Raw genomic sequence first — 72,089 nt, 5'->3', positions numbered from 1 at the left:
TCCGCATAGTTATAACAAAAATAAGGGAGGTCATTGGTAAATCCCTATAAATCAATATAAAACATGATTACAACATTATATAAGATGCAAAATGTGGGAATATATATCAATAAACTACAAGTTCATGTATGAATTTTACATGCATCACCTACATGAGGTACTAATGAGACATTGAGGTATGTGGCTGATACGTCTCCAACATATCTATAATTTTTTATGTTCCATGCTAGTTTTATGCCAATAGCTACATGTTTTATATGCACTTTATATCATATTATGGTATTTATTGGACTAACCTATTAATAGTTGTAAAAGTGCACAATGTTCTTGTTTTACACTTTGTTGTGTAGAAATTACATGGAAATTGACAAGAACTCAAAAGGAAACCTTGTTGGAGTCGAATTGGAACTTTCCTTAAATCTGTCTGAAAACTTCAGTTTGCGACCCGAAGACGACGTCATATTGAAAAAGCGTAGTCATGAAAGTTGTGGGGAATTTCGAGAGAATCAATCTGGACTTAAAATTCGTCCAAATCGGAGTCCGGACGGCCGAAAAAAGCCCGTTTTACTGAAGCCCAAAATCTGATGACGGGAATCCGACGGGAATCCGAACTTCTATATAAAGAGGAGAACCCTAGGTCTTGGAGACCATGAATTTTCCTCCTCCCAAGCAGCCGTCTTGGAGGGGAGGACCAGTACCATTGCAGCACCATCCACAGGGAAGAAGGGGGCCAAGGAGCCGCTGCCCCCTAGGGCCGCCGCCGCCCCTAGGCCGCCGCCGCCGGCTCCGTGGCATCCTCGTCTACCATCTTCGCGGGGCTGCACCTCTCCATCAACACCACCATCAAGCTCCTCATCACCATGTCCATGTGTGAGTAGTTCTCCCCCGAGGCTGAGGGCTCTACCGGTAGCTATGTGGTTCATCTCTCTCTCCCATGTGATCTTTATGTGATCATGAGCTTTGTATCACTATTAATCTATGTGCTACTCTAGTGATGTTATTAAACTAGTTTATTCCTCCTCCATAATGTAATGTTGACAGTGTGTGCATCATGTATTACTTGGTGTAGGTTATGATTGTAATCTCTTGTAGATTATGAAGTTAACTATTACTATAATAGTATTGATGCGATCTATTCCCCCTTTCATAGCTATTGTTGACAGTGTGTATGTTATGTTGGTACTCGGTCTAAATTGCAACGGTCTATTATGCACTCTAGAGGTTACTTAAATATGAACTCCGGATGTTGTGGAGCTTGTTTACTCCGGCTTGAGGTGTGCTTTTATAGCCCTACACAATGAATGATGTTTGTTATCCAACAAGACAGTGTGAGAAAGTAGCACAAGTGAAGAGAAGTTATTTATTTATGTGATCATTGTTGAGAGTGTCCACTAGTGAAAGTATGATCCCTAGGCCTTGTTTCCAAATATCGAATCACCGTTTATTTACTGTTCTATTGCATGTTTACTTGCTGCCATATTTATTTAAGATTGTTATTACCACTCATATTCATCCATATCACTTGCATTTTACTATCTCTTCGCCGAACTAGTGCGCCTATACATCTGACAAGTGTATTAGGTGTGTTGGGAACACAAGAGACTTCTTGTATCGTAATTGCAGGGTTGCTTGAGAGGGATATCTTTGACTTCTACCTCCTTGGGTTCGATAAACCTTGGGTGATTCACTTAAGAAAAACTTGTTGCTGTTCTACAAACCTCTGCTCTTGGAGGCCCAACACTGTCTACAGGAATAGAAGCGTGCGTAGACATCAAGCTATTTTCTGGCGTCGTTGCCGGGGAGGTAAGGTAAAAGGTATTCACATCCTCCGACTACTAAGCTATTTCTTAGCACTGTTGCCAGTGTGTGAGTGCTCGAAGCTATTTCCTTTAGATCCTGCAATTGCATCTTTTTATTTCTTGTTTCCACTAGTTAGGCATAATGGAAAACAATTGTGAGCTTTTTAATCTTTTTCCTGAGTTAAGACATGGATTGTTTGATGTAAAAATTAAAAAACCTATGGAACCTTATTTGCATGCTAGTAGCAATGATATTAGTATGAACGCTTTGAACACCATTGTTGCTAATGCTATGGAAAATTCTAAGCTTGGGGAAGCTGGTTTTGACGAGCATGATATTTTTAGTCCCCCAAGCATGGAGGATAAAATTTACTTTGATGATACTTTACCTCCTATATATGATGATTACAATGATGATTGTGATATTTTCAGTCCATCTACTATTGAGGATAAAACTCATTATGATTACTCTATGCCTCCAATTTACGATGATTATAATGATGGATGTGATAGTTTTACTCCCACTATTACTAATAAAATTGATTATGCTTATGTGGAGAGTAATAATTTTATGCATGTAGCTCATGATAAGAATGTTTCATGTGATAGTTATATTGTTGAGTTTGTTCATGATGCTACTGAAAATCTTTATGAGAGAGGACAATATGGTTGTAGGGATTTTCATGTTACTAAAACACCTCTCTACATGCTGAAAATTTTGAAGTTACTCTTGTTTTATCTTCCTATGCTTGTCACTTTGTTCTTCATGAATTTATTTGTGTACAAGATTCCTTTTCATAGGAAGTGGGTTTGGCTTAAATTTGTTTCATACTTTCTTTTTGATGCTCTCTTTGCTTCAACTCTCATCCTTATGTGAGCATCATTAAAATTACTGAGCTCATCTTAATGGCTATAAAGAAAGCACTTCCTGGGAGATAACCCATGTTTTTATTTTTGCTACTGTTTTGTTGTGTCTTGGAAGTTTTTACTACTGTAGCAACCTCTCCTTATCTTTACTTTATTGCATTTTTGTGCCAAGTAAAGTCTTTGATAGTAAGGTTGATACTAGATTTGGATTACTGCGCAGAAACAGATTTCTTGCTGTCACGAATTTGAGTAGCCCCTTCTGTAGGTAACTCAGAAAAATCTGCCAATTTACGTAAATGATCCTCAGATATGTACGCAACTTTCATTCAATTTGAGCGTTTTCATCTGAGCAAGTTAAGTGCCGCTAAAAAATTCGTCTTTACGTACTGTTCTGTTTTGACAGATTCTGCCTTTTATTTCACATTGCCTGTTTTGCTATGTTGGATGGATTTCTTTGTTCCATTAACTTTCAGTAGCTTTGTGCAATGTCCAGAAGTGTTAAGAATGATTATGTCACCTCTGAATATGTGAATTTTAGATTATGCACTAACCCTCTAATGAGTTTATTTTGAGTTTGGTGTGGAGGAAGTTTTCAAGGATCAAGAGAGGAGGATGATACAATATGATCAAGGAGAGTGAAAACACTAAGCTTGGGGATGCCCCCGTGGTTCATCCCTGCATATTTCAAGAAGACTCAATCATCTAAGCTTGGGGATGCCCAAGGCATCGCCTTCTTCATCGACAACTTATCAGGTCACCTCTAGTGAAACTATATTTTTATTCCGTCACATCTTATGTGCTTTACTTGGAGCGTCTGTATATTTTTATTTTCGTTTTTGTTTGAATAAATTCGGATCCTAGCATTCCTTGTGTGGGATAAAGACACGCTCCGCTCGTTCATATGAACACTGGTGTTCTTAGCTTTACTTTTAATGTTCATGGCGAAGGTTGAAACTGCTTCGTTCATTGCTATTTGGTTGGAAACAGAAAATGCTTCATGTGGTAATTGGTATATTGTCTTGAATAATTTGATACTTGGCAATTGTTTTGAGCTCTGAAATAGATCATGTTTAAGCTCTTGCATCATGTAGATTGCACCTATTAGTGGAGAACTACTGTAGAGCTTGTTGAAATTTGGTTTGCATGATTGGTCTCTCTAAAAGTCTAGATATTTTCTGGTAAAAGTGTTTGAACAATAAGGAAGACAGTGTAGAGTCTTATAATGCTTGCAATATGTTCTTATGTAAGTTTTGCTGTACCGGTTCATACTTGTGTTTGCTTCAAACAACCTTGCTAGCCAAAGCCTTGTACTGAGAGGGAATTCTTCTCGTGCATCCAAAACCTTGAACCAAAAACTATGCCATTTGTGTCCACCATAACTACCTACTATGTGATATTTCTCTGCCATTCCAAAATAAATTTCTTGCGTGCTACCTTTAAAATTTCATTCCTTGTCTTTGCAATATATAGCTCATGGGAAAGTAGCCTTAAAAACTATTGTGGTAAAGAATATGTAGTTTATGTATCTTATTTCTTATAAGTTGCTTGTTGAGCGGTAACCATGTTTCTGGGGACGCCATCAACTATCACACCTTTGTTGAATATCATGTGAGTTGCTATGCATGTTCGTCTTGTCTGAAGTAAGGGTGATTTATCATGATTAAATGGTTTGAGTATGCATATTGTTAGAGAAGAACATTGGGCCGCCAACCAAAGCCATGTATCATGGTGGAAGTTTCAGTTTGGACATTAATCCTCAATCTCTTATGAGAATATTATCTGTTGTTGAATGCTTATGCATTAAAGAGGAGTCCATTATCTGTTTTCTATGTTGTCCCGGTATGGATGTCCTCGAGTTGAGATCTATCAAAAACGAGAAATCAAATGCGATCTATCTCCTTGGACCTTTGTAGAGGCGACATAGAGGTACCCCTTTGTGACACTTGGTTGAAACATATGTAGTGCAATGATAATCCATGGAAATCCGAGCTAATTAGGACAAGGTGCGAGCACTATTGGTATTCGATGCATGAGGCTTGCAACTTATAGGATGTCTTATGCATAACACATATGAATTATTACTACCGTTGACAAAATTGTTTCTATGTTTCAAAATAAAAAGCTCTAGCACAAAAATAGTAATCCATGCTTCCCTCTGCGAAGGGCCTTTCTTTTACTTTATGTTGAGTCAGTTCACCTACTTCTTTCTACCTTAGAAGCAAACACTTATGTCAACTGTGTGCATTGATTCCTTCATACTTGCTTATTTGCATTCATCATATTACTTTGTGTTGAAAATTATCCATGAGATATACATGTTGAAGTTGAAAGCAACTGCTGAAACTTATATCTTCCTTTGTATTACTTCAAAACCTTCTACTAAGAATTTATTGCTTTATGAGTTAACTCCTATGCAAGTCTTATTGATGCTTGTCTTGAAAGTACTATTCATGAAAAGTCTTTGTTATATGATTCGGTTGTTTAGTCATTATCTTTACCATTGCTTTGAATCACTTCATTCATCTCATATGCTTTACAATAGTATTGATCAAGATCATGTTGGTAGCATGTCACTTCAGAAATTATCCTTGTTATCATTTACCTACTCGAGGGCGAGTAGGAACTAAGCTTGGGGATGCTTGATACGTCTCCAACGTATCTATAATTTTTTATGTTCCATGCTAGTTTTATGCCAATAGCTACATGTTTTATATGCACTTTATATCATATTATGGTATTTATTGGACTAACCTATTAATAGTTGAAAAAATCACAATGTTCTTGTTTTACACTTTGTTGTGTAGAAATTACATGGAAATTGACAAGAACCCAAAAGGAAACCTTGTTGGAGTCGAATTGGAACTTTCCTTAAATCTGTCTGAAAACTTATTTTAAAGATCGTCAGTTTGCGACCCGAAGACGACGTCATATTGAAAAAGCGTAGTCACGAAAGTTGTGGGAATTTCGAGAGAATCGATCTGGACTTAAAATTCGTCCAAATCGGAGTCCGTACGGCCGAAAAACGCCCGTTTTACTAAAGCCCAAAATCTGATGATGGAAATCCGACGGGAATCCGAACTTCTATATAAAGAGGAGAACCCTGGGTCTTGGAGACCACGAATTTTCCTCCTCCCAAGCAGCCGTCTTGGAGGGGAGGACCAGCACCATTGCAGCACCATCCACAAGGAAGAAGGGGGCCAAGGAGCCGCTGCCCCCTAGGGCCGCCGCCGCCCCGGAGGGCCGCCGCCGCCGGCTCCGTGGCTTCCTCCTCCACCATCTTCGCGGGGCTGCACCTCTCCATCAACACCACCATCAAGCTCCTCATCACCATGTCCATGTGTGAGTAGTTCTCCCCCGAGGCTGAGGGCTCTACCGGTAGCTATGTGGTTCATCTCTCTCTCCCATGTGATCTTTATGTGATCATGAGCTTTGTATCACTATTAATCTATGTGCTACTCTAGTGATGTTATTAAATTAGTTTATTCCTCCTCCATGATGTAATGTTGACAGTGTGTGCATCATGTAGTACTTGGTGTAGGTTATGATTGTAATCTCTTGTAGATTATGAAGTTAACTATTACTATGATAGTATTGATGCGATCTATTCCCCCTTTCATAACTATTGTTGACAGTGTGTATGCTATGTTAATACTCAGTCTAAATTGCAACGGTCTATTATGCACTCTAGAGGTTACTTAAATATGAACTCCGGATGTTGTGGAGCTTGTTTACTCCGGCTTGAGGTGTGCTTTTATAGCCCTACACAATGAATGGTATTTGTTATCCAACAAGACAGTGTGAGAAAGTAGCACAAGTGAAGAGAAGTTATTTATTTATGTGATCATTGTTGAGAGTGTCCACTAGTGAAAGTATGATCCCTAGGCCTTGTTTCCAAATATCGAATCACCGTTTATTTACTATTCTATTGCATGTTTACTTGCTTCCATATTTATTTCAGATTATTATTACCACTCATATTCATCCATATCACTTGCATTTTACTATCTCTTCGCCGAACTAGTGCGCCTATACATCTGACAAGTGTATTAGGTGTGTTGGGGACACAAGAGACTTCTTGTATCGTAATTGCAGGGTTGCTTGAGAGGGATATCTTTGACCTCTACCTCCCTAAGTTCGATAAACCTTGGGTGATTCACTTAAGGGAAACTTGTTGCTGTTCTACAAACCTCTGCTCTTGGAGGCCCAACACTGTCTACAGGAATAGAAGCGTGCGTAGACATCGGTTCCCACCAATTCTTGTTGTAAGGTTACATTTATCCTAGTTGTGTTTTTGGTAATTAATGAAAGTTCCTATGGACTAATAATTTCATTGACGATCTATGAAATAATATTTCATAGGTAATACTTGTAGTCCATGTTTTGGATTCAGATACCACAAAGATAAAATTTACCTTAAGTCTTGTTATCAATATCATCAATTTTAAAGAGAAGAATATGATATTATTAAGAAGAAGATATGAATATGGACTTCTTGTGTGGAAATCAATTTAGCCATGCTCTATCTCATATGGAATAGATGGTCAAAATATTACGATTACACATTAAGAAATACGTATGACCCATTACGGATCTCTAGATCCCGTTTTTGATGATTGATCACACAGGTGTCTCAATCATGTCTGCATCATGGGGTGACATCCTTAAGGTTCGATGACAGTTAGGGTAGATGCATGAATATGAGCTGAAACCCGAATGTTATTCGGAGTCTCAGATTAGATCCAAAACATCACAAGAAGGTTTCGAATAGTTCGGAAAATAAAATTCATATATGAGAAGTCACTTTCCGGTTTCGGAAAAAATCAGGAAATTTCCGGTCAAAATGATGATGAAAAGACAATGACTTGGTTGACCGAGGGTCGCATGCTTCATGGAACTTGGGAACCGTTTGCCAACTGTCTGAGCTACCATGTGCTTCCTGCTGATGTCTACGGGTGCTTCTATTCTTGTAGACAGTGTTGGGCCTCCAAGAGCAGAGGTTTGTAGAACAGCAGCAAGTTTTCCTTAAGTGGATCACCCAAGGTTTATCGAACTCAGGGAGGAAGAGGTCAAAGATATCCCTCTCATGCAACCCTGCAACCACAACGCAAGAAGTCTCTTGTGTCCCCAACACACCTAATAGGTGCACTAGTTCGGCGAAGAGATAGTGAAATACAGGTGGTATGAATATATATATGAGCAGTAGAAACGACACCAGAAAAGTGCTTGCTGGCGTGTAGTTGATGGTGGTAATATTGCAGGCAGTACAGATGCAGTAAAACAGTAAACAAGCAGCGATAGCAGTATTTAGGAACAAGGCCTAGGGATCATACTTTCACTAGTGGACACTCTCAACATTGATCACATAACAGAATAAATAGATAGATGCTAGACTCTACACTCTCTTGTTGGATGATGAACACCACTAACTGTGTAGGATTACACGAACCCTCAATGCCGGAGTTAACAAGCTCCACAATATTCGATGTTCATATTTAAATAACCTTAGAGTGCACGACAGATCAACATAACTAAACCAAGTACTAACATAGCATGCACACTGTCACCTTCACGCTACGAAAGGAGGCATAGATCACATCAATACCATCATAGCAATAGTTAACTTCATAATCTACAAGAGATCACAATCATAGCCTACGCCAAGTACTAACACGATATACACACTGTCACCATTACACCGTGCAGGAGGAATAAACTACTTTAATAACATCACTAGAGTAGCACACAGATAAATTGTGATACAAAACACATTGCAATCATAAAGAGATATAAATAAGCACTTCACTATGCTCTTCATAACAGTGAATAAGTATTCTGTGAAATATAGCCTAAGAGACCCACACGGTGCACACACTATCACCTTTACACACGTGGGACAAGGAGTCTCCGGAGATCACATAAGTAAAATCCACTTGACTAGCATAATGACATCTAGATTATAAGCATCATCATATGAATCTCAATCATGTAAGGCAGCTCATGAGATTATTGTATTGAAGTACATAGGAGAGAGATTAACCACATAGCTACCGGTACAGCCCCGAGCCTCGATGGAGAACTACTCCCTCCTCATGGGAGACAGCAGCGTTGATGAAGATGGCGGTGGTGATGATGGAGAAGCCTTCCGGGGGCACTTCCCCGTCCCGGCGGCGTGCCGGAACAGAGAGTCCTGTCCCCCAGATCTTGGCTTCGCGATGGCGGCGGCTCTGGAAGGTTTCTCGTACCGTGGCTTTTCCGTATCGAGGTTTTAGGTCGAGGACCTTTATATAGGCGAAGAGGCGGCGTCAGAGGGGCGAAGAGGCGGTGAGGGGGTAAGGCGGCGCGGCCAGGGCCCGGGCTGCGCCGGCCACCCTCCTGGGCCCACCAGGCCTCCCCTCTGGCGAATCTCGGGTGTTCTGGAAGCTTCGTGGAAAAATAGTATGCTGGGCGTTGATTTCGTCCGATTCCGAGAATATTTCCTTACTAGGATTTCTGAAACCAAAAACAGCAGAAAACAGGAACTGGCCCTTCGGCATCTCGTCAATAGGTTAGTTCCGGAAAATGCATAATTATGACATAAAGTATGCATAAAACATGTAGATATCATCAATAATGTGGCATGGAACACAAGAAATTATCGATACGTCGGAGACGTATCAGCATCCCCAAGCTTAGTTCCTGCTCATCCCGAGCAGGTAAACGATAACAAAGATAATTTCTGGAGTGACATGCCATCATAACCTTGATCATACTATTGTAAACACATGTAATGAATGCAGCGATCCAAAACAATGGTAAATGACATGAGTAAACAAATGAATCATACAGCAAAGACTTTTCATGAATAGTACTTAAAGACAAGCATCAATAAGTCTTGCATAAGAGTTAACTCATAAAGCAATAAATTCAAAGTAAAGGCATTGAAGCAACACAAAGGAAGATTAAGTTTCAGCGGTTGCTTTCAACTTGTAACATGTATATCTCATGGATATTGTCAATGCAAAGTAATATAACAAGTGCAATATGCAAGTATGTAGGAATCAATGCACAGTTCACACAGGTGTTTGCTTCTTGAGATGGAGAGAAATAGGTGAACTTACTCAACATAAAAGTAAAAGAATGGTCCTTCAAAGAGGAAAGCATCGATTGCTATATTTGTGCTAGAGCTTTGGTTTTGAAAACAAGAAACAATTTTGTCAACGGTAGTAATAAAGCATATGTGTTATGTAAATTATATCCTACAAGTTGCAAGCCTCATGCATAGTATACTAATAGTGCCCGCACCTTGTCCTAATTAGCTCGGATTACCGGAATTATCATCGCAATACACATGTTTTAACCAAGTGTCACAAAGAGGTACCTCTATGCCGCCTGTACAAAGGTCTAAGGAGAAAGCTCGCATTGGATTTCTCGCTTTTGATTATTCTCAACTTAGACATCCATACCGGGACAACATAGACAACAGATAATGGACTCCTCTTTAATGCATAAGCATGTAGCAACAATTAGTGTTCTCATATGAGATTGAGGATATATGTCCAAAACTGAAACTTCCACCATAATTCATGGCTTTAGTTAGCGGCCCAATGTTCTTCTCTAACAATATGCATGCTCTAACCATTAAATGAGTGGTAAATCTCCCTTACTTCAGACAAGATGGACATGCATAGAAACTCACATGATATTCAACAAAGAGTAGTTGATGGCGTCCCCAGGAACATGGTTATCGCACAACAAGCAACTTAATAAGAGATAAAGTGCATAAGTACATATTCAATACCACAATAGTTTTTAGGCTATTTGTCCCATGAGCTATATATTGTAAAGGTGAAGAATGGAAATTTTAAAGGTAGCACTCAAACAATTTACTTTGGAATGGCGGAGAAATACCATGTAGTAGGTAGGTGTGGTGGACACAAATGGCATAGTGGTTGGCTCAAGGATTTTGGATACATGAGAAGTATTCCCTCTCGATACAAGGTTTAGGCTAGCAAGGTTTATTTGAAACAAACACAAGGATGAAGCGGTGCAGCAAAACTCACATAAAAGACATATTGTAAACATTATAAGACTCTACACCGTCTTCCTTGTTGTTCAAACTCAATACTAGAAATTATCTAGACCTTAGAGAGACCAATTATGCAAACCAAATTTTAGCATGCTCTATGTATTTCTTCATTAATAGGTGCAAAGTATATGATGCAAGAGCTTAAACATGAGCACAACAATTGCCAAGTATCACATTATCCAACACATTTTAGCAATTACTACATGTATCATTTTCCGATTCCAACCATATAACAAATTAACGAAGAAGATTCAACCTTCGCCATGAATATTATGAGTAAAGCCTAAGGACATATTTGTCCATATGCAACAGCGGAGCGTGTCTCTCTCCCACACAATGAATGATAGGATCCATTTTATTCAAACAAAACAAAAATGAAAACAAAAGCACACAAACGCTCCAAGTAAAGTACATAAGATGTGACCGAATAAAAATATAGTTTGAAGAGAAGGAACCTGATAATTTGTCGATGAAGAAGGGGATGCCTTGGGCATCCCCAAGCTTAGATGCTTGAGTCTTCTTGATAGATGCAGGGGTGAACCACCGGGGCATCCCCAAGCTTAGAGCTTTCACTCTTCTTGATCATAGTATATCATCCTCCTCTCTTGACCCTTGAAAACTTCCTCCACACCAAACTCAAAAAAAAACTCATTAGAGGGTTAGTGCATAATCAAAAATTCACATGTTCAGAGGTGACACAATCATTCTTAACACTTCTGGACATTGCTCAAAGCTACTGGAAGTCAATGGAACAAAGAAATCCATCCAACATAGCAAAAGAAGCAATGCGAAATAAAAGGCAGAATCTGTCAAAACAGAACAGTCCGTAAAGACGAATTTTATTGAGGCACCAGACTTGCTCAAATGAAAATGCTCAAATTGAATGAAAGTTGCGTACATATCTGAGGATCACTCACGTAAATTGGCATAATTTTCTGAGGTACCTACAGAGAATTAGGCCCAGATTCGTGACAGCAAGAAATCTCTTTCTGCGCAGTAATCCAAATCTAGTATGAACCTTACTATCAAAGACTTTACTTGGCACAACAATGCACAAAACTAAGATAAGGAGAGGTTGCTACAGTAGTAACAACTTCCAAGATACAAATATAAAATAGAGGTACTGTAGCAAAATAAACACATGGGTTATCTCCTAAGAAGTTCTTTCTTTATAGCCATTAAGATGGGCTCAGCAGTTTTAATGATGCACTCATAAGAAATAGTATTTGAAGCAAAAGAGAGCATCAAGAGGCAAATTCAAAACACATTTAAGTCTAACATGCTTCCTATGCATAGGAATCTTGTAAATAAACAAGTTCATGAAGAGCAAAGTAACAAGCATAGGAAGATAAAACAAGTGTAGTTTCAAAAATTTCAGCATATAGAGAGGTGTTTTAGTAACATGAAAATTTCTACAACCATATTTCCCTCTCTCATAATAACTTTCAGTAGTATCATGAGCAAACTCAACAATATAACTATCACATAAAGCATTCTTATCATGAGTCTCATGCATAAAATTATTACTCTCCACATAAGCATAATCAATTTTATTAGTTGTAGTGGGAGCAAATTCAACAAAGTAGCTATCATCAAATATAGGAGGCATATTGTAATCATAATCAAATTTATCCTCCATAACAGGTGGAACCAAAAGACTACTATCATTATAATCATCATAAATAGGAGGCAAAGTATCATCAAAGTAAATTTTCTCCTCAATGCTTGCGGGACTAAAAAGATCATGCTCATCAAAACCAGCTTCCCCAAGCTTAGAATTTTCCATATCATTAGCAACAACGGTGTTCAAAGTATTCATACTAATGTGTTCCATGGGTTTTTTAATTTTCGGATCAAACCATCCATGTCTTAAATCAGGAAATAGAACAAGAAGCTCATTGTTGTCCATTATGCCAAACTAGTGTAAACAAGAAACAAAAAGATGCAATTGCAGGATCTAAAGGAAATAGCTTCGAGCACAAACACAATGGCGCCAGAAAAGTACTGTTACCTGGAACCGGAGTATGAGTGCCTTTTACCTTTCCTCCCCGGCAACGGCGCCAGAAAATAGCTTGATGTCTACGGGTGCTTCTATTCTTGTAGACAGTGTTGGGCCTCCAAGAGCAGAGGTTTGTAGAACAGCAGAAAGTTTCCCTTAAGTGGATCACCCAAGGTTTATCGAACTCAGGGAGGAAGAGGTCAAAGATATCCCTCTCATGCAACCCTGCAACCACAAAGCAAGAAGTCTCTTGTGTCCCCAACACACCTAATAGGTGCACTAGTTCGGCGAAGAGATAGTGAAATACAGGTGGTATGAATATATATATGAGCAGTAGCAACGGCACCAGAAAAGTGCTTGCTGGCGTGTAGTTGATGGTGGTAATATTGCAGGCAGTACAGATGCAGTAAAACAGTAAACAAGCAGCGATAGCAGTATTTAGGAACAAGGCCTAGGGATCATACTTTCACTAGTGGACACTCTCAATATTGATCACATAACAGAATAAATAGATAGATGCTAGACTCTACACTCTCTTGTTGGATGATGAACACCACTAACTGTGTAGGATTACATGAACCCTCAATGCCGGAGTTAACAAGCTCCACAATATTCGATGTTCATATTTAAATAACCTTAGAGTGCACGACAGATCAACATAACTAAACCAAGTACTAACATAGCATGCACACTGTCACCTTCACGCTACGAAAGGAGGCATAGATCACATCAATACCATCATAGCAATAGTTAACTTCATAATCTACAAGAGATCACAATCATAGCCTACGCCAAGTACTAACACGATGCACACACTGTCACCATTACACCGTGCAGGAGGAATAAACTACTTTAATAACATCACTAGAGTAGCACACAGATAAATTGTGATACAAAACACATTGCAATCATAAAGAGATATAAATAAGCACTTCACTATGCTCTTCATAACAGTGAATAAGTATTCTGTGAAATATAGCCTAAGAGACCCACACGGTGCACACACTGTCACCTTTACACACGGGGGACAAGGAGTCTCCGGAGATCACATAAGTAAAATCCACTTGACTAGCATAATGACATCTAGATTACAAGCATCATCATATGAATCTCAATCATGTAAGGCAGCTCATGAGATTATTGTATTGAAGTACATAGGAGAGAGATTAACCACATAGCTACCGGTACAGCCCCGAGCCTCGATGGAGAACTACTCCCTCCTCATGGGAGACAGCAGCGTTGATGAAGATGGCGGTGGTGATGATGGAGAAGCCTTCCGGGGGCACTTCCCCGTCCCGGCGGCGTGCCGGAACAGAGAGTCCTGTCCCCCAGATCTTGGCTTCGCGATGGCGGCGGCTCTGGAAGGTTTCTCGTACCGTGGCTTTTCTGTATCGAGGTTTTAGGTCGAGGACCTTTATATAGGCGAAGAGGCGGTGTCAGAGGGGCGAAGAGGCGGTGAGGGGGTAAGGCGGCGCGGCCAGGGCCGCGCCGGCCACCCTCCTGGGCCCACCAGGCCTCCCCTCTGGCGACTCTCGGGTGTTCTGGAAGCTTCGTGGAAAAATAGGATGCTCGGCGTTGATTTCGTCCGATTCCGAGAATATTTCCTTACTAGGATTTCTGAAACCAAAAACAGCAGAAAACAGGAACTGGCCCTTCGGCATCTCGTCAATAGGTTAGTTCCGGAAAACGCATAATTATGACATAAAGTATGCATAAAACATGTAGATATCATCAATAATGTGGCATGGAACACAAGAAATTATCGATACGTCGGAGACGTATCACCTGCCAACTCAGAAGGCTACTTCCATGCACACAACACTCCAAAGCCCCTTGCCAAGGAACTTCTGGTTGATCTCTATCTACCTGGTTAGGTGGGGTATGGCTCTCAGAAGTTACCTTCTTCCAGTATATGACATTCTCCTTTGCATCTACAGAGAAGTTCTCAATCCCAAGGTTGGGTGTGTTGATCAGATTTATGGATATCTGGTAAATCTTCTGTATCTCACTAACCAACACCGCCGCACCCACCTTCAGCTCGATGTGATGGATTATCTGTGGGAGGAGTTCTGGACTTGCATCATGACTCGCAAGTCTCCTGTTTTTGCACCATACTTTATGAGGTCCATTTGTTCCCACTGGGAAAATGCGAGGTTTGGTGATCTATTGGACGATGTCCTCACTTTGCCTCACAAACCCGAGGATCTCAAGGTCAAGCCCCATCCTTCTCCTCCCGGTGCACCCACTATTGAAGAAGAAGCTGAAGAAGACTCTGATGAGGAATATGTCCCTCCTGGAAATGATAGTGGTTGGTTTGCTCGCATTGAAGCCAATCTTGCCAAGAGGTTTTGTCTCAAAGTTGACATGAACAAGCATCAATATCAAACTCACAGGTCAAGGAAGATGGAGAGAAGGAACACCAAGCTCATTATGCGCAAGTTAGACATTCTTGTTGAGAGCGGGTCTGAAGAGGTCATCACTCCTGAGGAAAAGTGGTTGTCTAAGCATGGCAATGTGAAGTAATTTTAGTAGCTTAGGTTACCCGGTCTCGCCGACAGTCTGTTGTTGACAGTGATGGTGAGGAAAGTGATCCTGCGCCCGCCGAGTCCGAAGACAATGGGGAGACGGAAGAGTACTCCAGTGGTGAGAAATCCGGTGGTTCCTAAGCCTCCATGGGATGTTGTAGCGTCGCTTCTTTTCTCCTTTTTGGTGTTTCGATGCCGAAGGGGGAGAAGAAGATCTATTAGGACTTGTCACGGAATTTGCACGGGTTAGGGCACAAGCATATGTGTTTACCATTCTTTAAGAGCTTGTGTCCTCTTTATGACGATTTGTGCTTGTTTGAACTATTTTTTATTTTTCTATGGGTGTTTAAAATTTGGTTCTATGTATGGTGGTAAGACATATTATTGCGTGACATAATATTATGGATTTCAGAATTTTATATGGTTGAGATTGGCATTATGGATAGTATGATCTTTATATATCTCAACTTGACAACTGATATATCTCACATTGATGCTTGGTATGATCATGAGACATATGGCTTTCGGAATTATACATGGTTGAGTATATCATTATGGAAGGGTATGGTCACTATATCTCAACTTGTATATCTCTTTGTCTCATATTTGTCATATGTGATGTTTTTGCAAATTGTTTCCTATATTTTATAATAAGAGTGCTTTGTACCTAATGTATGATTTTGTATTCAAACACATTTTATATATATGCACACTTTTAGGGAGAGCTTCTCTATTTCTTGAAACAATATGCTATATGATCTCTATTGCTAAATCCTGGTATTGTCATCAAACACCAAAAAGGGGGAGATTGAAAGAACACTTCATGATCTCTAAGGTTTAGTGTGTTTGATAACAACACCGGTGATAATCTAACATGTTGTTAAGTGTGTGCCAGATAAAGTAAAGGGTCACCGCTAATAAAATCGATCCCCCCAAAAAGGAAAAAAAAAGAGTTGGTCTGAATTCTCAAAAGGCCGGCATTGCTGGTAACAGAAGGCGGGCACTGCCGGTATTTGCACCCCGTCACTGCCAGTGGTTGCACCCCGGCACTGCCCGTGGCTGCACCCCGACACTGCCGACTGTTCTCTATCGACCAGGTGTCTAGGTTTTCTTTGGCCGGCACTGCCGGTGAAGTGTTCCCAACGGGCAGAAATGGTAGAGGGGTATTTAAGGAACCTTTCTCCTACCTTGGAAAGTTACTCAAACCTTCAAGACTTCTTCCACCATTACCGAGCCATCAAGAACACAAAAATCATTAGATCTCCTCCCTCAACCACCGAAATCTCTTGAGCTTTGGAGAATCGAAGGAGAAGACCCCGATCTACATCTTCACCAAAGTGATTTACATTTTCCTCTCATTTTCTTGAGGGCCCCTTTGCTAGTGTTCCCTTTTGGGAACCCTAGTTGTTTGTGGTTGATTTTGTCCTTATTATTATTGTGTTGTTACAGATATTGGGAGCCTCCAATTTTGTTGTGGATATGTGCCCCAACAACCTTGTAAAGGCCCGGTTTACTCCTTGAGTAAATCCCTTAGTGGAAGTGGGTTAGGCCTTTGTGGCGTTGCTCACAAGATACCTGGTGAGGCCTTCGTGGCGTTGGTTAGGCCTTTTGTGGCGACCACACCCCTCCAAACGTAGACGTACTTCCCCTCAAAAGGAAGTAACTACGGGAATCATCTCCGTGTCTCCGCGTGCTCCACTCTCGGTTAACTCTATCCTTGATTGCACTATTATATCTTGTCTAGCTATATCTTGCTTAGTTGTATACCTTGTCATCTAGGTAAATTCACATAGTTGCATATCTTGAAAATTTACCTTCGGTTTCCGAGCGGGAGACTGCTAGCGCCGACAACCAACCTTCCCATGTCGTTTTCAACGCGACCCACCGCTTCAAGTCGCTGCCAAGGTGGCCCCACCCGCGAAAACCGTCGTACCGCGAGGCGCCGGTGTGCCTGATTCGCGCCCTTCACGAAGGAGCCGGTAGGAGTAGTGTTGAAAATGAAAGGGAAACTTTCCGTCCATTTCCGAAAAAAGGAAATGTAGGGTCAAACACGGAAAAGGAAACGACATTTGGAGAAAAAAAACGAAAACTGCAAAATCATAAACGGAAACGGAAACGGAAAAGAAAACGAGCGAGCCCTTTCCGATGGAAAGGGAAACGGCAGAGGAAATTCCGGAAAAATAAATACGGAAAGTTTCCGGAAATATAACCTAGAGAGGCCCATGTATTTAGTACGTCCACACTTACACATGAAACATGGGCATGTATCAAGTCCACTAATTACTCTAACCCTAATTACTTTGTATAATTGTGTGTACATGCAGCTGTTAAACTATGTGTGTTACTTTTTACTTTATGTGTTGCCGCTTGTCGAAGTTAAGTGATATATCTTATCTTATTGTCTTTTTTAGTGTGTCTTTCGGCCTACAAATCAAGGTATTATGCCGCATTGTGTTGTGGCAAATATCCGTATTTGTAACGTATCCGCTACGTATCCGTTTTGTATTCATATCCGATGATTTCCATTTTCATATTCGTTTCCAGGGTTTCCGATTCTATTTCCGATTCCGATAGGATAGAGGGAAACAAAAACCAAAAATCATGTTTTCGTCCGTTTCCGTTTCATTTTCAACCCTAGGTACGAGGTTGCTAGCGCTTCTATTGGACTCAAAAACTGGCCTGCGCTGGTGTGAGCTCAAAAACCAAGCCGGCACCCAAAACGTTATCATGGGACGCCCCTGTGGAGGTGCTCTAAGGGTGTGTTCGGTTTGAGAATTTGCTGGAACGGGATGGAACGGTTCCGCGCGTGAGAAGGATTCTCGTGTTCGGTTTCGGCACGGAATGGAACCAACTCATTCCATAGAAACGGATATTCGCCCAAGATGCGGAATCCACCCGTCCGGCCGATTCGGCCGGACGAGGTGGAACGGCTGCTAACCACTCGATCCAAAAATTGATACTCGCTAACCACCGCCCCTGTCTCCATCGAGGTCGCCGCCGGTACAAGGTTCTCCGCCCGTCCGAGGTCGTTGCCGCCCCTGCCGCTGGTCGCCGACGCGGGCGCGAGGTCGCCGACGCGGGCGGGGGGCGGAGGTCGCTGGGCGCGAGGTCGCCGACGCGGGCCAGAGGTCGCCGGACGCGAGGCGCGAGGGCAGCGGGCGCGAGCTCGCCGACGCGGGCGCGGAGGTCGCCGACGCCGGCGGGAGCGCGGAGGTCGCCGGCGCGGCGCGGAGGTCGCGGGCGCCGCGCGGAGGTCGCCGGCGCGGGGCGCGGAGGTCGCCGGCGCGAGCGGGGCGCGAAGATCGCCGGCGCGGCGCGGAGGTCGCCGGCGCGGGCGGGCCGAAGGTCGCCGGGCGGGCCGAAGGTCGCCGGTCGCGAGCGTGGGCGCGGAGGTCGCCGGACGCGAGCGTGGGCGCCTCTCCCGGTGGTTTGGGAAATAATTAGGTTAATTAGGATCTAAATTAAATTAGGGTCTAATTAATTGGATATTTAGACTAATTGGATCCGGTTCCATTCCACAGCTTTTGAAATCAACCGAACACCCACATAAAATGGAATGGGATGGAATGGAATGGAACGGAACCATTCCATTCCACTCCACTCCATCCAAAAACCGAACACATCCTAAGAGTGGGTCACCGCAGACACCTTAATCTTGGGCAGCTAGGCTAGGTTATGGAAAACCACGTTTAAGCTGGAAATGCCCTAAAACTGATGCTCACAAACTAATTTTAGGTCATTAGGAAAATACAGGCAACTAATGAATCAAGGACCTGTGGGCAAAGGAGACTGTCCATGGGTCAAAAGGAAACGTGATAAGCTGATACCCGCTCAAGAGGACCATTGTTTCCTGAACCAAAGCTGCCGCATTTCTGTTGCTTCTTGTCTTGTGGCGGCTGCCCACTCCATCGTGATGGTGGTGACGGCGGAGAGCGCCCAAGACAGTGAAATCGCGGCGGCGCATGGGGAGGCTGCAGAAGCTGTGAGGACGGAGAAGAAGGCTAGGCCGGAAGTCGGAGCCGAGGTCCGCGGCGCCCTGCGTCTGCAACCAATCGGCAAGCATGAGGCGGAGATCTGGAATCCGTTGCGGCGAACCAAAGTGGGGCTCGGCTCCTGCGGCGCCTCCGCCAAGGTCCCCTGCGTGAAGAAGGACGCGACGGGTTGGCCGGACAGTCGGACAAGGTTCCGCGGCGTCCGCCGGCGCCCGAGCGGGAGGTACTCGGCGGAAATCAGAGGCTCCAAGTGCAATGGTCACAGATGGCTCGGCACCTTCAAGACCGCCGAGGAGGCCGCCGCAGCGTACGACGCGGCGGCCATCGAGCTGCACGGCGCGGCTGCCAAAACCAACTTCAAGAGTCCGGCGGCCGCCCGGTCCAGCGCGAGTGTGGCGGTGGTGAAGGAGGAGACTACCCAAGAGCAAGGCCTGAGCGCTGGCGATCGTGAGATCGCGGAGGAGCACGGGGACGGCGTCGAAGCCGTGGAGAGGATGAAGAAGAGAGCTTTGGCGGACGCAGACACCAAGTTCAAGTACTACTACAAGCGCAGAAAAGACAACCGCGCCGGTGCCGCCCCGGCTGGTGCGGCATCTCCGGTTGCGACGGCCGTTGCAGTGCCCGGGATGGTGGCACCCTCGGCTGTCCCGGCCTTACCGGAGCCACCGTCTGTTGGTGCCACGGCTGGCATGGCCACGCCGGTGGTCGGGGGCAACCTGAGCTTCTCGACGTCCAACACGGAGGAGGAGGACGAGGACATGGGCGGGCGAGGGAAGGGGAAACGGACGTCGGCGGCCGCTAGTGCCGGGAGCGATAAGATGATGAGGTTCTTGGAGGGTCTGATGAAGCAGGCGATGGACCGGCAGGAGGCGATGCAGCAGCGCTTCCTGGAGGCCGTCGAGAAGCGGGACCAGGGCTGGATGATCCGCGAGGAGGCGCTGCGGCGGCAGGAGATGGCCTGCATCGCGCGCGAGCAGGAGATACTCGCGCAGGAGCGCGCCATGGCCAGCAACCGCGATGCCGCCGTGCTCTCCTACATACAGAAGATGAACGGGCAGACCATCCCCATGCCTTCCGTGCCACCGCCGCCGCCGTCGTCGCAGACTCACGCCACGCACATCGCCTACGCCGCTGCACCGTCGGCGTCGTCGCAGCCACCCTCGCCGCGGCCGCCGACAATGCCGCTCGCCGCGCCCCAGCCGCAGAAGTCGCCGGCGCCCACGACGCTGCAGCCGCAACCGCAGGAGCAGCAGCAAGCGCTGGTGGTACAAGAAAGCAGCACAGACATCGTCATGACGGCCGCCGAGACAGCGCAGGACGCGTCGCGGTCCGGAGGCGGCGGCGGGGCGTCCTCCTACTCCATGGACTTACCGGAGCTGCCGGTGCGCAGGTCGACAACCATCCCTGTAGGTGCAGAAGTGGAGGAGTTCCTCAAGTGCTTCACTGAAGCCGGCGGCCACGCGGCGGCGAACAAGGTAATTAAGCAAGAAACGAATGTGCATTCTCCAATCGCTGCTGACATCAACCCTGGGCACGTGCAAGAGCTCGGTTTCGGCCTGAAGCAGGCGGCGGAGGCGAACTCGAACGTTGAGGTCCGGCGGAAGGCGGTCGCAAGATCGGATTCTCGGTCGGGGTTCCGCGGAGTTGGCCTGTACCGCGCCAAGTACGTGGCGCAGATCAAGGAGCCGGGGCGGCCAACTCGTCGGCTGCGGCTCGGCATCTTTGACGACGCCGACGAGGCCGCCAGAGCGTACGATGCCGCGGCACTGAGGCTGTATGGCGCCTCGGCCAAAACCAACTTCGAGCAACCACCAACCGCCACCGGCGCCACTGCTGATGAACGCGAGGAGTTACCCGGCGTGAAGCTCGAACATCTCTGAACTGACTCTCAGGTTATGGAGAAACTCTGTTTCCGTTGTGTTTGATTGTTTGTCTGGCCCATAAACTGAGGAATAAAAGAGACGAAACATGTCCATTTTGGCTGGTGATGGTAGTTGCAAGGGTACCAAAACCCTCTTATGTATTGGTGGTGATGATAAAACTCTGAGCTCTAATGTGGGATGTTATATTTCCGTAGCACACATCTATGTATGCAACGAAATGTTCAGACAAAGTTGGACGTATGGATCTGGCTGAATTATGCTATGTTAGTGGAGTTCGGCATGCCTTTCGTATCATTGAGTAGAACAGTTTAATTAGAACATAGCTTTCTGCCATAAGGAAAACCCTAGCCGCTGCCCCCGCCTCTCCTCCCCTGCATCTCCCTGCCGCCATAGGACGCTGGTGGGCAAAGCCCCTCCCGACATATGGTGGTGGTGGGCCGCGACTGGCGGCGGCGAGGGCCTCCTGATCCTTGCATGTTGGGATCTCTGGTCGGAGCTTCGCGGCGGTCATGGGCGACACGGGTCGTTCGGCGGAGATAGACACCGAACCGGTGGCCCTGGACTTCTTCGGCGACATTGGCGATCACTGTGGCCGCAAGAGCAGCACGACGTCTAGTTTTCAGTACTCGGAACGGCTCAGCCCCTTATCTCCGCGTGGTGCGGGCGGCGGTGCTCGCTGAGATCTGTGATCTGCTATTGGAAGCCGGCGGGCGGCGACGTGGGGGCCTGCTGATCTGCATAATAAAGGAGGCGGTTCTTGGCTTCTTCTCGTGCTACGACGGTGTTCTGCTTGATGTCGGTCCTTATTTATTTGGCCGTTGAAGAGTTTCGAAAGGCTCCGTAGACGATCTTCATTGGGCACCTGATGAATCGGATAGGATTCAGTCGTGTGCACCTGTATTTCTGCCCGTGCGGCTTTAGGAGGGAGTGACGCGAAGCTTCGCTGACTGCTGCCATCATGGGACATATCGGTTTTCGATTTGCATGGAGAAGACAATGGCGGATGCCAGCTGAGATCTAGTACTAGCGGATTGAGTCTTCATGGCGATAAGGACTTTGTTTGGTGTTTCTTAACTTGCAGCAACGACATCGGTAAGCGGGAGCGGTAGCATAGGAGTAGTATAGTCTTATCTTTCACGGTGAAAATCCAATGTGTGGCCTTAATTTGTACCTGGCAAAATCCTTGTTGAAGTTATTGTTTTGAGAGAACGGACTTGCTCTAGGGGTGAAAAGATCGAAGGGGCCTTAATTGGTTATGCCTGGTAATTACCTTGTTGAAGTCACCGTTTTATGAGTACATAGATCTTTTGTTTATCTTTTTTTTTCTTGTGTGCATCCGCAATGTGTTTAGGAGATCATGTTGTTACACATGTTGGATGTAATTGATATAGTTATGATATGAATATATTCTTTTGTCAAAAGAAAAGAACATAAACACAAATTGGCCAACCTCTGATCTGATTTAATTAACACGACCACAACGTTATCTACGTGCATGCCCGAGAACAGACCCCGTGGATTAAAAACAGGAGGGGGTACCCCCTCGGTAGATTATGGATTGTGATTTTGCTTGGTGCTCCAAGGTCTTAGGTTTGTAGTGTTGAATTAAGCAAGAAAATTAAGTGAGATGCGTGTCAGACACTATATGGAAACGACAGCGTCGAAAATTAATTGAGTACATGTACAAATTCTACTGTCATGGTCTAGGTGAAGAGAAATCTTCAAATAGACATTGTCAGTACCGAATGATATTATTGGTTGTGGTCGGAGATACAGTGAGTGTTAAAAACATATTTTGATTTCAGTTAGTTGAGAGTGTTGTTTTCTACGTTGTTTTCATATTATGAAAGAACTCCTTAATCTCCCAGATGTACTAGTTTCTAGATACATGCACATAATTGTCTTCAACTGTTCAGAAATGTTCATTCGCTAAAAAAAAAAACTGTTCAGAAATGTTAAACAGATATTACTCCGTAGCAATTTCAGACAAAAGCTAGATTCATAGCTCTGACATAGGTTTGTCCTTATCAACTCCTCTGCTTGGCAGGAAAGTAGAGGAAGCATGAATTCCTCCTAGATAAGGGGCATCTCCAACTACCCGATATATACGGTTATCAAAAGTTACTACAGTATTCCCTTCAAAAAAAAAGTTACTACAGTATTTACGTTTATTATATGTATCGGGCCCTGAACACGAATTTGGCTGCTATGGTTAGATTGGCCGTTTATGTCGGGATAGCCCCACATGTCCAATGCAAAATATTTTGTTGATATTTTTTTTGACAGAAAGTAATTTACATAGCGCTGAAAAAAACTATAAATGAAACCCTAATCTACTGGCGCACATTTTTCCACGGCCGCCTACTGCTGGTCATCGTCCTCGATGACGATCACGACTAGAGGCATCCACGGATATGGCCAATACAGAGTGCTATGTTGGGTTGGCGGCTTAGGCTATGGCAGCGTACGTGCGAGCGAAGGTGCTGGACCTTACGTGTTGGCGTGATCGAAGGAGGCACGGGCGCACCTTAGCTAGAGCAGACTCTCGCAGCTGAACAACGAGGCCATTCCACCAGATGAGCTCCTCCAGCTCGCTCTGGGCTTCAGCCAACTCGAAGACCTTGTTGTAACACCCCGGTAAGGCCTGTTACCCCTATCAGCTCTCTAGAAAGTCTAGACTACCCCACAAGCCAACACATGTATTTCCTGCGCATTTGCTCTCACTCGTGCTAGATATGAGATGAGTTTGAGATCGTGTTGTCTTTTCTAATATCATTTGTGTTTTTGGACAAACAAAAGACTTAGGTTTTCATTTGAAAATATTTGAATTGAAGTTTGACTTGGTCAAACCTCCATTTTGAATTCAAAATTTATAAATGTATTCAATTGCCCTTAATATACAATCACACATACTTATATTTTCAAGTTTTAGTTTTTCCCACATTTTAAAATGTTCAAAGGTCATGTCCAAATTTGAATTTCTAATCCTATGCTTGACTTAGGGCAACTTTAACCTTGGAGTTCAAATTTGATCACCTTGATTCTTAAAAAGTTCAAAAGTTTTCCCGTATTTTACAGATGCATGCTATGCAAATGCACATTTTGTACACCTATCCTTCTCGAGGTCTTATTCTCCAGGGTGTTATAAAAACTTCATACTCTACGCGATTTCATTCCATAGTGGGACCTGCAATATGAATAGATGGAATCAGTACGTCATGGACATGTAACCAAATTCCATGGACAAGCCAAATTCAGCTTTACGTCATATTTGGTTACGGAAACACTGTGGATGCCCTTATAGGAACCTCAAAATATAGTTGTTGCAACCATTTTACCTTGGAATTTTCGGCCTAGGAGGTCTCAAAATTTTCGGCCCACATAAGGGTGTCCAAGTCCAAATGTCTAGACAAATATTCGGGCAAAATTTTGGCCAATGTACCTAGAGTCGCACCACGCCGGTAAACTCAAAGTAAATACTATGGTATATTCAGGATGGATATTTGTGTGTGACACCGAAATTTACGGTGTAACAACCACTGGAATTTTTGGGGTAACATGATAGCGACAACACATTTCGAGGGTACTCTCCAACCAACCTTGGGATATTTGTGTGGGTGGCAAAATATGTTTATGTAAATTGATTTTATTTCACACTATCTTCCATTGAGAAACCCCTCTTAAAAGTCGATTTTTTTCACCTTTGAGCGGTCGATCACCGTTTTATACTTTTTCATCAAATGTACTTAAAACACTTAGCACACTGTAAGATTAAGATTATGTTATTAAGCATCTAAAATCATTAGGGAGGGAAATGCCCTTTCAAGTACAATCTAGTGATGCGTAACATTGTGGTTGTAGGATCATCACATTTAAAACGGTGAAGAGACCGCAGCTTTGCACTGAACCAAACACTTCTGTTTGACATTCACACTGACTGAAACCAAATGAACTAATAAACAAATAAACAATAAACAACAAAAATGGAAAATCTACAATGCAGGCAACTAAACAAAGTGCAAACAAGATTGAAGCTGCATCTATCCCCATGGATGCTCTACCGCTCTAGAGATGAAAAGGCCTAAATATGTTGGCATGCAACGAATGGTTTTCTAGAAAATACTATCACCATTTCTCAAAAAATAAGGTGTATGTTTTTTTTTTGGAAAACCTAACGATGTAAAGTTTTATCCAATTTTATAAAAAAATCGTCAATTATAATAATACCTGATACAATATGAAAATATAATTCATAACTATTGATTTGACACCGTAAATATGTTTCCTATAAACTTAACCAAATTTTAAACTATTTGGCTGAGAATTAATATTTATACGAACTTTAAACTATTCGGCTGAGAATTAATATTTATAGGATATTTTTTTGGGTAACAGAGTGAGTAGATCACTGATAGTAGGTACATTTAATCAACAGGGGTTATTGCTAGGAGAAAAAAGTCAAAAGAAACCTGACAGACTATCAGGCCACTAGGCGTCTAGGCCAGTCCAACCTAGAGCTGCTGCAACACGTAATGTTGGCCATGAACCACGAAAACACATGAACCTCTACCTCCTCGGCCCCTCCGTACGGTGTGCTTCCCCAAAAGCTTGCGGCGGTCCTTTCCAGTCCAGTCCAATCCGATCCAGTGATGGTGGTAATGGCGGAGAGCGTCCAAGATCAGGGCCAGCGCGCTGGCGCGGATGTGATGGCGGCGGAGGACGGCGAGGCAGCGCAAGCCGTGGTCTACACGAGGAGCAAGAAGCCTGAAACCGAGCTCTGCGGCGTGCGACGGAAATACCGCGGCGAGCGCGTTGCCTCGAAAGAGCAGTGCGCCGGCACCGTTAGTGCCGATGAGGAGGCTACCGGCAAGGTGGACGGCGCGCGGAGGGCGGTAAAGAAGAAGAACATGGCGGCGCTAAAGAAGAAGGGCGTGCGTGCCGGCAACTTCAGCACCGCCGAGGAGGCCGCCGGGAAGCTGGGCGGCGTGAAGAGGGCAGTAAGGAAGAAGATGGCGGCGAGGCGGCCGGAAGCGCGGACCGAGTTCCGCGGCGTGTCCCGGCGGGGAATAAACGGCAAGTACGGGGCGCAGATCACACACTCGAAAGGGATTGTGCAGTGGCTCGGCACCTTCGACACCCCCGAGGAGGCCGCCAGAGCGTACGATGCCGCCGCCGTCGAGCTGCACGGTTCGAGGGCGGTAACCAACTTCCAGCCAATGGGCGAGTCGTCCGGCCAAGCGACGGGGAGCGTGATGAAGGTGAGGAAGCCGGCGGCGCCTAGGCCGGACGCCTGGACCGAGTTCCGTGGCGTGTCCCGGTCACTGAACAACACGTACGGGGCGCGGATATGGGACTCCAAGGGCAAGTGTTCGCTGATGCTGGGAACCTTCGGCACCGCCGTGGAGGCCGCCAGGGCATATGACGCGGCGGCCGTCGAGCTGCACGGCGCGAGCGCGGTAACCAACTTCATGGCAAGCGACGAGCGGTCCGGCCAAGCGGCCGGGAAGGTCAAGAAGCCGGCGGCGGGGAGCGTGAAGATGAAGGTGGAGAAGCCGGCGGCGGCTAGGCCCGACGCCATGACGGAGTTCCGCGGCGTGAGCAGGCAACCGAGCGGCAAGTACAGAGCGCGGATTCGGGACCAGAAGATGAAATGTGCGGTGTCGCTGGGAACCTTCGGCACCGCCGTGGAGGCCGCCAGGGCATATGACGCGGCGGCCGTCAAACTGCACGGCGCGGCGGCCAGAACAAACTTCGAGCAACAGCCCGTGGACCTCCTCGACGACTTCGCGGAGCTGCCGGCACTCGAGTTCTCGGAGAGCCTCATCCCCGGCCCGCAGATGGGCGATCTCCGGACCGAGTTGCCGCCGGCCGAGTGGGAGCTGGTGCTCGAGTTCCTCAAGGATTTCACCGATGTGGTGGCTTAACAGGTTACAGGTTTGGGGAAGAATTCTGTTTTTGGTGTTAATCCGGCGTATAAATTAAGGAAGTAACGAGATGAATTAAGACCAATTTTGCTTGCGATGACAGCTGCACAGGTGATCAAAATCCTCTGATGTTTTTTGTGTTACAATGTAGTTCCTTAGGGGATGTTATGCTTCCACAGAGTCTGTATTAGCACATCCATACGAATTCAACCAATTGTGCTTTGTTATTATCAGCTCCAAAAGGGATAGAGATTTGATGCACATGAATACCAGTGCTCTCGATTTTTAAAAAATAAAAAATTATATTTTTGCGTTTCAAAAAAATCTGGAAATAAATAAGTATGTAGATAATGGTGTATCACACAAACATGGAAAAAATCAACTCCAAATATTTTATATCTTAGCCTACATAAAAATAACAAAAGTGTAGATCTGAGTAGTATATTTTCAAATCTCTAAAACATATTAGATTTTATTTTTTCATCCAGCTCAAAATAAAAAGAAGTTTGGGTTGATATTTTCCAGGAATGTGAGATTTATTATTGACAATTTCCAGAATTATTTTCCAATTTTTTTATAACTTGCAAAAATATTTTTTATATGGCAGGAGCACTGTAGCTCAAGAGCCAAAATCACTTTTCGATCCAAAAAGGAGAATTGACTTTGTTAGTAATTAACTTTGTGCTTTGTTATTATTAACCTTTTTTCCCTTGTCACTGAGAAGAGCAGTTTACAATCTCAATGCCAACACTCCAACTTGGTAGATTATGCCTTCTCAAAATCAGAAGGACGAAGCTTGTTACCAATGCCTAATAGTTAGATTATGAACCTAAGGGCCCTGAATAAAGTAATAGAAACTTTAAGTTAAGTTAGATCGGCAATTATTTGAATATAAACATTTATAAAAAATACTGTAATTTTAACTAGTATCCATGTTTCACTGGTTCGTTTTTAAAATTATTTATGATCTTTCGTTTGCTGTTCCACTATATAGATTTTATGGACGACACATATAAAAATATCATACGTACTTCTTTTCAGCTATAATATTAGAGAGCCCATTCTTTGATTTCCATATTTATTGCATTGAGTTTTTTTTTTTGAGCAACCACATATGTCATTAATCGAAAACTAAGTTACATAAAACTAAAAGACAAACCGGAATAAAATGATTATCCTGAATTTGCATATAAAATCCTAAAAGATCGAGAAATACAAAACGATCCCTAGGGTTTTCTGCAACCACCGTAGCCAATGGCCGCCATCCAATTCCAACGCCGCCGAGACGAACGCAAGAAGAGACGTCGAGCCTCCACCGTTGCAAGATCCAAAAAAGCACCATCGCCAACGAGGCTTTGTGAGTCGATGATCGCCTGCTGCAAGCAGCGAGGCACATGTCGTTGTGGCACGTCGATCGGGGAACGTCCCTGTGCTGTCTTGGAACAAGATACGCCGCCTCCCATCGACAAATTCGGAGAAGAACGACATATCCACCACCTCCGGACCAACATCTTCGCTTCAGAAGAACCACCTCGCCCCGGCCCCCAGCGCCTTCGTGGACAGCGGCAAACGCCAGTGACACGTCGAGAAACAAATCTCGCAAGATCTGAAGAACGGCGAGAAGATCAAGTTGTCGATCTGAAAGATCAAGCACACATTGGCAACAACTCCGAGACGCCGCCGGGAAGGTCGTCGCCGGTGTGGGAGTGGAGTTGGGGCAGATTTATTTGCTCGGGCGCCGCTCCCACCACCCCAACGATGCACCACAACAGACAAACCCTAACTAAAAAACGGAGGAGGAACGAGGTCCCCTCCCCCTCCTGCCGCCGGAGCGGCAAGCGGAGGGAGAGGGGCCCAGAGCTCATGCCAGTAGAGCTGGGATCTGGCCGCCGCCTCTGAGAGAGGAGCAGGGACAAAACGTTTCGTTATTGCATTGAGTTGTGTACATTGATAATGGTCCAAATAATTTCTTCTTGAGCTCCTCAAGCGGCACGGGTTTCCGCCAAAGTTTCAGGATTGGATAAGGGCATCTCCAACGGGCCACGCAAACGGACGTTGAGCGACAGTTTGCGTGCGCCGTGATCGAAAATGCGTCTGGGCCCTCCTCCAGCGGGGCGGCCAAAATATGCACCAGTTTTGCGTCTCCGCGGTCGCGCCGAGCATCCTCCTTTTCCTATCTGGTCCCGCAAGTCAGGGACAGCGAAATCGACCGCTACGATTTGCTTGTTTTTTCCCTTCTTTGCTGCCCTAGTCCAACGCCACCACCCCAACCCCACCCGCCGATGTCCCGTCGCAGCGCCGCACTACTCACTGTTCGGCTCGGTTGTCGCCGCGCGGGAGAGCAGGATCGTACTTGGGATTGGCACCGGCACGTACCTGCCGGCTGTTTTGGGGCCAAACGTTGCCGGTTGCGCCGCCCTTCCGCGCCGCCCACGACCTGTTCGGTCAATTGCGCCGGTAGGTTTCTTCTCCTATTTTCGGCGCTATTTCGCGCGGCCATTGATCCACAGTTCGTACCCACGCAGATTGACATGTGGCAGATGCTGCAGAAGTTCCACGCGGAGGTCATTGACTCCTCTTCCGACGAGGAGTCCGATCAGTCGACGCAGACATTGACAACTACTGCGGCCTCCATGATCCACGAGTTCACTTCAAATGAGGGGCCGGTGCACCGGGGCTCTGTCAAGGGCCGCTCAAAAAACCTGCCGCGCAACAGAGTGGAAGGGAAGCTCCGGCTCCACAAGGACTACTTCCACCTCACCGATCCGGTGTACAAGGAAAAAATGTTCCGGCGCCGGTATAGGATGTCAAGGGAGATGTTCATGTCATTCTCCGGGGCGTCAGAAACTACGACCCCTACTTCCAATGCAGGCCCGATGCAACAGGTGTGCTAGGCTTCACCTCCTACCAAAAATGCTCTGCGGCTATTCGCATGCTATCATATGGAATGGCTGCTGATATATTCGATGAGTATCTTAGAATGGGTGAGAGCACCTGCCTTGAGGCCATGTACAAGTTTTGCCGAGCCGTGATTGCCGTGTTCGGACAACATTACTGTAGGGAGCCAAATACAAGGCGGTTGTTCTCTATTAACGAGTCTAAAGGGTTCCCAGGAATGATTAGCAGCATAGATTGCATGCACTAGGAGTGGAAGAACTATCCATTTGGATGGCAGGGTCAGTACAGCGGTCATGCGGAGGGACGGACTGTCATTCTTGAAGCTATCATATCTCAAGATTTATAGATTTGGCATTCATTCTTTGGCATGGCCGGTTCCAATAATTACATCAATGTGTTGCACCGATCACCGGTTTTCAACAGGCTCATGCAAGGAAAAGCTCCCCGAGTAAGCTATGAGATCAATGGAAATGAATATGACAAGCCATATTATCTTGTTGATGGCATCTACCCTGACTAGGCCACACTGGTGAAGACTGTTTGTAATCCAAACTCCGAGAATATGAGAAGGTTTGCCAAGATGCAAGAGGCTTGCAGGAAAGATGTGGAGCGTGGATTTGGTGTGCTCCAAGCTCGGCGGGCAATTTTACGTCACCCGGCAAGAACATGGTCGCTGAAGACCGTGCATGAGGTGATGACATGTTGCGTGATCATGCACAACATGATCGTTGAGAACGAACGTCATGATGGCCGCAATGAGAACCACTAGGTTTTCCAAGTTGAGCTAGTTGCGCCACTCCCTGGGGCTTTATCTTGGGAGAACTGTCTTCATATGAATGTAGAAGTCACTGACGAGAACGTGTGCAAACGGCTGCAGACGGATCTGATTGAGCATCACTGGGCATTGGCTGGCCATGAACACCATGCCTAGAGGAATACCATCTTATTTTCATGTAGACTTTTTAAAATTTGGATGCAAGGACTATGACTTCATTGAAACTCTTTATTTCGTTGTTTTCAAACTTCATATTTCATGCCGACGCGGAAATAGGTCGGGCCACTGGAGGCACCCCCAGGCGCAAACGGAAGCGCGGACAAAAAATGTTTTTCTCGCGTCCGCCACGCGATGCAAACGGACGCTCGCGGACACCAATTTGCATCGCGCCGCTAGAGATGCCCTAACCGCTTTGCTTTGCAGCTCCTCCTCGAGGGTACTTTTGAACAGCGTCGCTGGGTACCTTTTAAGCATGGTCGTGGGTTATGACAAGGAGACCTCCTCTCTCCTCTTTTATTTGTCCTTGACATCGATCCCCTCAAGAAGATCCTTAAATTGGCTACCCAACATGCGCTCCTCCACAATATCAGAGGGAGAAGGCCACTTATGAGAACATCCCTCTATGCAGATGATGCAGCTATTTTCGTCCATCCAAATAAGGAAGACATCCAAAATCTTCCCTCAATACTCACATTGTTTGGTGAAGTTAGAGCATCTCCACTCCCCCTCCCCCGTAAAGGCTCCCAATCTGGTTTTGGGGATGCTTACACTGAAATTTAGCCCAGTCGCGCCTCCAAAATAGTTTTAGCCCTAGCGCGTGCACTATTCATTCGGCGCCCCCAGGCCGAACCCAAACTGGAGGGAGGCTAGCGGGGGCGTCGGTGGGAGGGGAAAGTGTGAGCGGGCTAGCCTTGTCAGCGTGAGAATGCCATTTTGTCCTCTAAAACCATTGTGTTTTCCCCCAATTCTCCTTCACAACACACAATACCACTCCCGCACCGTCGCACACTGCCGCCATTTCCCCCGCCGATCCCATATCCCGTTACGACACCATGGCGTCGAGAAAGTAAGTAGCCCCATGGTCGGTGGTTGACGCACCCCCGAAGAAGAAAGGCAAGGCGGAGAAGGAGCAGCCGGAGGGGATATCCAACGCAGAGTGAGCATTCGACCTACAACGCCGAAAGGTGGAGAACGCCAGCCGCCGGCAGAGGGAGAAGAACGCGAGGGAACAAAAGGCTCTGGCTACAAAGGCGATGGAGGCACCCCTGATGCAGAGGGGTGCTGAAAGGACACGGATGCCGCCTAGAGGGGTGAATAGGCAGATTAACACTTTTTCGATTATGGATTAACAAATGCGGAATAAATATAGTGTTTAATTTCTCAAGCACAAAACCTATATAAATATGGTTCACCTATGTGCACCAACAACTTATGCTAAGCAATACAATCAACTATGTGATAGCAAGATATATAACTTCAAGTAGGATGGCTATCACAAAGTAAGGTGCATAAGTAAATAGCTCGGGCATAGGAATAACCGAGGTGACGCAGAGACGATGATTTATCCCTAAGTTCACATTCTTGCGAGTGCTAGTCTCCGTTAAAGCAGTGTGGAGGACAAAGCACTCCAAACGCCACGAAGGCCTCACCATATGCTCGTCGACCCTTCCCACCAAAGGGGAACACCTGGATCCACTATGGAACCTTATGGTAGTCACTGAACCCGCACAAAGCTTGGGCTATCTCCACAACTTAATTGGAGGCTCCCAAATCCCAAAAAATCGCCACAAAGGCCTTTCCCTCGAGGAATCTCCAAAACTTAATTGGAGTCCCTAAGAACACCACAAATACCACTAAGTCGTCTAGGGTCCAAAGACACAAGAGGAACAACCTCCGGGAACAAGCTCCCGAAGTAATATACTCATGAACTTTAACCTCCACGTATCACCGCAGAGAAGTCAAACCGATGCACCAAATGCAATGGCAAGAACACCACAAAGCTGCTCAAGTCCTTCACTCTTAAATTCCAACAAAGCTACTAAAGCTATTGGGAGAATAAGATAGGAAGAACAAAAGAAGAGGAACACCAAGTTTCTCTCCAATATCTATATCTAGGGATTCCCGCACAAATAGGAGAATTTGATTGGTGCAAATATAGATCTAGATCTCCTCTCACTTTTCCTCAAATATGTGCAATAATCATGGAGGGATTGAGTAAGGGGAAGATCTCATATATTCAACAATGCAGGAGAGCTAGAGGTAGAAGAAGAAGACCCTCAAAAGAGAGAGAAAGTGGGGATTAAAAGGGGGCACCATTTTTCTGCCCGTTGGGGCCAAAAACTAGCTTGGGCCGGTAGTAACAGACATAGGTACGCCTAAGTGGCATGTCGCATGAATACCCCTGTACCATGATTGACGTAGAAAGCCCATGGACTCGAAGATTCGGAAGCCCACAAGGATGAAGATGTTCGGATTAGGAAAGTAGAGTTATTATGGGAAACTTGTAATCAATGTAAAGAAAGGCCCAGCGCGGCCTGATAACTTATGCTTGTACGACACGGAAAAGCCTCGGCTTCACCTCCCATATAAAGGGGAAGCCGAGGTCGAAATAAGGATCGAATCATTGCAAACCCTAGCCACCGTATTTTGTTGAGTTGGACGCCTTTGTTCGTATGACAACCTTCAAGTTCTACTTGCCCTCTACTTTATACGAAACCCTAAGTCTACAATCTGTAGGCATTGACGAGTCGATACCTCGTCATTACCGGCATGGGGAGGCGGTACTACCACCCACCCCACGAGCGATGGCAGAAGAAAGGAAATAGGGCTAGCGGTAGGTACGAGCTAAGCGAGGGACGCGTGGCGCGCGCGGGAGGGGGTTGGGGTGAGCGAGCACGCGCAGCTGTTGTTGTATTGTGATCCAAATTCATATACTAAAGGGACGCCTGCGAAGGGGGTGCGGGGGGGCGGTAGCCCCCCGCGGTACGGTACGGATCGTTAGCACCACATATATATATACATCTTGTAAGATGCCGGCTAGGGTTTTATCTGAATATAAGCTAACCCACGGCGTTTGTAAACACTCCCCGATATAGTGAAGTTTTGTTGGCTGGCGCCCGCGGTTTTTTTCCCTTCTCTGTTGGAAGGGGTTTTACACGTTAAATCTTGTGTCTCCGCTGCGTATTCCTTTATCGTTCTTCGTTATTTGCTTGTCGCTTTTATAACAAGTGGTATCAGAGCCCGTGTTTCAATCTAGGGTTTTGCGACATGTCTTTGATGACGCGTAAAGCACATGCCCGTTGGGAACCCCAAGAGGAAGGTGTGATGCGTACAGCAGCAGGTTTTCCCTCAGTAAGAAACCAAGGTTATCGAACCAGTAGGAGTCAAGGAGCACGTGAAGGTTGTTGGTGACAGAGTGTAGTGCGGCGCAACACCAGGGATTCCGGCGCCAACGTGGAACCTGTACAACACAATCCAAATACTTTGCCCCAACTTAACAGTGAGGTTGTCAATCTCACCGGCTTGCTGTAAACAAAGGATTAGATGTATAGTGTGGAAGATGATGTTTGTTTGCGAAGAACAGTAAAGAACAAGTATTGCAGTAGATTGTATTCGATGTAAAAGAATGGACCGGGGTCCACAGTTAACTAGTGGTGTCTCTCCAATAAGAAATAGCATGTTGGGTGAACAAATTACAGTTGGGCAATTGACAAATAAAGAGGGCATAACAATGCACATACATATCATGAGGAGTAGTGTGAAATTCGATTGGGCATTACGACAAAGTACACAGACCGCTATCCAGCATGCATCTATGCCTAAAAAGTCCACCTTCAGGTTAGCATCCGCACCCCTTCCAGTATTAAGTTGCAAAAAACAGACAACTGCATTAAGTATGGTGCGTAATGTAATCAACAGAAATATCCTTAGACAAAGCATTGATGTTTTATCCCTAGTGGCAACAGCACATCCACAACCTTAGAACTTTCTGTCACTGTCCCAGATTAAATGGAGGCATGAACCCACTATCGAGCATAAATACTCCCTCTTGGAGTTACAAGTATCAACTTGGCCAGAGCCTCTACTAGCAACGGAGAGCATGCAAGATCATAAACAACACATATATGATAAATTGATAATCAACATAACATAGTATTCCATATTCATTGGATCCCAACAAACGCAACATGTAGCATTACAAATATATGATCTTGATCATGTTAGGCAGCTCACAAGATCGAACAATGATAGCACAATGAGGAGAAGACAACCATCTAGCTACTGCTATGGACCCATAGTCCAGGGTGAACTACTCACACATCAATCCGGAGGCGATCATGGTGATGAAGAGTCCTGCGGGAGATGACTCCCCTCTCCGGAAGGGTGCCGGGGGCGATCTCCTGAATCCCCCGAGATGGGATTGGCGGCGGCTGCGTCTCTGGAAGGTTTTCCGTATCGTGGCTCTCGGTACTGGGGTTTTCTCGACGAAGGCTTTAAGTAGGCGGAAGGGTAGGTTTAGAGGCGGCGCGAGGGCCCCACACGCCAGGGCGGCGCGGGCCCCCCTAGGCCGCGCGGCCCTAGTGTGGCGGTGCCTTGTCGCCCCACTTCGTATCCCCCTCGGTCTTCTGGAAGCTTCGTGGAAAAATAAGACCCTGGGCGTTGATTTCGTCCAATTCCGAGAATATTTCCTTTGTAGGATTTCTGAAACCAAAAACAGCAGAAAACAACAACTGGCTCTTCGGCATCTTGTCAATAGGTTAGTGCCGGAAAATGCATAAATATGACATAAAGTGTGTATAAAACATGTGAGTATCATCATAAAAGTAGCATGGAACATAAGAAATTATAGATACGTTTGAGACGTATCAAGCATCCCCAAGCTTAGTTCCTACTCGTCCTCGAGTAGGTAAACGATAACAAAGATAATTTCTGAAGTGACATGCTATCATAATCTTGATCAATACTATTGTAAAGCACATGAGATGAATGCAGCGATTCGAAGCAATGGTAAAGAAAATGAGTAAACAACTGAATCATATAGCAAAGACTTTTCATGAATAGTACTTTCAAGACAATCATCAATAAGACTTGCATAAGAGTTAACTCATAAAGCAATAAATTCATAGTAGAAAGCTTTGAAACAACACAAAGGAAGATATAAGTTTCAGCAGTTGCTTTCAACTTCAACATGTATATCTCATGGATAATTGTCAACACAAAGTAATATGATGAATGCAAATAAGCAAGTATGTAGGAATCAATGCACAGTTGACACAAGTGTTTGCTTCTAAGATAGAGAGAAGTAGGTAAACTGACTCAACATAAAGTAGAAGAAAGGCCCTTCGCAGAGGGAAGCATGGATTACTATTTTTGTGCTAGAGCTTTTCATTTTGAAAACATAGAAACAATTTTGTCAACGGTAGTAATAAAGCATATGTGTTATGTATAAGACATCCTATAAGTTGCAAGCCTCATGCATAGATTACCAATAGTGCCCGCACCTTGTCCTAATTAGCTTGGATTTACATGGATTATCATTGCATAGCATATGTTTCAACCAAGTGTCACAAAGGGGTACCTCTATGCCGCCTGTACAAAGGTCTAAGGAGAAAGTTCGCATTGGATTTCTCGCTTTTGATTATTCTCAACTTAGACATCCATACCGGGAAAACATAGACAACAGATAATGGACTCCTCTTTAATGCATAAGCATTCAAAAACAAATAATATTCTCATAAGAGATTGAGGATTAATGTCCAAACTGAAACTTCCACCATGGTTCATGGCTTTAGTTAGCGGCCCAATGTTATTCTCTAACAATATGCATACTCAAACCATTTGATCATGATAAATCACCCTTACTTCAGACAAGACGAACATGCATAGCAACTCACATGATATTCAACAAAGTAATAGTTGATGGCGTCCCTAGAAACATGGTTACCGCTCAACAAGCAACTTATTAAGAGATAAGATACATAAGTACATATTCAATACCACAATAGTTTTTAAGCTATTTTCCCATGAGCTATATATTGCAAAGACAAAGAATAAAATTTTAAAGGTAGCACTCAAGTAATTTACTTTGGAATGGCGGAGAAATACCATGTAGTAGGTAGGTATGGTGGACACAATTGGCATAGTTTTTGGCTCAAGTATTTTGGATGCACGAGAAATATTCCCTCTCAATACAAGGCTTAGGCTAGCAAGGTTGTTTGAAGCAAACACAAGTATGAACCGGTACAGCAAAACTTACATAAGAACATATTGCAAGCATTATAAGACTCTACATTGTCTTCCTTGTTGTTCAAACACCTCACCAGAAAATATCTAGACTCTAGAGAGACCAATCATGCAAACCAAATATTAACAAGCTCTATGTAGTTCTTCATTAATAGGTGCAAAGTATATGATGCAAGAGCTTAAACATGATCTATATGAGCACAACAATTGCCAAGTATCAAATTATTCAAGACATTATACCAATTACCACATGTAGCATTTTCCGTTTCCAACCATATAACAATTAACGAAGCAGTTTCAACCTTCGCCATGAACATTAAAAGTAATGCTAAGAACATATGTGTTCATATGCAACAACGGAGCGTGTATTTCTCCCACACAAAGTATGCTAGGATACGATTTTATTCAAACAAAAACAAAAACAAGAACATAAAGACGCTCCAAGTAAAGCACATAAGATGTGACGGAATAAAAATATAGTTTCACTAGAGGTGACCTGATAATTTGTCGATGAAGAAGGGGATGCCTTGGGCATCCCCAAGCTTAGATGCTTGAGTCTTCTTGAAATATGCAGGGATGAACCACCGGGGCATCCCCAAGCTTAGAGCTTTCACTCTCCTTGATCATATTGTATCATCCTCCTCTCTTGACCCTTGAAAACTTCCTCCACATCAAACTCAAAACAAACTCATTAGAGGGTTAGTGCATAATCAAAAATTCACATGTTCAGAGGTGACATAATCATTCTTAACACTTATGGACTTTGCACAAAGCTACTGAAAGTTAATGGAATAAAAAAATCCATCAAACATAGCAAAACAGGCAATGCGAAATAAAAGTCAGAATCTGTCAAAACAGAACAGTCCGTAAAGACGAATTTTTATGGGGCACTTAACTTGCTCATATGAAAAATCTCAAATTTAATGAAAGTTGCGTACATATCTGAGGATCACGCACGTAAATTGGCAGATTTTTCTGAGTTACCTACAGATGGGGCGGCTCAATTTCGTTACAGTAAGAATTTTGTTTCTGCGCAGTAATCCAAATCTAGTATCATCTTTACTATCAAAGACTTTACTTGGCACAACAATGCAATAAAATAAAGATAAGGAGAGGTTGCTACAGTAGTAACAACTTCCAAGACTCAAATATAAAACAAAAGTGCAGAAGTAAAATAATAGGTTGTCTCCCATAAGCGCTTTTCTTTATAGCCATTAAGATGGGCTCAGTAATTTTAATGATGCTCTCGCAAGAAATAAGAGTTGAAGCAAAAGAGAGCATAAAAAGCAAATAAGAAACATTTTTAAGTCTAACCCACTTCCTATGAAAAGGAATCTTGTAAATAAACAAGTCATGTAAGCATAATGCAATAAGCATAGGAAAACTAGACAAGCGCAACTTCAAGATTTTCAGCAAAAAGAGAGGTGTTTTAGTAACATGGAAATCCCTATAACCATATTGTCCTCTCTCATAAATATTTTCAGTAGCATCATGAACAAACACAACAATATAACTATCACATGAAACATTCTTATCATGAGCTACATGCATAAAATTATTACTCTCCACATAAGCATAGTCATTACTATTAATTGTAGTGGGAGCAAATTCAATAAAATAGCTACCATTATTATTCTCATCACCATAATCATCATATATAGGAGGTAAAGTATCATCAAAGTAAATTTTCTCCTCCATGCTTGGGGGACTAGAAATATCATGCTCATCAAAACCAGCTTCCCCAAGCTTAGAATTTTCCATAGCATTAGCAACAATGGTGTTCAAAGCATTCATACTAATAACATTGCCATTAGCACGCATATAAAGTTCCATAGGTTTTTTTAATTTTCTCTTCAAACACCTCATGTTCTAACTCAAGATAAATACTATAAAGATCTCTAATATTTTTGTTGTTTTCCATTAAGCCTAACTAGTGAAATAAAAACATGCATGGAATTAAGTAAAGTAAAACAAGTAACTAATTTTTTTGTATTTTTGATATAGAGAACAAACAAAGCAGTAAAATAATATAAAGTAAAGCAAGACAAAAACAAAGTAAAGAGATTGGATGTGAGAGACTCCCCTTGCAGCGTGTCTTGATCTCCCCGGCAACGGCGCTAGAAAAACTGTCTTGATGACGCGTAAAGCACACGCCCGTTGGGAACCCCAAGAGGAAGGTGTGATGCGTACAACGGCAGGTTTTCCCTCAGTAAAAACCAAGGTTATCGAACCAGTAGGAGTCAAGGAGCACGTGAAGGTTGTTGGTGACAGAGTGTAGTGCGGCGCAACACCAGGGATTCCGGCGCCAACGTGGAACCTGCACAACACAATCCAAATACTTTGCCCCAACTTAACAGTGAGGTTGTCAATCTCACCGGCTTGCTGTAAACAAAGGATTAGATGTATAGTGTGGAAGATGATGTTTGTTTGCGAAGAACAGTAAAGAACAAGTATTGCAGTAGATTGTATTCGATGTAAAAGAATGGACCGGGGTCCACAGTTCACTAGTGGTGTCTCTCCAATAAGAAATACTATGTTGGGTGAATAAATTACTGTTGGGCAATTGACAAATAAAGAGGGCATAACAATGCACATACATATCATGATGAGTAGTGTGAAATTCAATTGGGCATTACGACAAAGTACATAGACCGCTATCCAGCATGCATCTATGCCTAAAAAGTCCACCTTCAGGTTAGCATCCGCACCCCTTCCAGTATTAAGTTGCAAACAATAGACAATTGCATTAAGTATGGTGCGTAATGTAATCAACACAAATATCCTTAGACAAAGCATTGATGTTTTATCCCTAGTGGCAACAGCACATCCACAACCTTAGAACTTTCTGTCACTGTCCCAGATTAAATGGAGGCATGAACCCACTATCGAGCATAAATACTCCCTCTTGGAGTTACAAGTATCAACTTGGCCATAGCCTCTACTAGCAACGGAGAGCATGCAAGATCATAAACAACACATATATGATAGATTGATAATTGTAAGGGTATTTTACCCTTATCCATTATTTTGGTAACAATGACACTGTGCTAGAGTATTTGACCTAAATACGTTTATAAGGATTATCTCAGGTATTAGGCAATGAGGCATAAATGGTGTATCAAAGGAACAAGAAGGCTAAAGGAGACCCCCCCACTTCAACAACAATCAAAAAGGGGTCTACAGGAGAAATCCGGTCGGTCACCCGGTTGGACCGGGCCACAGACCGGATGGTCCGGCGCACGGTCTGGTCGACCGGGCGCCAACCGGGCGTCAACCGGGCTGCAATTCGACGCTGGAAGAATCCGGTTGCCGCCCGGTCAGCCGGGCTACAGACCGGCGAGTCCGGCGCACGGTCCGGTCGACCGGGCGCCAACCGGGCGCCAACCGGAGGAGCCCCTGGACGTAGAAAACGTGGATCCGGCCCAACATCCGGTCGCAACCGGCTGGTCCGGTCACTGGTCCGGTCGGACCGGATTCCAGACCGGACAGTCCGGTCACTGGTCCGGTTGACCGGGTTTGACGAGAAGAAAGCTTAGGTGGCAAGTGACCAACGGCCATATTTCGAAGTACACTATAAATAGGCCTTCTCCTACCTCAGAACACTGAGGCAATACACTACAAGCTGTTCTTGAGCTCTCTCTCTCTTACTCCATTATTAGAAACACCAAAAGCCTCCGATCTCCCTCCTCCTCCACCCAAACTCAAATCCCTCCGGGGAATCACTAGAGGAGGACCCGATCTACTGTTCTACCAAGCCAAATCTCATTCCCCTTGTATTCATCGAGAAGCTTGCCTCCTAGGGTTCCTTGGAAACCCTAGGTGGGCAAGAGGAGTCCGGAAGCATCCGGGCTGTGGATTTGCTCCGGGCAAGATTGTGAAGGTTTGGAGGCTACCTCAAAGTCTACCACAAGTGAGTGAGCTATTCCTTCGTGGGATAGGCTCCGGAGAATAGGGTGAGCCTTCGTGGCGTGGGGAATCCTTCGTGGGACCTCCACCCCTCCAAACGTGACGTACCTTGTTGCAAAGCAAGGGAACACGTGAATACATCCTCGTCTCCGCGTGCTATCGGTTATCTCTAACCGAACTCCTTACTTGTGATTTAACTGCCTAAGAGAGCCTTCGTGCTCGAGATAATTGTTTCTTCATATAGGTTGCTTCACCTAGTTTGCATTAGGCTCACCTTTATATTCCGCAAAGCCTAATATTGCAAAGAAAGAATTAAAATCTGTAGAAACCTATTCACCCCCCCTCTAGGTTTACCATCTCTATACTTTCAATTGGTATCAGAGCCTGGACTCTTATTAAGGGCTTCATCGCCTTAAGAGTGAGATGGAAAAACTATTCGAGGGTCTAGATGAAAACTCTAACTTTTCGGTTAAAGAGATGAAATCTAGATTCTTGGCATATGATGCCGAGAAGAAGAAAAAGGAGGATGAGCTACAAAGCCAAATGGCAGAGATGTCTACCATGCTTAAGAACTTGACTAGTGGGCCTCCTAGTACGGCTTCGGCCTCACTAGGGAGCTATCGCGAAGTCAACCATGACTATCCCAAAAACACTTCACCCATGCCTCATATAAACCATAGTGGGAATGTTCCCCATTTTGATGGAACTCACTTTCCTTTTTGGAAATCTTCTATGGAATCTCATATTCGCAGCTACAGCGTGGAGTTGTGGGAGATCATTGTTCATGGATACCGGGAGCCACAATATCCCATTCGGTTGACCTCCACCGAATTCTACAACCGTCAACTCAACGCCTCCGCACGTGACAAGATTAGGAGTGGCATCAACCGCAAGCTCCTTGATTAAGTCAATGACATAGAGTCCGCTAAAGAGTTGTGGGATCGAATCGTAGTACTCCAAGAGGGAACCGATTTGATCCAATCCGCTCTTTATGAGACCGCAAAGCAAGAGGCTCATCAATTCATGATTCGAGAAGGAGAGTCCGTGGCCGATGCCTATGCAAGACTTGGTGCTCTTAGAGTAAGGGTCAAGGGACTTGGTGTTGAGAAGTACAATGACGGCTTCGAGATGAATGAAGCATTCATAAAGTCCAAGGTCATTGATATGATTGCCGTCAAACAAGAAGACACCAACCTTGCACTCAACTTGCAAATCATGACCAAGAGTGCCGACCTCAACTCTGATGATCTAGTCTCCTATGTGGCCGCCAATGAAAACATGGCCAAAGCGGGAAAGAGGCTCATGGCAATGAACCGTGTTGATGAAGCCTCACACAACCATGAAGCGCCACACAACCTTGCTCTCAAAGCTAGGGCCGATCATGAAAGCAAAGAAGACTATGAAATTGAAGAAGATGAAGACATGACTTCAACTAGTGACATGGCTACCGACTTTGCTTTCTTTGCCAAGAAGTACAAGGCAAAGTTCCCTATGCTCCTCAATGACAAGAAGAAGAAGAGAACTTGCTACAATTGTGATGAAGATAGCCACTTTGCAAATGAGTGCCCTTATGAAAAAAGGGTGGACAAGCCAAGATTCATCAAAGGGGTCAAGCCAAGATTGAAGCCAAACCCAATCAATGATCGATACAAGAAGAACAAGGGAAGAGCCTTTGTTGGAGCCGAGTACTTGTCCGATGATGAAGAGGAAGATGAGGAGAAGGAGGCCGGGGTGGCCGGTTTGGCTTTCGCTAAGCCCGGGTCACTCTTCAAATATGACTACTCCAAGGACTACTCCACGGAGAATGATGTTGGATCTTCCTTCATGGCAAGGATAACTCAAGATGATGACTCCGATGACTCTAACTGGTCTACAATCGTTGGCTCTTGTCTTATGGCAAGGGAAACCAAGGTAATGGAACCTCCACCTTCCCTATCTAGTGTTCTTGATGATGAAAACGAAAATCAAGATGAATTAATTGTGCTTAAGGAACTCTATGATGTTAGATGTACCCTTCGTGGTGAAGCTCTTGTCAAGTTTGATTTCTTGATGGACTCACTCAAAGAAAAGGATGAGTACATTGAGGAATTAGAATATCATTTGAATGAGAAGGAACGGAGATTCAATCTCCTAAGACAAGAGCTAAAAACCGAAAGGTGCATATCTCAAGGCCTTAAGCAACAAATTGAAACCTATGAACTTGATAAAGTTAAGGACCTAGAAACTATTGATAGGGCTCAATTATTGACCCAAGAGCTCAATGCCTCAAAGGAGGAGCTTGAAGTTTCTCATGCTTCTCTCAATAGGGATCTTGACCACCTTGAAAAGGCTAACAAGCTTGTCAAGGATGAGCTCAAGAAACTTGGAGAGAACCATGATCTACTCCAAGAATCCTACAAAAAGGCTCTTGGATCAATGAAGGATCCCATTGATGTTGAAAAGCTTGCTTATTCCTCCACTTCCTTTACTAGTGAGCATGCTAAACTTGTTGAGGAACATGTTCGTTTACAAGAGGAACTTTCTTTGCATGTTGAGACCAATGCATATCTTGAATCCTTGGTGACCAAATATGGTCTTGACTATCATCCTAATGAATCTTCTTGTGAGCAAGCATCTATTCTTGAGGAAAATGTTAGGTTAACAAAGGAACTTGCAAAGTTCACCACCGCCAAGAACAAGATGGGATTGGATGACCTCTTGAGTAAGCAAAGGTCAAACAATCAAAAGTATGGACTTGGATATGTTCACAAGTCCCACAAGAAGAACAACTACAAGAAGGAGAAACCCGCTCAAGATAAGAACAAGAAGGTCACTAATAATGGCAAAGCCTCAAAGGGCAAAGCCACTAGTGGTGACCGCACGGGGCCAAACGATCACTATGCATTATTTGTTGATTATTATGGTGATGTCTATGCTAACTATGTTGGCCCTCCTAATGGCTATGCTTATAGAGAGTACTCAATTTGGGTACCAAAAGATATTGTTGCCATTGCAAAGGAACCCATTAGTCGATGGGTTCCTAAATCCTCTACTTGATTTTGTAGGGGTATTCCTCCGGTGGTCCAAAATGGGTGTTTGATAGTGGATGCACCAATCATATGACCGTAGGAAGAGGTGTGCTTGATCAATTCATTGAAGATATCAACAAGAAGTCAAGCATCACTTTTGGTGACAACTCAAAGGGAAAGGTACTTGGGTATGGCAAGGTAGCAATCTATAAGGACTTGTGCCTTGAGACGGTTATGCTTGTTGAACACCTTGGCTATAACTTACTTTCTATATATCATCTTGCCGATGCCGGTTACAATTCATATTTCACTAAATATTATGTGCAAGTCTTTAGGAGTGACAATCTCAAATTGGTCCTTGTTGGATATGTGGAGAACAACCTTTACGTGGTTGACCTCTCGAAAGAGAGCCCCTCTTTCTCCACATGTCTAATGGCGGCCAAGCATGATGAAGGTTGGTTGTGGCATCGCCGCCTTGGTCATGTTAACATGAGAAATCTTAAACAACTCCTAAAGGGTGAGCACATTGTGGGACTAACCGGCATTTCTTTTGAGAAAGATCGTGTTTGTAGTGCATGTGTAGCCGGAAAGCAACTCAAGAAGAAGCATCCTATCAAGAGTATTGTTACCACATCTAGGCCTTTGGAGCTCCTTCATTTGGATCTCTTTGGGCCATCACATTATGATACTCTTGGTGGGAGCAAGTATGGACTTGTCATTGTTGATGATTACTCAAGATACTCTTGGGTCTTTCTCCTTAAGTCTAAGGACGAGACCCATAGAGAGTTCATCATCTTCGCCAAGAAAGCTCAACGCATGTATGAATCCGAGATCAAGGCAATTAGGACCGACAATGGCACCGAGTTCAAGAACTACACTATGCAAGAGTTTGTTGATGATGAGGGCATCAAGCATGAGTTTTCGGCGCCATACACCCCTCAACAAAACGGTGTTGTTGAAAGGAAGAACCGGACTATCATTGAGATGGCAAGAACCATGTTGAGTGAATTCAACTCACCCCACAATTTTTGGGGAGAAGCCATCTCTACGGCCGTTCACTACTCCAACCGGCTCTTCCTCCGTCCCCTCCACAACAAAACTCCATAAGAGCTCCTTACCGATAACAAGCCTAACGTCATGTACATTCGTGTTTTTGGATGCAAATGTCTTGTTAAAAACAACAAAGGAAAGCTCGGTAAATTTGAAACTAGAACCATAGAGGGTATATTTGTTGGATATGCGGAGAACTCTCACGCCTATAGATACTACAACCGGTCCACCGGGACTATTGAAGTATTTTGTGACGTGGTGTTCTTGGAGGATAATGGCTCCCAAGTGGAGCAAGTTGTTCCATGTGTTGCAGGTAATGATGATGATCCATCTAGTGCCATCAAGCATATGGGCATTGGACACATCCGGCCCATGGAAGTTCATAATGATGATCAAGATGATGGAGTAGATGTTTCAAGCACGCCACAAGTGGAGCCTAGCTCAACTCAAGCCGAACCATCAAGTGCAACTCAAGAACCATCCTCTACTCAAGATGAGTCACGTTCCGAAGAACAAGAAGAAGATCCTCATTCCACGGAGCAAGACCATGATGATGATCAAGAAACATCCTCAACTCATGATCAAGCTCAAGTGGTCCCTCGTGATCAAGTACTAGCAAGAGACGAATTCATTGATCATGAAGGAACCGTTCGGAAGATCAAGGCCGCTACAAGGGCAAGTGACATGAAAGTGGATCAAGTCCTTGGTAGCATCTCAAGAGGAGTGGTAACACGTAGACACCATGCATTACTTATCACTTATTGTCAACATCATGCTTTTGTGTCTAGTTTTGAACCACTTAAGGTACATGAAGCCTTGGTCGATCCAGATTGGGTAATTGCCATGCAAGAAGAATTGGAGTGTTTCACTCGTAATGAAGTATGGTCTCTAGTTGAGAGACCCAAGGATCATCGCATCAATGTCATTGGGACCAAATGGGTATTCAAGAACAAGCAAGATGAGAATGGCATTGTCATACGAAACAAAGCAAGGTTAGTGGCGCAAGGGTTTGCCCAAATAGAAGGTATGGATTTTGAGGATACCTTTGTGCCGGTAGCCCGTCTTGAAGCTATTCGTCTTTTGCTTGCATTTGCATCTTTCCACAATTTCAAATTACATCAAATGGATGTGAAAAGTGCATTTTTGAATGGTCCCCTAAAAGAAACCGCATATGTGGCTCAACCCCCGGGTTTCGAAGACCCATGCCGACCCAACCACGTGTATTTACTCCATAAGGCACTCTACGGTCTCAAGCAAGCTCCACGTGCTTGGTATGAGTTCCTTAGGGATTTCTTACTACATGATGGGTTTTGCATGGGTACGGTCGATTCCACCCTTTTCACCAAGCGGTTAAAGGGGGTGGCCTCTTTATATGTCAAATATATGTTGATGATATTATCTTTGGTGGAACTAACCCCAATCATAACAAAGCTTTTGAGCTATTGATGACTAGGAAATTTGAGATGTCCATGATGGGAGAGTTGAAGTTCTTTCTAGGCTTCCAAGTGAGGCAACTTGCAAAAGGCACCTTCATCTCTCAAGAAAAGTATGTGAGGGACATGCTCAAGAAATTCAACATGACCAATGCGAGTCCAATGAAGACACCCATGCCCGTAAAGGGGCAACTTGGTTCATGTGACGGTGAGAAGGATGTGGACATAAAGGTATACCGCTCCATGATAGGATCCTTGCTCTACCTTTGTGCCTCTAGGCCGGATATCATGCTAAGTGTAGGGATGTGTGCTCGTTTTCAATCCGCTCCCAAGGAGAGCCATTTAGTGGCGGTCAAACGGATTCTAAGATACCTTGTTCTCACTCCTGCTCTCGGGCTATGGTATCCAAAGGGGTCAACCTTTGAACTTACTAGATGACCCGTTGCGCTATCGCGCAAATGGCATAATCAAGTTAGAATTTAAATCATAAGTTTTAATTTATTAATTAGCCTGAAAATGAACTGCTTTAGTATATTATAGACACGCCATTTCATAGAGGCGTTGCACTAAGATATGCTAATTTAGTACGATTCATACACTATTTTTTTGGCATTTACGCTTTTGGATAAACCCCCACCAAATTATGTTTACTGGATCGAAAAGAGGTAGCACCATAAAAGAAGAATAAAAGGATAATTACTAATTTCAAGAAGAATGTTTCAACTTATTATGAGTAGCAAGATAAAAAGTTTGGTTCAGGATTTTGAGCCACTTAACCGATAGCACGGGAATCCAGAAACTATTACAAATATTTACTCCGCGTACACAATTTCCACCACTTTTCTCGGTTGATAGCGCCCCGTGATTTGCGTTAATGGCCCAGTCTCTCCCTCTTAACCTATCTCCCTACCCCTCCGCTTTGAATTTCTACACCTCCCTCCATTCCCTCCACCCCATCTAATCCGCTGACCAAGTACTCTGCCGCGACCATCCGCGCCATCAGCCACAACCATTCACGCCATCCGCTGCTCACCCCAAGATTTAACATATTAAACATTTTAGAATCCTAGGACAATATGTTGCCAATTCAGAATCCTAATACATTACATTTAGAGAAATAGTAGAAAATCTTAAAGAAATATATTTCTAAAATAACGATAATGCAATCTGCTAGAAAGCTATCAATACCATTAGGAAACAAAATGTGGCCTGTGATAGTACCAGAATCACACCAAACTTGGTTTTCATGTGAAGCTTAGATTTAATAACACTTGGTATATGATCGTTGTAAGTTCTATCTATAAGTGACAAAAACATGAGATTGTCATAATTTACCGTTTATGAAAACACACACACTTAGTCAGCAAGCGTTTGTATACTGATTCGAAGAAAAAAAGAGTTTCTATACCGATATAACAATAACTATAAACTGTATCAACTCCATGCGACTTAAAACACATGCTTCAGTCTCAATGATGTGCAACTCACTAAAAGAAATATGAACACGTCACCGAAAGCTCCATTAGTTTGTTTAGAGTTGTTTTGGTCACATATTAGTCGAGTATCCTCGTTCTTGACGCAAGCAGCACAATAAGAACACATAACCGTATTATTTTTATTCGAAGTAAGACAATCATTAACCCAACACAATGGCTGAGTATTCACTTTTTTGTGCGAGTACGTCAAATTAGTATTGCAAGTAACACATAGTCCTATTGAAGAGTATTCACTTTTATGCAAATTGAGAATTTCTGAATTGTGTAAACTATATTGTTTTTTTCTTGACATGACAAGATTCTGAAAATAAACTCCATATCAATATTTGGAAAACCTCTAAATAGGAGTATAAGGAAACAGTAAAGTATTAATACATCGATTATAGCGGGCAAAGGGAAAAAAGGCATCAATAAGAGACCATAAACTGGAAGAAAGTGATAAACGGGAAAACCTCTAAATAGGAGTATAAGGAACCAGTAGAGTACTAATACATCAATTATAGCGGGCAAAGGAAAAAAGACATCAGAAAGAGGCCATAAACTGGAAGAAAGTGATAAAATGGGCCTATGTAATATACCAAATCATCAATCGGTTTCTTGACAAAACTGTTTTGACACTTATTCCCCAGTTTCCATAGTAGATATAATATTATTGTGTACAAATTCTGAGTGTGAAGAGAGCATTCATGATCTCCCAATAGTAGCCACAGCAAGACACCAATAGTTGATCAAACCACAGGCTTTTTCCCTGGAACACGAATATCAAGACTGTAACATAAAATACATTTCTGACTACAAAAGCATACAGGAAAGGCTAAGATCAAATAGTTTAGAAAATATCATGTTTTGTCAAAATAAAATAAGAACAGAAAATAGTAAGTGCAATTTACTTTTCCTACTGAATGTTAAAAAATATAAGCAACTTGCATTGAATTACATTGGCTTAGAAATTTTATATCTGCAACCACCTAGGAACTTTTGCTTTATAATCAGAAATTACAGCTTCATTTGGGATGATATAAAGCAAGAAAACCATATCAATTATGTTTCTAACTTTTCTTATGTCATTATACAGGTTCAGTATGAAGCCTATTCAGAACCACTTTGCACTACTGAATTTTGGGAGCATATGCCATTAAGATCTCATAACTAATATTGCTAATAACATATACAACACACTAAAATCTCGGCACTAACATATAATATCAGAATGCTGATGGAAGTGGAAAGAAAAAAGTATCGGAGCATACCTTGTATCCTAATAATATTTGAAAGATCTCAACACTAACTTGTAATTTTCAACTACTGATGGAGGTGGAAAGGAAAATACTATATGAACACGCTGGTTACCATAACAAAGAGGTGTAGTCAGAAGCATGGAGCGTCTCAACGCTCACCACCGACGACTCTCCTCTTGATGCTCTCAAATGTTGCTGGTACTTTTGAGAGCCGACATGCACATGACAGTACAGGGCATCAGTGGGTTTGGAATAATTGACTGTGGGTTTGGAATTGAATCAGCCCTCTCAATTTTTGGAGTGAAATGTATATCCAATTAGCATCTGGATATAGAGGAATAACAAATTAAGTATTGAGTAAGATCCCATTATAGATACTCAGGACATCCATAGATGATAGAAACATTATTTTTCAGGAAGTCCTTGAGTTTAGCGATAACATCAGCATCCTTCACGAACAATATTTCAAATCTCCACCATCAACTACTACACACTTGGCCTAGTTGTTGTTTTCGACTTCATGGCAAGCGACATCATTCCTCCTGTAACACAAGCAATACGCGAGTGGATTAGTAGTGTAACATTATGTATTGTTTAGCTGCAACCAATATGAATTAATTCTGAAAGAAAGAAAAACAATCCGATAGAATGAGAGTAGTACAATATCTGAACAATCTAAGGTTTGGTGCCCCCATCAAATCTAACAAAACAAGACCAATTGAAAAAAGGGGAAAACTAAAACCTGGTGTTAAGAAGAGTAGTTGATATATCCTCTGAGTGTAATGAGCCTGGAATAAACCCCTAATCCGAAAAGAGTGCCACTCTAAAGTTGCTGATGGCGCACAGACCAGTGTGACTCAGATGATATACATTTACTAACCCAGACTTCCTGAGGAAGAAAAGGAACAAATCCTGTCAAGCAACATCAATCCTATAAAATGAATTGTTTGGACATAGGAGTTGAGATATATTATCAAGATAACACAAAGTACAAAAACAGATTGTCATTAATTCACCGCTATTGATATTTACATGATCATTTCTTAAAAAATGCAATGTTGTACTCCCTCCGTTATTTTTTAATTGACTCAGATTTAGTACAACTTTGTACTAAATTTGAGTCAATTAAAAGAGAACAGAGGGGTACTTATCTTTCCCATAGTTGAATAAACATCATTACACAAGCACCAAGAACAAATTTTACACGACCAAGGAAATTGCTACATTTGCAGAATTTCACTCATCAAGAGATATACTGCTCATGGTTTCATTTTCATACCAAACAAATAGTTTTTTTATGATGGAAATGAAGCTTACTTGTAACAAAGAAATGGTATGTTTTGGCCATAACAAAAATGTTGCTATAACAGGACCCAAAGCAATATTATGTGTTTGTTTTTCATAAGGACCCAAGGCAATGTGGCAGGCACCACCATGCACCACCTGAGGCTGCCGTCATCCACCAACAGCGGCTGCCGAATAGACGAAGAGAAAAAGCTGAACAGAGGACACTAATGCTCTTCAGACCTGAAGAATGTAACATCTGAATCAGAGACATCACTACACCCTATAAGTGCAGCAATGGATAAATGTTGCATAAAGCACCATCTGAAACAACGGGGAACCTGACAATTTATTCTTCCTCAAATTGATATACGTTATATAGTAAGGAGGAGTAGGAATGAAGTGCGAACTTTACAGGGTGTATAGTTCTTACATTGTTTTCCTGGAAATCCCCACCCTTAATCATGAAATCCTTGATGATTCGGTGGAAGAAGCGGCCCTTGTATACGTACCCTTTGTCTCCTTCCCAACCAAAACAGAGCGCTAATTTGCATAGTATTGATTAGCCTGCTATACCAGTGCACAGGGCACGGAAGTTGTCAACCGTCTTTCGGACGACCTCGCCGAAGAGTTTGATGACCACCTCGCCCACGCTCTCCCCGCCGATCTCAGCCTCGAAGAAGCATTTGCTCGTTACCTTGTCCTGGAGGTCCACATCACCCTGCAGCAGCAAACCAAGGTAAATTCAACCACCACACAAAGGCTAGCGCCGAGCAGAGAACTGCAACTGCTGATACACGGTCTCATGGAGGGCGAACAGGCACGTATACCGAGCCTGAGCAACCCCGTGGAGCTGATAAAAGAAGAGAGAAAATTAACCTAGAGCCATTGACCACGTTTCTTTTCATGGAAACTCCCCTGGTCTTGCGGGATCCACCACCATCATATTGTGCAGCTTCCTTGACGACGGCGGCAAGCGGTTCCTATCGCCACAGCCGGAGAAGATCTTGAGGCCCAGGATGTGGTGGACTCGATTGGCGTGCCACCGCCGATGCCCTCTTCAGGGACGTGCCACAACATTTCCTTCTTCGCCCGCGCGCCACGGCGGCCACCCCATCCAGCTCGATCCGCAGGCCTCCACCTCTCCCGGGGTGGGCTCCATAGAGGCAATTCTATGTAAGGATGAATCAAAGAAACAAAGCATCAAAGTGCAGTTTCAAAGTATCCAAGTATCAGAAGTAATGAGTAGAGGGAGCATAACTTAAAACAAACTGAGTTCAGATCAAGAAACCAATTATCAAAGTGCAGAATCAAACAAACCAAGTATCGAAGTGCAGAATCAAAGAAAGGATGAGCTGAGTTTCATAGTCATGAAAATTAAACACACAGATAGCACTCGTCCCCTCCCTATGCTTTTATTTCAGGATAATATCAGCATGCTATTTCTCTCGCGTGGAACATTATTCAGTCCAAACGGTCTTGCTAATCATTTAGCTGCAATGGGAGAAAACAAAAGTGGTATAATCAACACAGCTAAAACTAAAGAACAATAATGCTTATAGAGCTAAGAACGGGTCTATACAATCCCGCTAATTATTCATCTACAAAGAGAGAAAATAATAATGGCACAATACTCAGAACTAACCACATTCTGAAACTCATCATCTTTAGAACCAAAATTTTCGTTGGTAGAACCAAAATGACAAGAATCCAAATTGATCATGTACATGCAGATATTAAAGCACGCAAAATTTAGCAAATAAAAAATGCACCTGACTGAAGATACATGATCAAACAAAAAATAATTCTCTAATTTATTTTATAGAGTAAACAATCAAACAGACTTGATCGAAGATTCCTTTAATCTTTTCAGTTTGGTTACACAATATAAATGAGCACGGTAATATTAACAAATGAATCTTGTATGCCCACACCAATAGGGTATTATGAATGGAACTCCAAATACTTCAGGACAATACAATACAAAAATAAGTAGGTCATGTAGTATAGTAAAGTGAATTATAACAATAATACCTTGATTTCACTCATGCCTAGGACTGTCTCGGTGTTATTTAGTAGATCACATACTCATATGGGTTAACTGCATATACACAAATATATAAAAGTTTTCTTAAAGCAAAACAATACTGCTCACACCGCATCTCTCTTATCATCTTTGAGACAATAAATCTGAGTTAGAGGCATTGTGGTGGAATGGATATAACATATTTTAAAAAAATATAGCAGTGGAGTGTATCAGATACAAAGCAAGAACAATCATTCAATCACCATAGAGAAAACAGGCACTGAATGGATTAAAGGAAAAATAATTTATTGCCAGGTACCACATGTAAGATATGTATGCCTGACAACAAAGAAGTGAAGCGATTCAAAAAAGGGTAAACATGCTGGACGCAACGAACAATAATAGAACTTCATTATGCAACTAAATAAACCACTCATGACACACCGCATTCTAGTTCTAGCAAAAAGTTATAGCATGCAGTTCTCGGATGATAGCTATAGTAAGTGATTGCTAATTTGTCAGAGACAATGCTCTTGAGAAAGTCCTTCAAAAATACAATATATGCACTTATGAAAATCTTATGCAAAAAGAATACACAATAGCTTATCAAAACAAGTGCAAAGAAATACTACACAGTTCTCTACAGTGTGGCCATGTGCCCATGCACATAGCATGACAATCCGAACTCACACATTATTTTGTGGTGGGCAAAACAAGCATCTCCATGGAAGCCAACTACAGTGGCATGCTGGCGTGTAGTTGACGTGGGAGTTAGAGATCTTTGTGGTGGAACTTTTCTTCAGATCCCCGGCAACGGCGCCAGAAATTTAGCTTGATGACGCGTAAAGCACACGCTCGTTGGGAACCCCAAGTGGAAGGTGTGATGCGTACAGCAGCAAGTTTCCCTCAGTAAGAAACCAAGGTTTATCGAACCAGTAGGAGTCAAGAAGCACGTTGAAGGTTGATGGCGGCGGGATGTAGTGCGGCGCAACACCAGGGATTCCGGCGCCAACGTGGAACCTGCACAACACAACCAAAGTACTTTGCCCCAACGAAACAGTGAGGTTGTCAATCTCACCGGCTTGCTGTAACAAAGGATTAACCGTATTGTGTGGAAGATGATTGTTTGCAGAAAACAGTAGAACAAGTATTGCAGTAGATTGTATTTCAGTAAAGAGAATTGGACCGGGGTCCACAGTTCACTAGAGGTGTCTCTCCCATAAGACAAACAGCATGTTGGGTGAACAAATTACAGTTGGGCAATTGACAAATAAAGAGAGCATGACCATGCACATACATATCATGATGAGTATAGTGAGATTTAATTGGGCATTACGACAAAGTACATAGACCGCCATCCAACTGCATCTATGCCTAAAAAGTCCACCTTCAGGTTATCATCCGAACCCCCTCCAGTATTAAGTTGCTAACAACAGACAATTGCATTAAGTATTGCGCGTAATGTAACTAGTGACTACATCCTTGAACATAGCACTAATGTTTTATCCCTAGTGGCAACAGCACATCCATAACCTTAGAGGTTCTTGTCACCCCTCCAGATTCACGGAGACATGAACCCACTATCGAGCATAAATACTCCCTCTTGGAGTTACTAGCATCAACTTGGCCAGAGCATCTACTAATAACGGAGAGCATGCAAGATCATAAACAACACATAGACATAGCTTTGATAATCAACATAACAAGTATTCTCTATTCATCGGATCCCAACAAACGCAACATATAGAATTACAGATAGATGATCTTAATCATGTTAGGCAGCTCACAAGATCCGACAATGATAGCACAATGGGGAGAAGACAACCATCTAGCTACTGCTATGGACCCATAGTCCAGGGGTAGACTACTCACACATCACTCCGGAGGCGACCATGGCGGCGTAGAGTCCTCCGGGAGATGATTCCCCTCTCCGGCAGGGTGCCGGAGGCGATCTCCTGATCCCCCGAGATGGGATCGGCGTTGGCGGCGTCTCTGGAAGGTTTTCCGTATCGTGGCTCTCGGTACTGGGGGTTTCGTCACGGAGGCTTTAAGTAGGCGGAAGGGCAAGTCAAGAGGGGGCACAGGGGCCCCAGATGACAGGGCGGCGTGGCCAAGGGGGGGGCCGCGCCGCCCTAGGGTTTGGGCACCCTGTGGCCCTACTTCGTTTCGTCTTCGGACTTCTGGAAGCTTCGTGGAAAAATAGGCCCCTGGGCTTTGATTTCGTCCAATTCCGAGAATATTTCCTTACTAGGATTTCTGAAACCAAAAACAGCAGAAAACAGCAACTGGCACTTCGGCATCTTGTTAATAGGTTAGTTCCAGAAAATGCACGAATATGACATAAAGTGTGCATAAAACATGTAGATAACATCAATAATGTGGCATGGAACATAAGAAATTATCGATACGTTGGAGACGTATCATGGCACCACGGCTTACTTCCTCAAGAAATGCAACAGCAGAATTATGAGCAAATTGATGCCACACAAGTGAATATTAACCAGCATCTTACCTTCCGAGTGTTGATATCAAAGATATGAATATAAAATTTCCGAAAAGGGAATCAACGGAAAAGTAATTATCTTACTTCCTACTATATAATGATATATTAGTCTTCTAGCCCCTCATAAATATATGAATGTCAAAATTTAATCTCTGTATACATCAATTAATACTGATAGGATCTCAAAGACACTTGCTATCCCTTTCAGCCACAAGAAGAAATAATGATGTATCTTGCCTTCAACATAAGAAAATTATATGCCTCAAACTGCTAAACTGAGGAAGTTTCCAATTGCCTACACCTTTCTCCGACAATATAATCTAAACATCATATTGCAATAGTTCTGTGTGAAGAACAAAGCACACCATCGGAATCGTTGAACCAGAGTACATGTGATGCGAAACCACAAAAATATAGCCAACTTACCATGTGGTCAAAAGGATCAAGCTTGGTCAGCAGCGGAACACTTTTATCTCCTGGATCTTTATACACACGAGCTGGAATGGCGTCTCGCCCCAAGGGAGCATAGGCTGCAAGAGGAGCGAAATTACCTCCTAGGCCATAACAGCCAGATACCCAACATATATACAGGGCAAATGGAACAGGCAAAATTACCTGAAGACACCATTCTGAAATGCGCTTTTGGTAGTGTCAGGTGCAACAAATTTGAGAAAACTAATCCCTCTCTTTCGTCAGGTTCATCAGGTAAAGTCATTTCAAATTCTTCGAGTCCAATAATTTTCAACGAGAGTAGCACCTGCAATTTATAGTTGTTAAAACAAGTAAATTAAAAGAAGTAGATGATGCCGCATCTTCGGAGACATTTGAAAGCTGGTAGAATTGTGTTCTATTATACCAGTACAAATAAGGATGAATCTAACAAATCTCCAGGAAGCTTATTTGGGAGAGAAGAAAGCAGTTACACCCTCACATCAAGCTGTCTAAGCTAAATGACTGCTCTCTCTGCAATTTAACAATAAAAAACAAAATGGCAAAGAATAACTGAGCTTAATTGTAGAGCATACCATTTGCATAACCACAGTTTTGAGCGACAGTTTTCTGTTGCAAGAGCAGAAAAAATGTTCCAGGCTTGGTCCCAACACGAACATAACAAGAACATTGTACTCACTCTTAACACCAAACCACTTAACAGTTGTTGTCCAGGCTGCACAACCAACAAATGTATGTTAGCATCACTATGGGAAGGAGCATCTTAAATTTATGAGCCAAAAAAAAGAAAAGGAGGATGCATTACTTCCGTGCTATTAGGAGCCGATTCATGTGGGCCATCAACGACAGACTGCTTATTGACATAATTCTACATTGAGCGCATCCAGCCAGTGTTGAGGGTGTCAGACAATGGCGACACTGTTGACGTTGCACTCACCAAGTAGGCAGACTTGAAAATGTGTTTCTGTTGGATGTACTCATATTCTCATAGTCCTCAATGGTCAGGAAAGTAATCATGCAGACATAACTTTAAGGGACTGGGAATAAAGGAGACAAGTATTTGGTGGAAGTAAAAGTTTGAAAGAAATGCCTATAACACAACTCATAAACTATCTTCTGAATATTGCAGGTGGTACATAACTAAACCCCATATCAGTCTGTAGCTAGAAAATTAGTCATTTCTAATATATTAATTCAAATCAACTATAACGTTCCAGCTATGCTTCAAATTCAAAGTCCAAAATTTGCTCACTTTGATTTTCTGCTCACCTTAGCTTTCCACCTCACTTTATAGCTAGAGGGCCACACTGTACATACATTTTTAACAAGCTTCAATTGTTTGCTCACCTTCAATTCCATCTCACATCATTCTCATAACTCGCCTAGCCTGCTAAGCAAAGCAGAGCATGAGCTTAGATTTTTGCACGAGACAAACGAAGGCGTAAAACTACAAATGGAAGTACCTTGGCGAAGACTGTGTCGGTGCTGGTCTGCCTGGAATACCACTGAGTACATATGCAATAGAAATATTCGTGTTCGCACCAGAGAAACCATTATAACACATCGAAGCAACCGAAAAAATAGCATCTGGAAGAGAAATAAACAGTGTCATGTAGAAGAAAAAGAGGCTAGGTTTGCTAGCATAATGCAAACAAAATCAACTACATGCGAGCGAGAGTGTGCTGCGCACAAATGTAGCTTGATGCAGCTGCCGGCATTACCTGTCTGCGTGCCAAACAAAAGTGTGACCCTATTCCAGCATTGGTCTAGCCTAGGCTCCTCGCACGGCTTGGCGGTGCTCGCGGCGCACCCTCGCCTTTTATGTTGGACTGCAGCAAATACATGTTCTGATTGCAAAAACCTGATATCAGCTATAGATAAATATAGATGTATATAAAAGCATTTTGTGCTAAGATTTTAGTCATAATTAGCATTAACTAAAAAAATAGCTGCATATAGAGGAATACTACTGAAGTTTTCACAAAAAAAAAGAACAAAGACTACAAGATGCATATGCTGCTGATATTGTGTTGTATCCAGGAATCATGTTGAGGATAGAAGCATCCTTGAGCAGCTCTCATTATGTGAACGTCTCCCTGCAAAATGTTTAATGGCTAGATGCATTCATATTACAACATGAAGACGATCACTATCCTAAAAAAGTGCAGGGATACAGTGTCCAATAACTATTATCTAAAACCAAACAAGGAGCATGTGATCATCCACTTACAGCAAAATATTCTAAATTGATTAAATTAGAAACAGTGGTGATTAGGTGCGAACATTTATCAAGGCAAATAACTGAAGCGCAGTGATATGGGAAAACAAATCTGGTTGAGGAAAATATTTATACACCGTGTAAAAACGCTCTCTCTTTCCCTGTAGCATTTAAGGTATACATATGCATAGAGTTAGATGACAGCTCACGCATTGGCATGATTGTTTGTAGGAAACAAATACCATCTTCTCTGAACTCGATAAATTGGTAACAGTAATTCTCACATGAACTTTTCTGACAACAGAGGTTAAGCATGTTAAAGGAAGAGGAACTAAATTAGCATGTAGGTTCACCATAGTCATAACAAGTTTATTCATTTGTCATTCCCAGGTTCACATCTACTGACAATGATTCAAGAACAAGCAGACCTATGCAGATAAGAACCAAGCAGCGGATATAATTCGATATTTAATTGTGGAACCAGAAAATGGGTGTGCATACCATGTCAAGCAAGACACAGCCCATCCCAAAATCTTGGAAGAAAGGCCCACGGGAGGATAGCTTTGCTGCATCGCTACAAAGTTGTTCATTAATCCACAAGAAAATAATGACAGATTGGACAACCAAACATGTTAGAATTTTTATAAAAAGGACACGAAGAGATCAGATGGAGCAATGTTCGCCTGGGGGTTGTGACCTTCGATTTTGGCATGGGATTCCAAACGTAGAGAGAGGGGAAAGGAAACAACCTACAAATTCACGCACAAAAATTGGATTAGAAACTTGGGCAAACCGAGTGAGAAATAAAAGGCAGCAGACTTGAAGATTACCAAGGATGCTGCACATTGGCACACTTACCAAAGATGAACGGGAGCATCCCGACTTGTGCTCAAATCTTCCAAAGCCTACAGTGTCTGCAGCAGATCCCTGACCATGACCATCACTGTCAGATCGGGAAATACATGAGCTAGGGTTAGGATTTACCTGGTAGATATTGGGATGTGACGCTCCCTGCTGTAGGTGGAGCTCGCCTGTGCCCGCCCCTGTCCGAGCTCGCCTGTGCACCACCAATCCCGACCTGTGCTCCATCCAAATCTTCCAAAGCCTACAAAGAAAGTTTGCAGACCCAATGAATCCATCTGAGAATGAAGAAAACAAAAGAGAAGAAGTGGAGCCCTTGATTTCCTACCTAGGGGAGACGAGGCAGCCACGAGGAGGGAGCAGCCCAAGCAGCAACGCAGAGGAGAACCGGCATGACCAGATCCCGCATGTCCTCCCCGGATCCCGCCCCTCCTACTGCGATTCTTGACCGTTCCTCCTCTGCCTCGCCGCCGCGGATCCGCCCCGCGCCGGACCGTCTCCGGCCGTGCCCAACACCTCCGGTCGCTGCCGCCGCGGATCCGCCCCGCGCCAGCCCGTCTCCGGCCGCGCCCGCCTCGCCTCCACCCGCCACCCCCGACGACACCACCCAAATGGGCCGCCCAAGCCGTGGGACGTCAAGGACGGAGGAAGACGAGAGGACGGGAAGAGGAGAGGACGAGGCGTCGCCGACGCCCTCCTCCTCTATGCGCGCTCCTGCAACACCTCATCCTGCCCACGATCGGCTCGATCTCGGGGGAGAGGCGGCGCGCCGCTGGCCTCCGCTGATTCGGGAGGAGGTGAGACGAGGATTGGCGAGGAGGGAGGGGCGGGGATTGGGGAGCGGATTTGGATGTCTCGATCTAGGTTTTCACTGTCCCGCGGATGGAGACGGAAGGCGACCCGAACGAGTGTATTTGGCTGTCTCTAACCGTTGGCCCCCGCACGTAGCTGGCCCCAGGCGCCATAGACTCATCCAGAGAAGCAACTGGTGAGAAAAAATTCACCACAACGGACGGCTGAGGAAGAAAGTGGGAGGTGGGTTTCACAAACGTGCGACCCAGATCAATGTGCCCCTCTCAGATGGCCTGGTTGGCCGAGTAGTCTTTGAACATTTATAGGAGGAATTGGCTATTCGGATTCCGATTGGGCCGGTGATAAGGTTGATCGGAAGTCTACCTCCGGGGCTTGCCAATTTATTGGCCGGTCATTGGTGAGTTGGTCATCCAAGAAACAAAACTCCACCGCCCTATCCACCGCCGAAGCCGAATACATATCCGCGACATCTTGTTGCACTCAATTGTTATGGATGAAGCAAACCTTGAAAGACTATGGTGTGTCTCTTGGTACGGTGCCTCTTCTTTGTGACAATGAAAGTGCAATAAAGATCGCCAACAACCCGGTTCAACATTGTCGCACCAAACATATTGACATTCGCCATCACTTCCTACGTGATCATGTTGCCAATAAGGATATTGATCTCACTCATGTGGGAACAACCTACCAATTGGCGGATATTTTCACTAAGCCTTTGGATGAAGCCCGCTTTGTTAACTTGAGAGGAGAACTTGGTATTCTTGATCCTAAAAACTTGGATTGATTAACTTCTTGCACTATATTCTTGCATTTATCTTGCTACCTAGCTTAGAGGCATAGCACATATGGGGATAGTCATCCTACCATGTCTTGGTACGATGCATACCTATGTGTGCAACATAAATAGACCTAATGTCATTATATGGACCCAAGCATGTCTCTTCGCGGTCTCATGACATTTGCGCTTTCACATAGGGGGAGTAATGCCCCGCCCCTCATTGAGCCTTCATTACAACTTGATTTGACTATATAAGGCCAAATGATCTTATTGCAAACATCATTTCCAAATGACTTATGATTCTTGATATATATACTTCGAATCATGCCCATTGTTGCTATTCACATCTTGTTTGGATTTTCTCTCCAATGGGTATGCCTAGAGAACTTTGTGTTTCCAACCCCATGTCTATGCTAATCTCATCATCATCTATCTATCTATATGTACATGTCATCATTTGAGCACTCACACACATTTACACAAAGCATAGGGGCAAAACGAGGCAAAACTAGACAATTCTGGGCTGGCCGGTCCCTGGCCCGGTTGGACCGGGTCCATGACCGGATTTTCCGGTTGACCGGGCGCCAACCGGGCGCTGGGCCGGCTCAGCCGGCGCCTGGTCCGGTCGACCGGGCGCCCGACCGGCCGCGCAGCCTACTATAAATTGGGGAAGGGATACCCCTTGGGGTCATCTTCCCCATTATTCCCCAACCTCCACACCTCCATGGCCGGCGCCCTGCTCACCTCCACCAAGATCTAGCCCGTTCCCACCACAAGAACCTCCCCAAACTCCACCAAACCATAGATCGGGCTCTTTGGAACATCTCCACCGAAGGATTTGAGCCCTCTTAAGCTAGTTTGGGAATTTTTGGTGTTCTTGGTTTTCAAGCCTTACCTTGTGCTCTTCTTGTTCTCTTGATCAAGGAGAACAATGTCTTCGGGTAATGTACTCTCCCTTCCTCCCTAATTTCTAGTCCTCTTCACACATTGCTAGTTCTTGACAAGATTTGAAGAGATCTTAGGGTTAGGGTTAGGGTTTGCAAGTCCTCATGCCTTTAGAGTGTCTCACAACACCAAGCACATACTCCACTCTATTGCTATAGTCTATGTTCAAGTTTTTGAGTTTTTGCATGAATTTGTGGTAGAAAATCTGGGCAACTTATTACAACTCGACAGATCCGGTTTGCCGCCCGGTCAACCGGCCCCTCAACCGGCCGGCCTGGCGTGCCGTCCGGTCTGACCGGATTTGCATCCGGCTCGTCCGATCTGCAGCCCGGTTGGACCGGCCTGTGCGCCGGATCGCCCAGTTTTTCTTACAATCTCATCAATACACTTGAATATATGCTATGCTTTTTGGTTCCCCTCTTATTGATGACATGTACACTTACCCCACTGCTATCCTTGCTCTATTCTCTCATTCACAGGAAGTTGGAGTGGTGAACCTGAACGACGGGGCACTGTTGCCAAGCGAGGCCGTACTGGTGAGAATCCACCTCGCCGGTCTAGTGCTCGCGCACCTCCTGCCGCTCATCAGACTACTGACACGGGCAGCTCGGAGAGGAGAAGGACCAAGTCAGTGGGTGGTAAGAAGAAGGATAAGCATGATGCCCAAGAAGATGATGAAGTCGTGCCAGATTTCAATCTTGCGGATGCACACCGCGGTGAGTGGCGGGAAGTGAGGTTGGTGAATCCATATCGCCATGAGCGCCGGACTTACTTGGGAGGGGACAAGTTCTTCTGGACCAAGACACAAGCAACCCTATGGGAGGGCTTCTATGATGATCATGACAGTATGAAGAATGGAACAGTTGTGATGCCCAAGGCCATCAATCCTCATGAGCTTGCCTTGCATGAAGCCACAAAGTACCGCTTTGTGGTTGAAACCTTGAAGGGTCTGGGCGTATATGACCTTGTGATACTCAAGCCTGATGAAGCACAAGAAGATTACACCTACTGTCCGATGCTGGTCCGTCAGTTTCACTGCACTGTCTACTTTCATGAAGATGACGACCGCACAATGACTTGGATGACTGGCAAGGAAAAGTACTCTTGCACCTACACACAGTTCTGTGAGGCCTTGGGTTGTGGTGGTGACCGTGTTCCAGGATACAGGATCCACTCTCGGTCCAAGATGACTAAGGGTGACATCTCCTTTTGCTACCCCACTAACCCAACAGCTGCGCCTCCCACCATCTCCGGGATGTACTATTCCTACCTTGTCCTTGCCAAGCTATTCCGTGAGAACCTCATCAGCAAGTCTGGAGATACTAGTGAAGTCAGGAACTATCACCTCAACCTGATGTACTATTGCAACCCTGACAAGAGAAGGAAGATTTTTTTTTTTTTGAGAAAGGGCTACGTGTTCAGCTCAAAGAGATACATTACAACGCACACACGCTAGAGCCAGCTCGAAAGATCGAGAAACGCCACGACCCAAGAACTTTGCAGAAAGACCCTCCAAAGAAACGAACATTACAAAGAAGCCCGAAGCCAAACTGCAACCAGCCACTCCTCCGCTCACCGCCGGCGAACACCGGCAAGGAACACGACGGAGCCATATCGCCCAAACGGGCTTTAGGAGCCGCATCGGAAGCCCGCAGAGCGCGGAGCTGATAAGGATTCTGAAGACCATCGGCTGGGGATCCACCCCAAGCTCGTCGCATCCCGGACCTGGCGCACCAGATCCTCCGCCTCCCGACCCCTTCCCGACTTGGGCCATCATCGCTTCTCGCCAATCGCCGGCGAAGCCCTCGAACCAGCAAGCCAACAGGTCCCAGCAGAAGCCACCTCGCCCCGCCTCCACGACGGCCATCAAAGAACGCTCCCGCAAGATCAGGACCTGCAAAATCGACCTTATTTGTGGAGATTCGCGAGTCTCCCCTCCCAATCGCATCCGGCTGCGACCATGGAAGCACCACGATGAGGAGGGAGAGGACTCCACAACACCAGACCGTGGTCGCCCGATCCGGAGTCTCTCTCCCGACATGAAGCCGAGGTAACGGCATACGCCGACACAAACCAAAAGAGCAACTATATAATATCTAGAAACTATCCTACAAACTCCGGCACCTCGCCTCAGCATCACCCCGCCGGCATCGCCGTCGAGGAAAGCCTCGGGTCGGCCCGGTTCACCGGGGTCGACTCTCAAACTACTGTAGGACTCTGAGAGAGGAGAAGGGGTTAGGACTCCCATGACAAGAGAAGGAAGATTGATGGGTGTGATCTTATTTACTGTGAGATCAAGCGTGCAGTGATGGACCGCATGACTCCAAACTATGCTCAGTACATTCAGCGGCTCATCAACACCTTTGTTCCTGCTCCTCTCAATGTGTTTGGTGAAAAGGTCATCATGGAACCATTCAGATTCCCTACTCAGGATGGTTGCATAGAAGTCCCTTCCATGATGCCCACCGCTGAGCGCCGTTCCAAGGAACAGCATGATCCTGCAGCAGGACCCAGTTACACTCGGCGCCCTCAGCGTGGTGCCGCTCGCTTCTTCACTAGCATGTGGCAGATGTGCAAGAACACCAATGATGTTGCACATCAGAGTCTTGCCATTAACCAGGAGACACGGAGGCGACAGAGTGAGTTCATGGCTGCACGGAATGCTCCTGTTCCTCCTTCTGGCCCTGAGATGGAGCCTGTGGTTGCACCAGCTTGGGAGATGCCTCACATCACCGATGAGATGATCCAGAACTTTGACTTCTCCATGTATGCTCATGGTGGCCCTCCTCCTCGGACTGCTCGTGCTCCCTCCCCGCCTCTTGATGATGATGATGAGGATGATCGTGATGCGGCTACTCCGACGGCTTCGTGCTCCGAACCTTCCCAGTTCTATTGATGGGTGCGGTAGCTTCTCTTCTCTTTTCTTCGCCTTTTTGGTGTCCCGATGCCAAAGGGGGAGAAGAGAGTAGAGTCTGGGACCACGGGGTTCATTGATTGTCACAAGCCATGGGAGTTGATTTATTTGGATCTTATATGGCTTGTGCTTATTTGCTTTCGATTTCTCGAGAATCATTTGCTACTTTGAATAATTCGTGTATGGACGTGTATGGACGACTATGTGTGCGCTTATTCACTCTATTAGGATAATCATGTTTTATGCTTATATATCTTGATATACTTGTCCATACCATGCTTGTTTCCTAAAGATATTGGGGGAGCTTCTCATGTTACACATATGGTGCACTTTGCATTCAAACGCAAACTCTCCAAGTGCACATATTATGGGGGAGCTGTCGTAATATCTTATATGGAATCAAGGTTGAGAGCTTATCATAATATCTATATGTGTGACTCTAGCTCGGTTTGTCATCGTATACCAAAAAGGGGGAGATTGTAAGGGTATTTTACCCTTATCCATTATTTTGGTAACAATGACACCGTGCTAGAGTATTTGACCTAAATACGTTTATAAGGATTATCTCAGGTATTAGGCAATGAGGCATAAATGGTGTATCAAAGGAACAAGAAGGCTAAAGGAGACCCCCCACTTCAACAACAATCAAAAAGGGGTCTACAGGAGAAATCCGGTCGGTCACCCGGTTGGACCGGGCCACAGACCGGATGGTCCGGCGCACGGTCCGGTCGACCGGGCGCCAACCGGGCGCCAACCGGGCGTCAACCGGGCTGCAATTCGACGCTGGAAGAATCCGGTTGCCGCCCGGTCAGCCGGGCTACAGACCGGCGAGTCCGGCGCACGGTCCGGTCGACCGGGCGCCAACCGGGCGCCAACCGGAGGAGCCCTTGGACGAAGAAAACGTGGATCCGGCCCAGCATCCGGTCGCAACCGGCTGGTCCGGTCACTGGTCCGGTCGGACCTGATTCCAGACCGGACAGTCCGATCATTGGTCCGGTTGACCGGGTTTGACGAGAAGAAAGCTGAGGTGGCAAGTGACCAACGGCCATATTTCGAAGTACACTATAAATAGGCCTTCTCCTACCTCAGAACACTGAGGCAATACACTACAAGCTGTTCTTGAGCTCTCTCTCTCTTACTCCATTATTAGAAACACCAAAAGCCTCCGATCTCCCTCCTCCTCCACCCAAACTCAAATCCCTCCGGGGAATCACTAGAGGAGGACCCGATCTACTGTTCTACCAAGCCAAATCTCATTCCCCCTTGTATTCATCGAGAAGCTTGCCTCCTAGGGTTCCTTGGAAACCCTAGGTGGGCAAGAGGAGTCCGGAAGCATCCGGGCTGTGGATTTGCTCCGGGCAAGATTGTGAAGGTTTGGAGGCTACCTCAAAGTCTACCACAAGTGAGTGAGCTATTCCTTCGTGGGATAGGCTCCGAAGAATAGGGTGAGCCTTCGTGGCGTGGGGAATCCTTCGTGGGACCTCCACCCCTCCAAACGTGACGTACCTTGTTGCAAAGCAAGGGAACATGGAAATACATCCTCGTCTCCGCGTGCTATCGGTTATCTCTAACCGAACTCCTTACTTGTGATTTAACTACCTGAGAGAGCCTTCGTGCTCGAGATAATTGTTTCTTCATATAGGTTGCTTCACCTAGTTTGCATTAGGCTCACCTTTATATTCCGCAAAGCCTAATATTGCAAAGAAAGAATTAAAATCTGTAGAAACCTATTCACCCTCCCCTCTAGGTTTACCATCTCTATACTTTCAATAATCAACATAACATGGTATTCCATATTCATCGGATCCCAACAAACGCAACATGTAGCATTACAAATATATGATCTTGATCATGTTAGGCAGCTCACAAGATCGAACAATGATAGCACAATGAGGAGAAGACAACCATCTAGCTACTGCTATGGACCCATAGTCCAGGGGTGAACTACTCACACATCAATCCGGAGGCGATCATGGTGATGAAGAGTCCTCCGGAAGATGATTCCCCTCTCCGGCAGGGTGCCGGAGGCGATCTCCTGAATCCCCCGAGATGGGATTGGCGGCGGCTGCGTCTCTGGAAGGTTTTCCGTATCGTGGCTCTCGGTACTGGGGTTTTCTCGATGAAGGCTTTGTAGGGATTCGTTGCATAGAAAACAAAAATTTTCCTACCGCGAACACGCAATCCAAGCCAAGATGCAATCTAGAAGACGGTAGCAACGAGGGGATTATCGAGTCTCACCCTTGAAGAGATTCCAAAGCCTACAAGATGAGGCTCTTGTTGCTGCGGTAGACGTTCACTTGCCGCTTGCAAAAGCGCGTAGAAGATCTTGATCACGGCGCCACGAACGGGCAGCACCTCCGTACTCGGTCACACGTTCGGTTGTTGATGAAGACGACGTCCACCTCCCCGTTCCAGTGGGCAGCGGAAGTAGTAGCTCCTCTTGAATCCGACAGCACGATGGCGTGGTGTCGGTGGTGGTGGAGAAACCCGGCGGAGCTTCGCTAAGCGTGCGGGATGTGGTGGAGGAGAGAGGGCCGCTAGGGTTTGGGAGAGGGGGGCGCCGGCCACTAGGGGGTGCGGCCACCTTGTGGTCTTGGGGTGGTCAGCCCCCTCCCCTTGGCCCCTCATTATATAGGTGGAAGCCCCAAGTGTTGGACTACAAGTCTTCGAATAAGACCCGAACCCAAAACCTTCCATGTGATAGGGAAACCTACCTAAGGTGGGAATCCCACTTGGGGTGGGATTCCCCCCTTCCATGTGGGGGGGGGGGGGGGTGGCCGACCCCCTTGGTGGAGACCAAGTTGGACTCCACCCTCCTAGGGTTGGCCGGCCATGGGAGGTGGAGTCCCTCCGGGACTCCGCCTTCCTTAGTGGTTTCTTCCGGACTTTTCTAGAACCTTCTAAAACTTTCCATAGAACCTTCCGGATCATTTTAAATCTTATAAAATGACTTCCTATATATGAATCTTATTCTCCGGACCATTCCGGGACTCCTCGTGATGTCCGGGATCTCATCCGGGACTCCAAACAAATATTCGAACTCCATTCCATATTCAAGTTCTACCATTTCAACATCCAACTTTAAGTGTGTCACCCTACGGTTCGTGAACTATGCGGACATGGTTGAGTACTCACTCCGACCAATAACCAATAGCGGGATCTGGAGATCCATAATGGCTCCCACATATTCAACGATGACTTTAGTGATCGAATGAACCATTCACATACGATACCAATTCCCTTTGTCACGCGATATTTTACTTGTCCGAGGTTTGATCATCGGTATCACTTCATACCTTGTTCAACCTCGTCTCCTGACAAGTACTCTTTACTCGTACCGTGGTATGTGGTCTCTTATGAACTTATTCATATGCTTGCAAGACATTAGACGACATTCCACCGAGAGGGCCCGGAGTATATCTATCCGTCATCGGGATGGACAAATCCCACTGTTGATCCATATGCCTCAACTCATACTTTCCGGATACTTAATCCCACCTTTATAACCACCCATTTACGCAGTGGCGTTTGATGTAATCAAAGTACCTTTCCGGTATAAGTGATTTACATGATCTCATGGTCATAAGGACTAGGTAACTATGTATCGAAAGCTTATAGCAAATAACTTAATGACGTGATCTTATGCTACGCTTAATTGGGTGTGTCCATTACATCATTCATATAATGATATAACCTTGTTATTAATAACATCCAATGTTCATGATTATGAAACTAATCATCCATTAATCAACAAGCTAGTTAAGAGGCATACTAGGGACTCTTTGTTGTTTACATATCACACATGTATCAATGTTTCGGTTAATACAATTATAGCATGGTATATAAACATTTATCATAAACATAAATATATATAATAACCACTTTTATTATTGCCTCTTGGGCATATCTCCTTCAGTCTCCCACTTGCACTAGAGTCAATAATCTAGATTACATTGTAATATACCTAACACCCATGGCATTCTGGTGTTGGTCATGCTTTGCCCTAGGGAGAGCTTTAGTCAACGGATCAGTGTGTACTTTGCAAATCTTTACTTCTCCATCTTCGATGTACTCGCGAATCGAGTGGTAACGCAGCTTGATATGCTTCAGCCTCTTGTGTGACCTTGGTTCTTGTGCATTGGCGATGGCACCTGATACGCGTACAGCACGCGTCCGTTGGGAACCCCAAGAGGAAGGTGTGATGCGTATAGCGACAAGTTTTCCCTCAGTATGAAACCAAGGTTTAATCGAACCAGTAGGAGCCAAGAAGCACGTTGAAGGTTGATGGCGGCGAGATGTAGTGCGGCGCAACACCAGGGATTCCGGCGCCAATGTGGAACCTGCACAACACAAACCAAGTACTTTGCCCCAACGAAACAGTGAGGTTGTCAATCTCACCGGCTTGCTGTAACAAAGGATTAGATGTATAGTGTGGATGATGATTGTTTGCAGAAAATAGTAGAACAAGATGTGCAAGAGATTGTATTTCAGTATAGAGAATTGGACCGGGGTCCACAGTTCACTAGAGGTGTCTCTCCCAAAAGATAAACAGCATGTTGGGTGAACAAATTACAGTTGGGCAATTGACAAATAAAGAGGGCATGACCATGCACATACATATTATGATGAGTATTGTGAGATTTAATTGGGCATTACGACAAAGTACATAGACCGCTATCCAGCATGCATCTATGCCTAAAAAGTCCACCTTCAGGTTATCATCCGAACCCCCTCCAGTATTAAGTTGCTAACAACAGACAATTGCATTAAGTATTGCGCGTAATGTAATCAGTAACTACATCCTCGAACATAGCACCAATGTTTTATCCCTAGTGGCAACAGCACATCCATAATCTTAGAGATTTCTGTCACTTCCCCAGATTCACGGAGACATGAACCCACTATCGAGCATAAATACTCCCTCTTGGAGTTACAAGCATCTACTTGGCCAGAGCATCTACTAGTAACGGAGAGCATGCAAGATCATAAACAACGCATAGACATAATTTGATAATCAACATAACATAGTATTCTCTATTCATCGGATCCCAACAAACGCAACATATAGAATTACAGATAGATGATCTTGATCATGTTAGGCAGCTCACAAGACCCGACAATTAAGCACAATGGGGAGAAGACAACCATCTAGCTACTGCTATGGACCCATAGTCCAGGGGTAGACTACTCACACATCACTCCGGAGGCGACCATGGCGGCGTAGAGTCCTCCGGGAGATGATTCCCCTCTCCCGGGCAGGTGCCGGAGAGGCGATCTCCTGAATCCCCCGAGATGGGATTGGCGGCGGTGGCGTCTCTGGAAGGTTTTCCGTATCGTGGCTCTCGGTACTGGGGGTTTCGCGGCGAAGGCTATTTGTAGGCGGAAGGGCAGGTCAGGGGGCCACACGAGGGGCCCACACTACAGGCCGGCGCGGCCAGGGCTTGGGCCGCGCCGCCCTGTAGTCTGGCCACCTCGTGGCCCCACTTCGTCTCCTCTTCGGTCTTCTAGAAGCTTCGTGGCAAAATAGGACCCTGGGCGTTGATTTCGTCCAATTCCGAGAATATTTCTTTACTAGGATTTCTGAAACCAAAAACAGCAGAAACAAAGAATCGGCACTTCGGCATCTTGTTAATAGGTTAGTTCCAGAAAATGCACGAATATGACATAAAGTGTGCATAAAACATGTAGATAACATCAATAATGTGGCATGGAACATAAGAAATTATCGATACGTCGGAGACGTATCAGCACCCATGTTATCACAGTAAATGATTAATGGGTCCAATGCACTAGGAACCACACCGAGCTCTACAATGAACCTCTGCATCCATACCGCTTCTGATGAAGCCTCTGAAGCCGCTATGTACTCTGATTCTGTTGAAGACTTCGCCACCATGCATTGCTTCGAGCTTGCCCAGCTTACTGCAGCACCATTCAATATAAACACGTACCCAGACTGTGACTTAGAGTCATCAGGATCAGTGTTCCAACTTGCATCGGTGTAACCGCTTACAACGAGCTCTTGGTCACCTCCATAACAAAGAAACATATCCTTAGTTCTTTTCAAGTACTTCAGGATATTCTTGACCGCTGTCCAGTGTTCCATTCCTGGATCACTTTGATATCTGCTAGTCAAACTAATAGCATGTGCTATATCCGGTCTAGTACATAGCATGGCATACATGATAGATCCTACTGCTGAGGCATAGGGGATATTACTCATCCTTTCTCTTTCTTCTGCCGTAGCCGGTCCTTGAGTCTTACTCAAGACCTTGCCTGGTAACATAGGTAAGAACCCTTTCTTACTTTCGTCCATTCTAAACTTCTTTAGAATCTTGTCCAGGTATGTACTCTGTGATAGCCCTATTAGGCGTCTTGATCTATCTCTATAAATCTTGATGCCTAATATATACGATGCTTCACCAAGGTCTTTCATTGAAAAATTATTATTCAAATAACCTTTTACACTGCTTAAAAGTTCTATATCATTCCCTATCAATAATATGTCATCTACATATAATATCAGGAATGCTACAGAGCTCCCACTCACTTTCTTGTAAATACAGGCCTCTCCATGACACTGTATAAACCCGAAGTCTTTGATCACCTTATCAAAGCGTCGGTTCCACCTTCTTGATGCTTGCTTCAGTCCATAGATTGAACACTGAAGTTTGCATACTTTGTCAGCATTTTTAGGATCGACAAAACCTTTGGGTTGTACCATATACAACTCTTCCTCAATGTCTCCATTAAGGAACGCCGTTTTGACATCCATCTGCCAAATCTCATAATCGAAAAATGCAGCTATTGCTAACAAAATCCTCACAGATTTTAGCTTCGCTACAGGTGAGAAAGTCTCATCGTAGTCAACTCCTTGAATTTGTCGGAAACCCTTTGCGACAAGTCGAGCTTTATAGACAGTAATATTACCATCAACATCTGTTTTTCTTTTGAAGATCCATTTATTCTCAACAGCCTTGCGGCTATCAGGTAAGTCTACCAAAGTCCATACTTTGTTATCATACATGGATCCCATTTCGGATTTCATGGCTTCTTGCCATTTGTTGGAATCTGGGCTCATCATCGCTTCTTCATACGTCGCAGGGTCCTCATCATTGTTGTCCACAATCATAATATTTAGACAAGGATCATACCAATCAGGAGTGGCACGTTCCCTTGTCGATCTGCGAGGTTCAGTAGTTTCCTCGTTCGAAGTTTCATGATCATTATCATTAGCTTCCTCTGTTGCTGGTGTAGGCGGTACAGGTACAACTTCGATGCTGCGCTACTCTGATCAACGAGTATAGATTCATCAATCTCATCGAGTTCTACTTTTCTTCCAGTCACTTCTTTAGTGAGAAATTCTTTCTCAAGAAAGGTTCCGTTCTTAGCAACAAAGATTTTGCCTTCGGATCTGTGATAGAAAGTGTACCCTATAGTTTCCTTAGGGTATCCTATGAAGACGCATTTCTCCGCTTTGGGTTCTAGCTTGTCCAGTTGTAACTTCTTTACATAGGCTTCGCAACCCCAAACTTTAAGGAACGACAGCTTAGGTTTCTTATTAAACCATAATTCATACGGTGTCATTTCTACGGATTTTGATGGTGCTCTATTTAAAGTGAATGCGGCTGTCTCTAATGCATAACTCCAAAATGATAACGACAAATCAGTAAGAGACATCATAGAACGAACCATATCTAAGAGAGTTCGATTACGACATTCGGACACACCGTTTCGTTGTGGTGTTCCCGGCGGTGTCAATTGTGAAAGTATTCCTCATTTCTTTAAATGCATGCCAAACTCATAACTCAGATATTCACCTCCGCGATCAGATCGTAGAAATTTAATCTTCTTGTTACGTTGATTTTCTACTTCACTTTGGAATTCCTTAAACTTCTCGAAAGTTTCGGATTTATGTTTCATGAAATAGATATACCCATATCTACTCAGATCATCTGTGAAGGTTAGAACATAACGATAACCACCGCGCGATGCTACGCTCATTGGTCCGCACACATCGGTATGTATGATTTCCAATAAGTCAGTAGCTCGCTCCATCATACCAGAAAATGGAGTCTTAGTCATTTTTCCCATTAGACATGCTTCGCATCTATCAAGTGATTCAAAGTCAAGTGATTCAAGTAATCCATCGGTATGGAGTTTCTTTATGCGTTTCACTCCAATATGACCAAGACG

At 44.4% G+C, this 72,089-nt stretch overlaps 1 protein-coding gene and 1 long non-coding RNA gene across 9 annotated transcripts; both read right to left on the bottom strand.

The window, feature by feature from the left end:
- Positions 1-48,299: 48,299 nt before the first annotated feature.
- Positions 48,300-56,373, bottom strand: LOC127308271 (uncharacterized). 7 transcript variants are annotated; one of them, XR_011746705.1, is made up of 12 exons: positions 56,170-56,373; positions 55,940-56,079; positions 55,530-55,671; positions 55,341-55,444; positions 52,420-52,486; positions 51,706-51,879; positions 51,265-51,557; positions 50,819-51,106; positions 50,419-50,628; positions 49,844-50,013; positions 49,214-49,643; positions 48,300-48,611 (listed from the first exon to the last, which is right to left on the bottom strand). XR_011746705.1 is itself a non-coding variant. In XM_071821606.1 (11 exons), the coding sequence occupies exons 2-5, from the start codon at positions 56,021-56,023 to the stop codon at positions 51,868-51,870; spliced, it is 342 nt and encodes a 113-aa protein (XP_071677707.1). In that variant the 5' UTR covers positions 56,024-56,079; positions 56,170-56,373; the 3' UTR covers positions 48,300-48,611; positions 49,214-49,643; positions 49,844-49,990; positions 50,419-50,628; positions 50,819-51,106; positions 51,265-51,557; positions 51,706-51,867. The 7 variants fall into 7 exon arrangements, 1 of the variants encoding a protein (XP_071677707.1); XR_011746703.1 differs by having other exon boundaries at positions 49,114-49,643; positions 49,844-49,990; XR_011746701.1 differs by having other exon boundaries at positions 49,844-49,990.
- A 228-nt stretch (positions 56,374-56,601) lies between these two features.
- Positions 56,602-58,708, bottom strand: LOC127308272 (uncharacterized). 2 transcript variants are annotated; one of them, XR_007856381.2, is made up of 6 exons: positions 58,567-58,708; positions 58,441-58,509; positions 58,084-58,331; positions 57,086-57,460; positions 56,828-56,951; positions 56,602-56,751 (listed from the first exon to the last, which is right to left on the bottom strand). It is a non-coding gene; the product is annotated as an uncharacterized lncRNA (long non-coding RNA). The 2 variants fall into 2 exon arrangements; XR_007856382.2 differs by having other exon boundaries at positions 57,086-57,211.
- Positions 58,709-72,089: the final 13,381 nt, after the last annotated feature.

The sequence above is a fragment of the Lolium perenne genome, chromosome 6, assembly GCF_019359855.2.
Source record: "Lolium perenne isolate Kyuss_39 chromosome 6, Kyuss_2.0, whole genome shotgun sequence".
Lineage (NCBI taxonomy): Eukaryota > Viridiplantae > Streptophyta > Magnoliopsida > Poales > Poaceae > Lolium > Lolium perenne.
The sequence above is the reverse complement of the archived record's forward strand: the minus strand, read 5'-3'. Positions and strand labels throughout refer to the sequence as shown.

Coding starts and splice junctions, on each gene's coding strand:
- LOC127308271 (XM_071821606.1), bottom strand. CDS start 56,023: ATGTTCGTGTTGGGACCAAGCCTGGAACATTTTTTCTGCTCTTGCAAC. Junction 55,672..55,939: donor AAACTGTGGTTATGCAAATG/GTATGCTCTACA, acceptor TATAAATTGCAG/GTGCTACTCTCGTTGAAAAT. Junction 55,445..55,529: donor TTTCAGAATGGTGTCTTCAG/GTAATTTTGCCT, acceptor CTCCTCTTGCAG/CCTATGCTCCCTTGGGGCGA.